Source organism: Salvelinus fontinalis, chromosome 9, assembly GCF_029448725.1.
Source record: "Salvelinus fontinalis isolate EN_2023a chromosome 9, ASM2944872v1, whole genome shotgun sequence".
Lineage (NCBI taxonomy): Eukaryota > Metazoa > Chordata > Actinopteri > Salmoniformes > Salmonidae > Salvelinus > Salvelinus fontinalis.
This window is the reverse complement of record NC_074673.1, coordinates 14,352,180-14,423,359: the sequence shown is the minus strand read 5'-3', so window position 1 is coordinate 14,423,359 and position 71,180 is coordinate 14,352,180. Positions and strand designations below refer to the sequence as shown.

Sequence of the window (71,180 nt, the reverse complement as noted above, 5' to 3'; positions counted from 1 at the left end):
AGCATACAGCAAAGATTGTCAACTGGCGGTCTGCAGTCCAAACTCAATTTATTTGACCCCCTCCCAAAGTTTTCTATAATTGTATCTAGTTGTTGGACATAAAAGGCTGTAAAATTACTAGGAATTCACCTCAAAATGTTCCACTCAGAAATAGAGGCATATGAGATTGTGTACCAATGTAATCAAGGTTGGAAATTATGTTTTTGTCAAACACAATAATCTGTTTCGGCTTGTGTCAATTTGCAGAGTACAAATGATTTATAATTACTGTATGTTCCGCCCCTTGACTATCTGCTCAAGAAAAAAGCAGCGCTGAGTCTAGTTGATGATCCCTGGCATATAGTTTAGGGCACTGAAAAACATACTTTGTGAATTCTTCACCGTAGTTAGTGAGTGTTGCAGGAAAGACAATTACATATTTTATTGTCTTTTATTGGAAGATAGTCGAGTGAGTTTTAATAATAAAGTTGCAAGATATGAGGTTTTCTAAGTTAGAAGTTTGTCCCAATGTTCCTGTGTTCTCCAGGTGTACCAGATCGTGTTGATCCGGTCAGGCAGCTACGACTCCAAGCGCGTGTCTGTCGAGCGTCGCTATAGTGACTTCGTCCACCTCCACCAGCAGCTCCTTGAAGACTTCAGCGAGGAGCTCGAGGAGGTCATACTTCCCCGGAAACTCCTAACTGGAAATTTTAACCCCGAGACCATCTGGGAACGCCGCCTGGCTCTGCGGGACTACCTGGCCCAGCTCTATGCAGTCCGCTGCGTCCGACATTCCCGCCACTTCCTGGATTTCTTCACTGAGCCCGAGCAAAGACGAGCGCACGGCCTGCTCCGAGCGGGGCAGTTTGGGCCAGCAGTCGCTCTACTAGAGACTGTCCTGGAGCTTCAGGAGAAGATGGGAGGATGGCAGAGTCCTGTTCTGCTGGTGCCCACGTTGTGTGCCCTCACAGTGTGCCAGAGAGACCTGGAAGATCCGGAGTCGGCGTTCACCATGGGCCAGAGGGCGCTGCCCACGGTAAGGCGCTATGGGTTGAAGCGCTACAGAGGGCCACTGCTGGAGATGATGGTGGATCTGGGATACCAGTTAGGGCGACCTGTGGCTCAGCTGCAGGAGGAGTTGGTTCAAGTTAGGGATGCAGAGAGGGGACTGGTGTCTTTTCGCTCCCTTAAGGAGTTGGTGGTGCAGGAGTTTACCTAGGCCTGATTCATTTGAGATAAGCATGCACAACTTTAAATTAAGCATGCACAACTTTAAATTAAGCATGCACAACTTTAAATTAAGCATGCACAACTTTAAATTATCCAATGACATCAATAGGGGTTGTGCAAACACTTCCACTGGGGAGAACATGTCCTTTAAAGTATAGACTTTATTCAGGAATTCTAGACCTAGCCTTCTTTACCAGGGTTGAGCCAATTCCATTTAAATTCAATCAATTCAGGAAGTAGAAATTCCAATTCAAGGGTCTTTTCAATAACATTTATGATGGAGCACTCTTTTGAACATGTAAATGCAGACATGCCCCCTCACCCCATCCAACTGTTTTCTTTCAAAACTGTATTTTAATAATGAAAGATACAACTTACATTTACCCACTTACACCCTCAGGGTCTTAACATATATATAAGTATCAATCAAATTTTTAGACACACCTACTCATTCAAGGGTTTTTCTTTATTTTTTACTATTTTCTACATTTTAGAGTAATAGTATAGACATCACAAATATGAAATAACACATATGGAATCATATAGTACCCCAGAAAAGTGTTAAACAAATCAAAATATATTTTATATTTAAGATTCTTCAAAGTAGCCACCCTTTGCCTTGATGACAGTTTGGAACAGTCCTGGCATTCTCTCAACCAGCTTCATGAGGAATGCTTTTCCAACAGTCTTGAATTAGGTCCTACATATGCTGATTACTTGTTGGCTGCTTTTTCTTCACTCTGCGGTCCAACTCATCCCAAACCATCTCAATTGGGTTGAGGCTGGGGGATTGTGGAGGCCAGGTCATCTGATCACTGTCCTTCTTGGCTTGGAGGTGTGTTGGGTCATTGTCCTGTTAAATCAAATGATAGTCTCATATCGCTGCAGAATGCTGTGTTAGCCATGCTGGTTAAGTGTGCCTTGAATTCTAAATAAATCACCGACAGTGTCACCAGCAAAGCACCCCCACACCTCCTCCTCCATACTTCACGGTGGGAGCCAACCATGCGGAGATCATTCGTTCACTTACTCTACGTCTTACAAAGACTCGGCCGTTGGAACCAAAAATCGCAAATTTGGACTCATCAGACCAAAGGAGAGATTTCCACCGGTTTAATGTCCATTGCTCGTGTTTCTTCGACCATGAAGGCCTAATTCACACAGTCTCCTCTGAACAGTTGTTGTTGAGATGTGTCTGTTACTTGAACTCTGTGAAGCATTTATTTGGGCTGCAATCTGAGGTGCAGTTAACTCTAACGAACTTATCCTCTGCAGCAGAGGTAACTCTGGGTCTTCCATTCCTGTGGCGGTCCTCATGAGAGCCAAGTTCATCATAGCGCTTCATGGTTTTTGCAACTGCACTTGAAGAAACTTTTGAAGTTCTTGACTGACCCTTCATGTCTTAAAGTAATGATGGACTGTCATTTCTCTTTGCTTATTTGAGCTGTTCTTGCCATAATATGGATTGGTCTTTTACCAAATAGGGCTATCTTCTGTATAAGATTCCAACCTCAAAAGCATTAACAAAGGAAGAAATCCCACAAATGAACCTGTTAATTGAAATGCATTCTTGGTGCCTACCTCCTGAAGATGGTTGAAAGAATGCCAAGAGTGTGCAAAGCTGTCAAGGCAAAGGGTGGCTACTTTGAAGAATCTCAAATATAAAATATATTTTGATTTGTTTAACACTTTTTTGGTTACTATATGATTCCATGTTTTATTTCATAGTTTTGATGTCTTCACTATTATTCTACAATGTAGAAAATAGTAAAAATAAAGAAAAACCCTTGAATGAGTAGGTGTCTTATCTTTTGACTGGTACTGTGTGTGTGTGTGTGTGTGTGTGTGTGTGTGTGTGTGTGTGTGTGTGTGTGTGTGTGTGTGTGTGTGTGTGTGTGTGTGTGTGTACACAGACACACACATTCATATATATTGATATTCATTCATCTACATTCCACCAAAATAAAATTAGCTAAAATGAAAAATATCAATGTGAATAATATGAAAATACAATTCAATGAAGGGATTGTACATTTCCTGTTGAGAATGAGGAGAAAAACAAAACAAATTGACATTCAATGAAACAAAAAGGTTCAGAGCAATAAAATAAACATGTTTTCCTATTTCATTTCAAATTGGTTGGAAAGTGACATTTTTTGTTTCGCTTGAAATGTTGACTGGTTTTGAATTGGCATCGTCATTAGGCAATGGCATCAACATCCTGAATAAATATTTTTATCAAATTAAGTATTTTGTTATTAAATTAAGATGCATGTTAGTGGCTTGGCTGATCAAAAACAACAAATTCAGTGTTGAAATGAATGAGCAGGGAGCACATCAAACACATTTTCAATGAACAAAACATTGTTTAGTCATCATTTGTTCTATTCTAATCGCATAGAATAAAGAAGTTTGAAGAACTCAATGGTTCAGAGCGGTAGTATTTTACACAATAACAGTTACAGACAATGGGAAATGTAATTTATTTCACAACATCCTCTCATTGGTCCATATTATCACTTGTAAAATAACAAGCTACACTACATGACAAAGTATGTGGACACCTGCTCGTCAAACATCTCTTTCCAAAATCATGGGCATTAATATGGTGTTGGTCCCCCTTTACTGCTATAATAAATAGCTTTCTCTCTTCTGGGAATGCTTTCCACTAGATGTTGGAACATTGCTGCAGGGACTTGCTTCCATTCTGCCACGAGCATTAGGGAGGTCGTACACTGATGTTGGGCGATTAGGCCTGGCTCGCAGACAGCGTTCCAATTCATCCCAAGGGTGTTTGATGGGTTTGAGGTCAGGGCTCTGTGCAGGCCAGTCAAGTTCTTCCACACCAATCTCAACAAACCATTTCTGTATGGACCTCGCTTTGTGCACGAGGGCATTGCCATGCTGAAACAGAAAGGGCCTTCCCAAAACCATTGCCACAAAAGTTGGAAGCACAGAATCATCTAGAATGTCATTGTATGCTGTAGCATTAAGATTTCCCTTCACTGGAACTAAGGGGACTAACCCAATCCATGAAAAACAACCCCAGACCATTAGCCATCTTCCACCAAACTTTACAGTTGGCACTATGCAGTGGGGCTGGGAGCGTTCCCCTGGCATCCACCAAACCCAGATTTGTCCATCACACTGCCAGTTGGTGAAGCAGGATTCATTGCTCCAGAGAACGTGTTTCAATTGCTCCAGAGTCCATTGGCGGCAAGCTTTACAACACTCCAGCCGACGCTTGGCATTGAGCATAGTGATCTTAGGCTTGTGTGCGGCTCCTCGGCCATGGAAACCCATTTCACGGAGCTCCCTACGAGCAGTTTTTGCGCGGACGTTGCTTCCAGAGGCAGTTTGTAACTTGGTAGTGAGTGTTGCAACCGAGGACAGACGATTTCTACGTGCTACAGCACTTGGCTGTCCTGTTCTGTGAGCTTGTGTGGCCTACCACTTCACGGCTGAGCCGTTGTTGCTCCTAGACATTTCCACTTCACAATAAAAGCACTTACAGTTGACCAGGTCAGCTCTCACAGGGCAGAAATGTGATGAACTGACTTGTTGTAAAGGTGGCATCCTATGCCGGTTCCATGATGAAAGTCACTGAGCTCTTCAGTAAGGCCATTCAACTGCCAATGTTTGTCTATGGCGATTGTATGTCTCTGTGCTTAATTTTATACACCTGTCAGCAACAGATGTGGCTGAAATAGCCGAATCCACTAATTTGAAGGAGTGTCCACATATACTTTATATACAAAAGTATCTTGAAGGTTGGAACAAATGTCTGTATACAACTGAACTGCATACAAAATGTTTTGTGAGAAGAAAATTTGGGAACGTACTAATCGTGGAGAGGGATGTCAAAGAGACTTGCTAACTCCAGGACAAGCAGCGGCCCAACCCTACCCTTATATGGTGGCATTTGGACAACATAAAAAGTGCTGTCTAAACATTCAGAAACGTTTAAATAAATACAGTTACGAGCAAAATGTGTATTATGTTCTCAATTAACATTATGACAATATATTTGTAATGTCAAAATTAGGTCCATATTCTTTTTGTGGATTTGAAAGGATTGTATGGATGAAAGCAACTTGGTAGAAGCTGCACTCAGCCTCTTTAAAAGCTAGGAGGTCCCATCACCATATTGCTTACATCTAGTCCGATCCTTTTAGATCTGTGAACGCTAAAGGGCTAAGGCCTAGACAGGAAGAGAAAGCAAAGTGTTGGACACCTCCCAGCCCAGATAAGTTAAGGAAATTGTATGACTATTAGGACACAGCCTGTGTCTGAGATATTCAGTACAAAATGTGCATCACAACCATCTCTTAAACAGGCATACGGGCTATTGCTAAGCGTTCCATGCATACACCCTTCACATTATAGATTCATATAAAGATACTACAAAAATAAATACAGAAACAAATACAAATCACTTTGTAATAGGCAAAATAGTTGAGTACTGATATTTTCATATTAGGAAGTTTGCAAACTACAGATATTGTCTATTCTACCAGTAGGAACATGAAACTGTTCGCCATTACGCGATTAAACAGTATTGTGAAATAGCCATTTTACAGATCATTACAAAAATCCTCCCCATTATGCAAGGAAACAGGTCCATTTGTCCTGTAGCAACTCAAGGATGTATTCTGCTGATGGTTGGAGTTGCCACTTACAACCCACACTTGGCACAGTCCACAAGAGATGGAAAAACAATATTCATTCAGCTTGATAAAAAATATATATATATACAATCCCTAATCATTGCAATGTTTTTCTTCCTTTCCCCACCATTTTGCCTTTTGAAAATCACAAACGAATGAGATGAGTTGCTGAAAAAGCTTAAATGTTCAATGACTCGTTTTGTTAGTGCAAACATTTTACCCAATATAGTAATAATATCCAGTTTAACCATACATTTTTCCTTGTAATTTCTGCTGTAAAGTTGAATTGCCAGTAAGTAATAGAGACCCAACTAACTGCTAGTCCAATGCACCAGGGTGTACTGCCAATGCTAAAGTTCAGGCTTGACAACCTTCCTCCATATTCATATTACAGAAAGACTATGCCCTCAAGACGTGGGTGGCGTCAATCTGCCCTTTCAATTGACAGAAATAGGAGAAATCTCCTTCCAACTTGGCTTAAAAAATATCACTACCAAAAGCCCTGCTAAGATTGCCTCGATCCTTCCCTTTCAGCGGCAGAGAGTGGAGTTGAGTTCCGTGACATAGCGCCCCCTATCTACAGAGGTCCTGCACTGCAGGTTTACATTGGTGCTTTGGCTGGGGTTTCCTCCTCCTGCCAGGACAGCTCTGCTTTCTGTCTCGGTGGCTCCTGCTGTTGCTGCCTGATGACTGTCCTGTTCCTGTGCTTGGCTGTTTGTTGGCATGGCTGTTCTGACAAGACGTCAAACTCGCTCTGTCCACCTGTTGCCAGGAAAACATATAGGATAAGATTAACTTTATTGTCCCATTTTTCCTTGGAACAACATTTATTGTGACATCATAATTTGATGTGTGGTAATTTAACACTAAAACTTGTCTGTTATAGTCACCTACCGTGCTCTTGTTCGACTGGCTTACGCGGCTGCTGGAAGAGAAACTTGTATCCCTGTGATTGGTCAATCCAGCACTGGGTGCAGATGAGCCTCGCCTACCCCGCGTCGTAGTCACCGGTTTACAGCGGATTCCGTCCGAATCCTGGAGGGATCATAGCAACCAATCAAGCGAGGACAAAATATGATTTAACGACAGGCATCTCAATGTTTTAACGCATGACATGGTAGATTACCTAAGGGACCTTTCTTTTTATTAACGCCGTTTTCTCCCCAATTTCGTGGTATCCAATTGGTAGTTACAGTCTTGTCTCATCGCGTACGGACTCGGGAGAGGCGAAGGTCGAGAGCCTTTTTTATACATTGCAACATTTTCTAAAACCTGTTTTCACTTTGTCATTATTGTGTGTAGATTGATGAGGAAAATGTTTTATTTGATCAATTTTAGAATAAGGCAGTCAGTAACGTAACAAAATGTGGAAAAAGTCAAGGGGTCTGAATACTTTGAGGAGCAAAGTGTGTGGAGAGAACACGCTCTGTTTCACAAGGCACTCACAGCGTCACTGGAGCTAGCTGAAGAAGAATGTGGCGAGGAGAATGACAAAGAGGGGGGAGGAGAGGAGGAGCTGGGGGACTCTGCCCCTTCCTCAGAGAGATTGTTGATGCATTCCTCCATCTCCTGAACATCCACCAGCAACGTGACATTACCTGTGACATCAAAGGGGAATGGTAAAAAATGTGGGATTCGACAATTTTATACTGTTTTGATATAGTGCTATAAATTGGGCTCTAACATGTCTCCTCTCCTTACCGTTTAAGGCCAGGGAGTTCAGTGATAGGGCAGCCCACTTCATGGTGATCCAGTCTCTGTATTCAGCAACTTCCTGAGTCACCCGGATGATTCTGCCCAGTATACTGCAAGACACACAATCATTTATATTACACGTTGGAACAGTGGACACAATATTTTTTTTTACACTTAATATTGTTGAAAATATACAGTGCATTCAGGAAAGTATTCAGACCCCTCGACTTTTTCCACATTTTGTTACCTTACAGCCTTACTCTAAAATGGATTCAATTATTCCCCCCCCCCTCAATCTACACACGATACCCCATAATGACAAAGCAAAATCAGGTTTAGAATTTCTTTTGCAAATGTATTATAAATAAAAAACTGAAATGACATTCACCTAAGTATTCAGTACTTTGTTGCAGCACCTTTGGCATTGATTACAGCCTTGAGTCTTCTTGGGTATGATGTTACAAGCTTGGCACACCTGTATTTGGGGAGTTTCTCCCATTTTTCTCTGCAGATCCTCTCAAGCTCTGTCAGGTTGGATGGGGAGCGTCGCTGCACAGCTATTTTCAGGTCTCTCCAGAGATGTCCAATCGGGTTCAAGTCAGGCCTCTGTCCTTGAGTGGCCCAGCCATTCAGAGACTTGTCCCGAAGCCATTCCCACGTTGTCTTGCCTGTGTGCCTAGGGTCATTGTGCTGTTGGAAGGTGAAACTTCCTTCATCTTTCCCTCGATCCTGACTAGTCTCTCAGTCCCTGCCGCTGAAAAACATCCCCACAGCATGATGCTGTCACCACCATGCTTCACTGTAGGGATGGTGCCAGGTTTCCTCCAGACATGACACTTGGCATTCAGGCCAAAGAGTTCAGTCTTGGTTTCAGACCAGAGAATCTTGTTTCTCATGGTCTGAGTCTTTAGGTGCCTTTTACTGCAGGCTGTCATGTGCCTTTTACTGAGAAGTGGCTTCCGTCTGGCCACTCTACCATAAAGGCCTGATTGGTGGAGTGCTGCAGATGGTTGTCCTTCTGGAAGGTTCTCCCATCTCCACGGAGGAACTCTGGATCTCTTTCAGAGTGACCATCGGGTTATTGGTCACCTCCAGCCAGCTCTAGGAAGAGTCTTGGTGGTTCCAAACTTCTTCAATTTAAAAATGATGGAGACCACTGTGTTATTGGGGACCTTCAATGCTGCAGAAATGTTTTGGTACCCTTCCCCAGATCTCTGTCTCTGCCTCAACACAATCCTGTCTCAGAGCTCTACGGACAATTCCTTCGACGTCATGGCTTGATTTTTGCTCTGACATGCACTGTCAACTGTGGGACCTTATATAAAACAGGTGTGTTCCTTTTCAAATCATGTCCAAATCATTTACCACAGGTGGACTCCAATCAAGTTGTAGAAACATCTCAAGGATGAGCAATGGAAACAGGATGCACCTGAGCTCAATTTAGAGTCTCATAGCAAAGGGTCTGAATACTTATGTGAATACGTTTTTGTTATATATATATATATATATATATATATATATATATATTATTATTATTATTATATACATACACACGTGTAGATTGATGAGGGGAAAACATTGTATAAAATACATTTTAGAATAAGGCTGTAACGTAACAAAATTTGGAAAAAGTCCAGGTTTCTGAATACTTTCCCGAATGCACTGTATTGTTCAAAGTTCCATTCCTGGCAGTCAGCTCCAGCGAACCCATCACTCACAATTATGTGACTGTAACCCTCCCCATGTGTCCCAGCCCTGCCCAGTACCTCTCGCCGTGGTTGTTGAAGTGGTACTTAGCGATGGGCGACACAGCGTGGCTCAGCACCATGAAGGCATAGTCAAACACCTGCTTCACCTGCATGGCCCCGTATGAGCTACGACCCACATCATTACCTGGACAACACAGGACGAACACCAAACTCTCAAGGTCAGGTACAAGCTTAGACTTGGCAGGTGTTTATTGTAGGAGTTCTCAAACGTCATCTCAATAAAACAACTGCATCTGATGTTTTATTTATGGCAGAAGTCAGAAGCACAAGCCACTACATTGAACTAATTTTATTAACCCCGTTTTCTCCCCAATTTCGTGGCATCTAATTGGTAGTTACAGTCTTGTCTCATCGCGTACGGACTCGGGAGAGGCGAAGGTCAGAGATGCATTATATAGGTTGCTAGCTACCATACTGTAACCAGCGTATGCAGTAAGGAGTCTTAGACAAACTACAAAGGTATGAATCCGGGCTCACCTGGCTGCAGTGGGTCTTCAATGTAGAGCAGGGAAGGTCTGTATCCATCCAGCATGCTCTTCTGGACCTCATCTTTGGAGAGGTAGCAGCCTCCGTCCTTGATCCGGATCCCCGTCTTCAGGTAGTTAAAATGGCGGCCGTACAGCTCAAAGAACTCTATGAGTAGGACACCAGTGTTGGCGTTGGGACTGCATGCGTTCTCCCTGCTATGGAGCTGAAACATACACACTCTATTGACTATTACTTGCTTCCATCTTAAGAACACGTAGTAGTAAGAACACTATTCTGCTGGTGACAAATACAATTTGCCCTCGGGGATTTGCCCTTCAATGGTACAAAATGTATATTTCCTCACTCTCAACGATTGAGGAAAGGCCGGACAAATGCATCATATAATAATTTAATTAGAATACCGGATTGAGAGTATAATGATAATAATACAAGGATGACGGGCACCGACCCACCTGTAAGAAGCTGACAGCAACGAGGAAGAGGCTGTAGGAACTGATGCCTCCTGTAAACACTTCATTCATGTCTCTTTGTAATAAGAACTGCTTCAGGACTAGCACCAGGTACGGAAGCACAGGATATTTCTGAGGAGAAACAGATGGAGAGAAAACTTTAGAGAACAGTAGTTCACACTATGAGGATTGTGCCTAAATTGACGCTCAGATGACACTCAATCCTTAGAAAGAAACACACACATACTACCAGATAAGTTAAATGCCTTCCATGCTCATTTCGAGGCATGTAACACTGAACCATGCATGAGAGCACCAGCTGTTCCGGACGACTTTCTGATCACGCTCTACGTAGCAGATGTAAGACCTTTAAACAGGTTAATAGTAAAAGCCGCAGAGCCAGATGGATTACCAGGACACGTACTGACCAGCTGGCAAGTGTCTTCACGGACATGATCAACCTCTCCCTGTCCCTGTCTGTAATACCTACATGTTTCAAGCAGACCAGCATAGTCCCTGTGCCCAAGAATGCCAAGCTAACCTGTCTAAATGACTAATCGGCACGCAACACTCACATCTGCAGCCATGAACTGCCTTGGAAGGCTGGTCATGGCTCACATCAACACCATCATCAGACACCCTGGACCCACTCCAATTCGCATACCGCCCCAACAGATCCCCCAGATGACATAATCTCTATTGCACTCCACACTGCCCTCTCCCACCTGGACAAAACTAACATCTATGTGAAAATGCTGTTCATTGACTACAGCTCATCATTCAACACCATAGTGCCCTCCAAGGTCATCACTAAACTAAGGACCCTGGTACTGAACATCTCCCTCTGCAACTGGATCCTGGACTTCCTGACAGGCCTCCCCCATGTGGTGAGAGTAGGTAACAAAACATCCGCCACTCTAACCCTCAACACCGGGGCCCATCAAGGGTGCATGCAAAGTCCCCTCGTGTACTCCTTGTTCACCCATGACTGAGTGGCTACGCACGACTCCAACACCATCATTAATATTGCTGACGACACAACAGTAGTAGGACTGATCACCGACGACAATGAGACAGCCTTTAGGGAGGTGGTCAGAACCTCTCAACATCAGCAAGAGAAAAGGAGCAGATCGTGGACTACAGGAAACGGTGTGCCGAGCACGCCCCCATTAGAGGAGCGGGTCGAGAGCTTCAAGTTCCTCGGTGTCTACATCACTAAGGATCTATCATGGTCCACACACACCAACACCAGTCCTGAAGAGGGCACGACAATGCCTCATCCCCCTCAGGAGGCTGAAAAGATTTTTTGCATGAGCCATCAGATCCTCAAAAGGTTCTACAGCTGCACCATTGATAGCATTGTTACTAGCTGCAATACTGCTTGGTATGACAACTGCTTGGCATCCGACCGCAAGGTGTTACAGAGAGTAGTGCGAAAGGCCCGGGGTTTCCGTTAAGAGGCTTTTGTACGATAAAACATTTAAAAGCTGATGAATACAACTGGCACCGGCAAATTGGAAGAAGAAAAAATCCTATTGCGAAATAATGCTTTTTAGCCTATTCATTGATGGAAATACATTTAGCTGGTCATGCTTATTGGTCTATAGGTTAATTTGCATCAATTTGTAGAATTAAATTGCCGCAGATATACAGATACAGAGCCTTTGAGTGGAGAATCTGTCAGACTGTGCAAGAGCCGCTGCAGTAACATCTTGTGGTGCTTTCAAGACAACTGGGAACTCAGAGAAATAGGAGGTCAAATAATGACGTAAGTGATATTCAGCTTGTAAAGTCGGAGCTCTAGAAAGGGGACCGAGTTCTCGAGTTGGAATTCCGAGTTGGATGACCGACTGGAATTTCGATTTTCCCTAGTCGGCCAAACCCTCCCCTAACCCGGACGAAGTTGGGCCAATTGTGTGCCGACTCATGGGTTTCCCAGTCACGGCCTGCCGCAACACAGCCCAGGATCGAAATCCGGGTCTGTAGTGATGCCTCTAGCACTGCAATGCAGTGCCTTAGACCGCTGCGCCACTCGGGAGGCCTGTGCAGTGCCCTTTTGACAACAGTTTTTTCCCCCTAAGTGCATTATGGAGTGAACATTCGCATGTAGCCTACTGCCTTGTGCGCATTGCTGTACTCATAAATGTGAAGAAACAAATGTTTATCAACATTTTAAGCTAAACGTTCTTATCTCTTGCATCACTCATTGCTTTTTAACAAAAAAAAAAATGATGTAGCCATGGCCTACTGGTTGTATGAATTTAGGATCTATCGTCCCACAACTGTCTCAGAGTATGTTTGGAATAGGCTATTTCTTTCTTGACACGATGACCAATTGAAAATGTAGCCTAAACTTTTCTACTATAGTAGATTGACATAGGCTAGCGATTTTGTTGTTCATTACTCGTCTTGTTGGCTGAGGAAAAGTAAATGTGGACAATTATTCTAACATGTTCAAAGTGCACATCAGAATTCGGTAAGAAGGACCGGACCGCACATCCTCAACTTGCATGTTCTATTAATATGAATTACCATGATAGAAATCACATTTAGATTATTCTGAGCACCGTGGGCGGACACCCTAATCAGGGTACCCATCTAATGCATATGGATCCGGTAAATCTAAATTTTGCCGGTAAAATGTCCGGCACCACCTTTTTCTAACGGAAACCCTGGTACGGCCCAGTACGTCACTGTCAAGGACTCCAGCTACCAAAGTCATACACTGTTCCTTTTCCTACCGCACGGCAAGCGATACCGATGCACCAAATCAGGAACCAACAGGACCCTGAACAGATTCTACCCCCAAGTCAGAAGACTGCCAAATATACTGAACAAAAATATAAAATGCAACAAGTTCAAAGATTTTACTGAGTTACAGTTCATATGAGGAAATCAGTCAATTTAAATAAATAAATCAGGCCCTAATCTAGGGATTTCACATGACTGGGAATAGAGAGATATGCATCCGTTGATCACAGATACCTTTATAAAAAATAAAAATAAATAAAAAAATGGGCCTCAGGATCTCGTCAAGGTATTTCTGTGCATTCAAATTGCCATCGACAAAATTCAATTGTGTTCGTTGTCCGTAGCTTATGCCTACCCATACCATAACCTCACCATGGGACACTATTCACAACTTTGCCATCAGCAAACCGCTCGCCCACACGACGCCATACACGTGGTCTGCGGTTGGGAGGCCGGTTGGATATACTGCCAAATTCTCTAAAATGACATTGGAGGCGGCTTATGGTAGATAAATTGACATGACATTCTCTGATGGACATTCCTGCAGTCAGCAGGCCAATTGCACGCTCCCTCAAACATTTAGACATCTGTGGCATTGTGCTGTGTGACAAAAGTGCACATTTTACAGTGGCCTTTTACTGTCCCCGGCACAAGGTGGATCTGTGTAATGATCATGCTGTTTAATCAGCTTCTTGACATGCCACACCTGTCAAGCGGATGGATTATCTTGGCAAAAGAGAAACGCTCACTAACAGGGATGTAAACAAATTTGTTTAGAGATAAGTTTTTTGTGTGTATGGAACATTTCTGGGATCTTTTATTTCAGCTCATGAAACATGGAACCAACACTTTACATGTTGCATTTATATTTTTGTTCAGTGTAGTAAGTCCGGGTAGCCTGGTTAACTATCGACATTGACCGTTATTGCACTAACTTTTTTGACTCACATGCTGCTGCTACTGTTTATCTATCCTGTTGCCTAGTCACTTCATTCCTAGTTATATGTACATATCTACCTCAATTACCTCATACCCCTGCACAACCCAGTGCTGGTACCCTTTGTACAGTGCCTTGCAAAAGTATTAATCCCCTTTGCATTTTTCCTATTTTGTTGCATTACAACCATTAACTTAAATGGATTTTCATTTGGATTTCATGTAATGGATATACAAAATAATCCAAATTGGTGAAGTGAAAAAAATTACTTGTTTCAAAAATTTTAAAAAGTGGTGCGTGCATATGTATTCACCCCCTTTGCTATGAAGCCCCTAAATAAGATCTGGTGCAACCAATTACATTCAGAAGTCACATAATTAGTTAAATAAAGTCCACCTGTGTGCAATCTAAGTGTCACATGATCTCAGTATATATATATACACACACACACATCTGTTCTGAAAGGCCCTAGAGTCTGCAACACCACTAAGCAAGGGCTACCACCAAGCAAGTGGCACCATGAAGACCAAGGAGCTCTCCAAACAGGTCAGGGACAAAGTTATGTAGAAGTACAGATCAGGGATGGGTTATAAAAAAATATCACAAACTTTGAACATCCCAGGGAGCACCATTAAATCCATTATTAAAAAATGGAAAGAATATGGCACCACAACAAACCTGACAAGAGAGGGCCACCCACCAAAACTCACAGACCAGGAAAGGAGGGCATTAATCAGAGAGGCAACAAAGAGAATAAAGATGACCCTGAAGGAGGTGCAAAGCTCCACAGCGGAGATGGAGTATCTGGACCATAGGACCACTTTAAGCCGTACACTCCACAGAGCTGAGCTTTACGGATTAGTGGAGAGAAAATTGCCATTGCTTAAAGAAAAAAATAAGCAAACAGGTTTGGTGTTTGCCAAAAGGCATGTGGGAGACTCCCCAAACATATGGAAGAAGGTACTCTGGTCAGATGAGACTAAAATGTTGCTTTTTGGCCATCAAGGAAAACGCCTTGTCTGGCACAAACCCAACACCTCTCGTCACCCCGAGAACACCAAGCATGGTGGTAGCAACATCATGCTGTGTGGATGTTTTTCCCCATCGGCAGGGACTGGGAAACTGGTCAGAATTAAAGGAATGATGGATGGCGCTAAATACAGGGAAATTCTTGAGGGAAACCTGTTTCAGTCTTCCAGAGATTTGAGACTGGGATGGAGGTTCACCTTCCAGCAGGACAATGACCCTAAGCATACTGCTAAAAGCAACACTCGAGTGGTTTAAGGGGAAACACAATGTCTTGGAATTGCCTAGTCAAACCCCAAACCTCAATCCAATTAAGAATCTGTGGTATGACTTAAAGATTTCTGTACACCAGCGGAACCCATCCAACTTGAAGGAGCTGGAGCTGTTTTGCCTTGAATAATGGGCAAAAATCCCAATGGCTAGATGTGCCAAGCTTATAGAGACATACCCCAAGAGACTAATAGGCTGACCACACCGTGCGCGAGCTTTGCAAAATAAATTTTTAAATCTATGTTAATCAATTATTGCACCCACACTGCTCACGAGCGTCTGCTTTGCCATTGGCTAAAATAGAACTCCTTTCTATTTCTGACGCAGATCGCTCTGCAAGTCCTGCCTCTCCCATCTTCTCATTGGTTTATAGAAGCAGGTACCCACGTGCCATCTCCTCATTGGTTATACCCACGTGGGTGATTGAAAGATGAACTGTGTTGCCGGTCGGTGTAGTAATACTATGAAAGTTTAGATGCCAATCCCAATAAGTTCAAGGATGAAAAAGCATGGAAGGAGGAGAGATGACTAGAAACGAGTCGGTTGACCATTTTATGTGTGGATTAATTGTCGGAGTAGAGGACCTTGTGCATTTCAGGTAAAATAACAACTCAATGTTTATATCCCAGGACAAATTAGCTAGCAACAGCAAGCTAGCTAAATAGGACAAATTAGCTAGCAAGCGACTAACTAGCTAAATTGCCATACATGTTTAATGCTTTTCGACCTGTTCCCAAATTAATGTAATTGGTTCAGAGTTTGTTTTGATATTTTAACCTGCGTGTCGTGATCGCGTATGGTGTAGAGGGACAAAATAAATGTATGCACGATGGCGCACACGCGCAGCCGGTTTGGGTTCCGTGTTACAGTTGTAATTGCTGCAAAAGGTGGCTCTACAAAGTATCGACTTTGGAGGGGTGAATAGTTATGCACGCTCAATTTGTTTTTTGGGGTCTTATTTCTTGTTTGTTTCGCAATAAATAAATAAAAGTTGCATCTTCAAAGTGGTAGGCATGTTGTGTAAATCAAATGATACAAACCCCCCAAAAAATCTATTTTAAATCCAGGTTATAACGCAACAAAATAGGAAAAATGCCAAGGGGGATGATTACTTTCACAAGCCACTGTATATAACCAAGTTATTATTATATGTTATTACTTTTCTATTATTTCTCAATTTTCTGTCTCTGCATTGTTGGGAAAGTAAGTAAGTAAGTATTTCACTAATAGTCTAAACCTTTGCTTTACAAAGCATGTGACAAATACATGTCGATTTGACACACACACACACGGAGCATTGTACCTTTTTATAATCTTTGATGAGGGCAGCAGCTTTGACAGCATTCTTCATGTTGAAACTGATGTCAACTTTGACCTCCGTGAGAGAGTCTGTCAGTTTGATGATTGGCACCTAAAGACCAGACAAGATCAAATTTGACCGGCATACAGACACCGATAATTCCCTGTCCAGAATTATGTTCACAACACACACACACACACACAGCCTTAACAAGGCTTCCCTCCACAGACAAACACACACTACCCATACCGTGGCCTTGTCCAGCACCTTGACAGAATTCTCCTCCACCACTTTGTGTTTCCTCAGCGCCTCTTCTAACCTCCACAGAGGGAGGGTGTCTCCTTCCCTGAACTTCACAAACACCACCAGGTCAATGTCACTGCAACATCAACACAAATAATCACATTATATTCCTCCTTGGCGTAAGTTGGTGATAATAAAGGTTATGAATACTTTTTCAGTAAGGAAAGGACTTGAAATTCAACGACAGGTTACCTGGTGGGTAGATAGAGACCCGTGCTGAAACTTCCAAATACTTGAACCTGCAAAGCAAGTTCACACCATGAGTAATGAGATTGCATATAAAACTCCATGACAGCAACGATAAGCTATAAAATTATCATATCGGTATGCATGCTAAAAAGAATTACTACACCATTTAAAATTCAATAAATAACTAGACAAGGAAGTCAATGGCTTTACATCTCCGACTACAGTGAAGGTGATTGACTTACGTCAGCAGTGGGCCAAAGGTCCTTAATGACCCTCTCTATCCTCTCCACCACCTCCCTCCTCATCTTCTCCTCCTCCGGCCGCGGAGACATGTAGGCATAGAAGTCCTGGATTTCCTCATGGAGCCTGCAGAATCAGACGCACACCGTGGTTAGAATGTTGTGTTCTAGAACACGTTTGAAATACTTCAATAGTAATGCAGTCAGGGGTTCCCAGGTAGATTTGACACTCGAAACTTGGATTAATTAAATGTCTTTATATCAAGTCTCGAGCTTATTGACAAACAAGTAGTCTAAATACCTATTACATTTTATATTTTCTGTTATAGCAAACTAATCACATAGCACTACAGTGTGTAGACCAGAAGTGGCCTTCAGTCTGCCAGTGTACTATATAGCCTGTGATTACTGAGCAGGGAGTTACTATAAATACACTAGTGGGTAAGTATGCAAATATACTAAAGTGCAGCAGTGTGTATTCCCAGGAGGACATGACATGTGCCAGCCCAGCCAGCTGCTTTTCAATATGTCATTCAGAGGGTAATAAAGTGCTTTAGAATAACCCTCAATGGCGCACGGGACAAGGCTATCTGCTGCATCACACTAGGCTTTAAATACAGTAGAGGAGGAGAAACGGTTCAAATGAATGTTTCTGCATGTACAGGTCTCAGTGCAGTGGTGGCTTTAACTGAAAACTCATAATATAGGCCCTCGGCCATTGTGATAGTTTTGGGTATAGGCCCCATTTCTGATTCTGAAACTATATAGTATAGCTATGAAATATCTGTAATTCATGGAGGCCAAACTATTATAAAATCTTACATTGAAAATGTAGGAATACACGCCTTACACTGACTAACACAGGTACCATCATCTTCTCAGTATGTCAAGTAAGAAGGGGTGTGTGGACCAGATGAGGCATTGGAATGTAGCAGAGCTGGTCTAGCCTTGTGTGGCGCCAGTTCAGATCTACCTGGTCAGGTTCTGAAGAAGAAAACTAATGAGAGGATAACGCCGTAGACCCCTACTCTTTCAACTCACATGAGCCCAAATGTGTCTATGCACTAGCCTTTTGATAAGACAGCTCATATTCTAACTAACTGCTGCTGAATAGAAATATGAAGTTCAGGGAAAGTCATCTTTATCAATGATGAGCTAGAAAATACATTGCCTGGCTACTCACACTCTTTGCTCCAGCCAAACACTATGCCACACCCACAAACTTTAGTTTATTCTCGAAAGAAAGAGCAGTGGAAGAATTTAGTTTGCCGTCTTTACCTGGCCGGCTCCCCTCTCTTCACTGGGATTCTCTAACTCTGACCCTATTACGGGGGCAAAGACACTGGCTTGCTAGTGCTCTCCCATGCTCTCCTAGGAGTGGTGTATAACGTCTAGCCAGGCTTTTTTCACTATACTCAACTTGAGTGGGTTGAGTCAATTACATTATCTTCCTGTCCAGACTTGGGTGGGGTTATATCCTGCCACTGTCTCCCAACCCCCCGTTTCAGTCCCCAGTATCTACAGTGCCTTCGTAAAGTATTCAGACCCCGTGACTTTTTCCATTGTTAGGTTACAGCCTTATTCTAAAATGTATTCAAATTGTTTTTCCCCCCTTCAATCTACACACAATAGCCAACAGACAAACCGAAAAGGTTTGTTTTTTTATTTTATTATTATTTTTAAATTAAAACTAGAAATCTCACATTTACATAAGTATTCAGACCCTTTACTCAGTAATTTGTTGAAGCACCTTTGGCAGCAATTACAGCCTTGAGTCTTCTTGGGTATGACGCTACACGCTTGGCACACCTGTATTTGGGGAGTTTCTCCCATCAAGGTCTGAGAGTCTTTAGGTGCCTTTTGCCAAACTCCAAGTGGGCTGTCATGCACCTTTTACAGAGGAATTGGCATCCGTCTGGCCAATACCATAAAGGTCTGATTGGGGGAGTGCTGCAGAGTTGGTTGTCCTTCTGGAAGGTTCTCCCATCTCCACAGAGGAAATCTAGCTATGTCAGAGTGACCATCAGGTTCTTGGTCAGGGCCCTTCTCCCCCGGTTTCTCAGTTTGGCCAGGTGGTCAGTTCCAAGAAGAGTCTTGGTGGTTCCAAACTTCTTGCATTTAAGAATGATGGAGGCCACTGTGTTCTTGAAGATCTTCAATGCAGCATAATTTTTTTGGTGCCTTTCCCCAGATCTGTGCCTCAACACAATCCTGTCTTGGAGCTCTACGGACAATTCCTTCAACCTCATGACTTGTTTTTTTCCCTCTGACATGCACGGTCAACTGTTGGACCTTATATAAACAGGTGTGTGCCTTTGCAATCATGTCCAATCAATTGAATTTACCACAGGTGGACTCCAAGTTGTAGAAAAATCTGAAGGATGATCAATCAAAACAGGATGCACCTGAGCTCAATTTCGAGTCTCATAGCAAAGGGTCTTGCAATTTGCCCCCAAAAAATCAAACAACCTGTTTTCACTTTGTCATCAATGAGTATTGTGTGTAGATTGATGAGGATTTTTTATTTAATACATTTTAGAATAAGGCTGTAACGTAACAAAAATGTTGGAAGAGTCAAGGGGTCTAAATACTTCTCAGGACCTGAGCACTAGCACCATGCCTAAGGACCACCTGGCTTTGCAACTCCTTGCTGTCCCAGTCCACCTAGTCGTGCTGCTGATCCAGTTTCTGCTGTTCTGCCTTTGGCTATGGAACCCTGACCTGTTCACTGGACCTGCTACCTTATCCCAGACCTGCTGTCTCAACCTCTGAATGCTCTGCTATGAAAAGCCAACTGACATTTACTCCTGAGGTGCTGACCTGCTGCACCCTCTATAACCACTTATTATTATTTGACCCTGCTGGTCATCTATGATGAACAATCCAGCCTTAATGGCCATTTACACAATCTCCACCGGCACAGCCACCCCTCAGAGCCTGGTTCCTCTCTAGGTTTCTGCCTTTCTTGGGAGATTTTCCTAGCCACTGTGCTAGTACATCTGCATTGCTTGCTCTTCGGGGTTTTAGCCTGGTATTCTGTATGAGCACGTTGTGACGTCTGCTAAATAAATGCTTCATGAATAAATGTTATTGGCTTCATGAATAAATGTTATTGATTGACTGATTTAGTTTGAGCAGAGAGGAAGGGTCGTCACTAGTTACCACAGCCAAAAACTAATAAACCCTGCCTATGTATACCATTTACATTCTTTAAAACCTAACCACAATGCTAACCTTAAATTAAGACCAAAAAGCAAATTTGTGCTTACATACATTTTTACGATATAGCCACATTGGCTAGAATGGTCCCATCTGATATTTCCTCCTCGGAACTGCCTTACATTTTTTAAAGACATTTATTTTCATCGTTAGAGCGGCCACTAGGGTATCTGGTCAATATGATGGATCACCTGTGGTTTGAGAGGTCACTCAGGCTAGGAAAAAAAGACAATGTAGGAGGATCCTTCTGTATGAGAAATCATCTCATGTTGATCAATTTATCAGGTACAAATCCTTGCCAACACACAAAAGTCCCTCCCTGTGCTCTGTAATAAATCGTCAGCCAGACAGTTCAAACATGACAAGTTAGAGCAGTTATGCTGCCCCAGGCATCCTTCCTTACCCCAAAATCCCTGCAGCGTAGTTCCTGGTTTTCCAAGGCGTGTCCGTGTAACCAACTCTACGGCATCCAGTTTCGTGCACCGTAGAGTTGCAGCTAATACTCAATAAACTGCGGTTAAAACCGAAAGTGCTCGCTCGGTTGTCTCCCCTCCGTCTGTTCCCAAATTCGTATTCTCTCTCCCTTCCTCTCCAGCTACCGAATGCAGTGCCACCCACAATCCCGGCACCACTACTGCCCTTCCCCGTAGGATGCTGGTTGATATTTTCTTCCAATAAATCGGATAGCTGTTCTATTTTATTATCGCCTTTCGGATTAATCGTCCCTTGCATTCTCGCCTCACTGCTGCTCGTGCCACCGTCGGGTACTCCGTCCTGAATCACGTTTCCCGTGCCCCCGTTCACCGATACAGTTGTACCAGGACTAGTCTTGGTGGTGGGCGTATTCTAGGTAGCAGAGCAGTGGTTCTTATGATTATTCAAACTGAAATTGCGCAGAACATGAGTCGTTATCCAAATCTTCAACCACGCGCTGCTGGCAGTGCTGAGCTATTGGGTTGGGAACCAGGAGAATATTGGATCCACGCACCCGTGCACGGCACGCTCGCTAGGTTTGCGTGACTGGCACTGTCACGATAGAGGTAGCTACACGGAGCTGCTAACGACAGAGGAGAATTGACAAGTTCTGCGTATAGTATATGCAAATCCAATAATGTAGATGTAACAACAGTCTGTATTAACACGACACCAAATTAAACTGTGGAAATACAGACGTCGAGTATTTCTTAAGAACAAAACGTGACAAACTAGTTTTCTTCAGACACTCCATCAATGGCGGAACTGAAAGTATTGCTCAAACCAAATATGATGGATATACTGACAAGATACATGTCTCTTCGCCCTAACAATGGGAGTAGATTTCCACAAAGAGTAACGGAGGGATGTCTAGCTCCCGCCTATTTGTAGGATTGGTGGATATGTCATTATTCTTATCCTTTTTTGAAACCGCCTGTATTCAATGGAGAGAGACGCTATGCTACTAGCATCATGCCATGAATATCCATAGCCATCTCGAGACAACTCCGATATTGTTTTTTCTCAAAGTTGCCAGGATGTCACGTGTCCAACCTATATCAGTCCACTAACAACTTTAAGCATTACGAAAATAAATTCGATTAAATAATCCTCACGTAGCCAATAAGACATACATTTTTTATTGACCAAATTCGAAACTCCCATTCATGGCCTTCATACAAAAATCATTGCGGATCAACGAAAAACAACTACCTGCTGGAGGGTGGCAGACTTTCCGCCAAGTTGGGCTTTTCAATTCAATTTCAATTTAAGGGCTTTATTGGCATGGGAAACGTATGTTTTCATTGCCAAAGCAAGTGAAATAGATAAACAAAAGTGAAATAAACAACAAAACATGTACAGTAAACATTACATTTACAAAAGTTCCAAAATAATAAAGACATAAAATGTCATTATGTGTATATATATATACAGTGTTGTAAGGATGTGCAAATAGTTAAAGTACGAAAGGGAAAATAAATAAACATAAATATAGGTTGTATTTACAATGGTGTTTGTTCTTCACTGGTTGCCCTTTTCTTGTGGCAACAGGTCAAAAATCTTGCTGCTGTGATTGCACACTGTGCTATTTCACCCAATAGATATGGGAGTTTATCAAAATTAGATTATTTTTCGATTTTTTTTGTGGGTCTGTAATCTGAGGGAAATATGTGTCTCTGATATGGTCGTACATTTGGCATGAGGTTAGGATGTGCAGCACAGTTTCCACCTCATTTTGTGGGTAGTATGCACATACCCTGTCTTCTCTTGAGAGCCAGGTCTCCCTTAGGTGGCCTTTCTCAATAGCAAGGCCTTGCTCACTGAGTCTGTATATAGTCAAAGATTTCCTTAATTTTGGGTTAGTCACAGTGGTCAAGTATTCTGCCACGGTGTACTCTCTGTTTAGGGCCAAATAGCATTCTAGTTTCCTCTGTTTTTTGGTCAAATCTTTCCAGTGTGTCAAGTAATTATCTTTTTGTTTTCTCATGATTTGGATGGGTCTAATTGTGTGGCTGTCCTGGGGCTCTGTGGGGTCTATTTGTGTTTCTGAACAGAGCCCCAGGACCAGCTTGCTTCGGGAGCTCTTCTCTAGGTTTATTTCTCTGTAGGTGATGGCTTTGTTATGGAAGGTTTGGGAATTGTTTTCTTTTAGGTGGTTGTAGAATTTAACGTCTCTTTTCTGGATTTTGATAATTAGCGGGTATCGGCCTAATTCTGCTCTGCATGCCTGATTTGGTGTTTTTTACATTGTATACGGGATATTTTAGCAGAATTCTGCAGGCAAAGTCTCAATTTGGTGGTTGTCCCATTTTGTGAATTCTTGGTTAGTGAGCGGAACCCAGACCTCACAACCATAAACGGCAATGGGTTCTTTAACTGATTCAAGTATTTTTAGCCAGATCCTAATTGGTATATCAAATTTTATGTTCATTTTGATGGCGTTGAAGACCCTTCTTGCCTTGTCTCTCAGATCGTTCACAGCTTTGTGGAAGTTACCTGTGGTGCTGATGTTCAGGCCGAGGTATGTATGTTTTTTTGTGTGCTCTAGGGCAACAGTGTGTAGATGGAATTTGTATTCGTGGTCCTGTGAACTGGACCTTTTTTGGAACACCACTATTTTTGTCTTACTGAGATTTACAGAATCTGTGCAGAAGATCTAGGTGCTGCTGTAGGCCCTCCTTGGTTGGGGACAGAAGCACCAGATCATCAGCAAACAGTAGACATTTGACTTCAGATTTGTTGATATATATGTTGAAGAGGGTGGGGTTTAAGCTGCATCCCTGTCTCACCGGCCCTGTGTAAAGAAATGTGTGTGTTTTTTGCCTATTTTAACCACACACTTGTTTGTGTACATGGATTTTATAATGTCGTATGTTTTTCCCCCAACACCACTTTCCATCAATTTGTATAGCAGGCCCTCGTGCCAAATTGAGTCTAAAGCTTTTTTGAAATCAACAAAGCATGAAAATACATTGCCTTTGTTTTGGTTTATTTGTTTGTCAATTAAGGTGTGCAGGTGAATACGTGGTCTGTTGTACGGTAATTTGGTAAAAAGCCAATTTGACAGTTGCTCAGTGCGTTGTTTTCGCTGAGGAAATGCACGAGTCTGCTGTTAATGATAATGCAGTGGATTTTCCCAAGGTTGCTGTTGACACATATCCCACGGTGGTTATTGGGGTCAAATTTGTCTTCACTTTTGTGGATTGGGGTGATCAGTCCTTGGTTCCAAATATTAGGGAAGATGTTAAAAGAGTTTAAGAATAGCCAATTGGAATTTGTGGTCTGTATATTTTATCATTTCATTTAAGATATCATCAATGCCACAGGCTTTTTTGAGTTGGAGGGTTTGTATTTTGTCCTGTAGTTCTTACATGTAATTGAATAATCCAGTGGGTTCTGGTAGTTGATTCTAAGATTTTTATTTGATCATGTATATGGTTTTGCTGTTTGATTTTTGTTATAGAGCCAAAAAGATTGGAGAAGTGGTTTATCCATACATCTCTGTTTTGGAAAGATAACTCTTCGTGTTGTTGTTTGTTTAGAGTTTTCACATTTTCCCAGAAGTGCTTAGATTCTATGGAATCTTCAATTACATTGAGCTGATTTCTGATGTGCTGTTCCTTCTTTTTCTGTGGTGTATTTCTGTATTGTTTAAGTGATTCACCATAGTGAAGCCATAGGCTTAGGCTTTCTGGGTCTCTATGTTTTTGGTTGGATGGGTTTCTCAATTTCTTTCTTAGGTTTTTGCATTCTTCATCAAACCATTTGTCATTGTTGTTAATTTTCTTAGCTTGTCTGATTGACATTTTTTCATTTGATAGGGAAGTTGAGCGGTCAAATATACTGTTTAGGTTTTCTACTACCAGGTTTACACTTTCACTATTACAGTGAAACATTTTGTCCAGGAAATTGTCTAGAAGGGATTGAAATTGTTTTTGTCAAATAGTTTTTTGGTAGATTTCCACACCACTCTCCTTCCATCTATAGAATTTCTTAATATTATTCAGCTCCTTTGGCTTTGATGCCTCATGATTGAGGCATTTCGGGCTCCCGAGTGGCGCAGCGGTCTAAGACACTGCATCTCAGTGCTAGAGGCGTCACTACAGACACCCTGGTTTGAATCCAGGCTGTATCGCAACTGGCCGTGTTTGGGAATCCCATAGAGCCGTGCATGTCGTCTGGGTTTGGACGGTGAAGGCCATCATTGTAAATAAGAATTTGTTCGTAACTGACTTGCCTAGTTAAATAAAGGTAACATTTTTTTTTAAGTATTTATTTTTTAAATTGAGCGACGCTCTGTTCAAGTAGTGTGATTTTGCTGTGATCTGATAGAGTTGTCAGTGGACTGACTGAACGCTCTAAAGAGACTCTGGGTTGAGGTCAGTGATAAAGTAGTCTACAGTACTACTGCCAAGAGATGAGCGATATGTGTACCTACCATAGGAGTCCCCTCGAAGCCTACCATTGACTATGTACATACCCAGCGTCCGACAGAGCTGCAGGAGTTGTGACCTGTTTTTGTTGGTTATGTCTGGGTTGGTGCCCCCCCCCTTGGGTTGTGCCGTGGTGGAGATCTTTGTGGGCTATACTCGGCCTTGTCTCAGGATGGTAAGTTGGTGGTTGAAGGTATCCCTCTAGTGGTGTGGGGGCTGTGCTGTGGCAAAGTGGGTGGGGTTATATCCTGCCTGTTTGGCCCTGTCCGGGGGTATCGTCGGGTGGGTCCACAGTGTCTCCTGACCCCTCCTGTCTCAGCCTCCAGTATTTATGCTTTAGTAGTATATGTGTCGGGGGGCTAGGGTCAGTCTGTTATATCAGGAGTATTTCTCCTGTCTTATCCAGTGTCCCGTGTAAATTTAAGTATGCTCTCTCTAATTCTCTCTTTCTTTCTTTCTCTCGGAGGACCTGAGGCCAAGGACCATGCCTCAGGACTACCTGGCCTGATGACTCCTTGCTGTCCCCAGTCCACCTGGCTGTGCTGCTGCTCCAGTTTCAGCTGTTCTGCCTGCGGCTATAAAACCCTGACTTGTTTCCCGGACGTGCTACCTGTCCCAGACCTGCTGTTTTCAACTCTCTAGAGACAGCAGGAACAGTAGAGATACTCTTAATGATCGGCTATGAAAAGCCAACTGACATTTACTCCTGAGGTGCTGACCTGTTGCACCCTCGACAACCACTGTGATTATTATTATTTGACCCTGCTGGTCATCTATGAACATTTTGGCCATGTTCTGTTATAATCTCCACCCGGCACAGACATAAGAGGACTGGCCACCCCTCATAGCCTGGTTCCTCTCTAGGTTTCTTCCTAGGTTTTGGCCTTTCTAGGGTGTTTTTCCTAACCACCGTGCTTCTACACCTGCATTGCTTGTTGTTTGGGGTTTTAGGCTGGGTTTCTGTACAGCACTTTGAGATATCAGCTGATGTAAGAAGGGCTTTATGAATACATTTGATTTGATTTGATGTTGTCGTAGTTGTGTCTAGGGGGGCATATGGGGGAGGGAATGTTGTCAACTCCAGATAGGTGTTTGTCACCCTGTGTGCTGAAAGTGTCAGGTTCTTGTCCAGTTCTGGCATTTAGGTCGCCACAGACTAGTACATGTCCCTGGGCCTGGAAATTGTTGGATGGTGAAGCTGTCATTGTTAAAGTATGGGGATTCTATTGGGGGGATATAGGTAGCATATATGAGGACATTTTTCTCTGTTGAGGTAATTTCCTTATTAATTTCTAGCCAGATGTAAAATGTTCCTGTTTTAACTAATTGAATAGAGTGGGTTAGGTCTGCTCTATATCAAATTAGAATACTCCCTGAGTCTCTTCCCTTTTTCACACCTGGTAGTTTGGTGGATGGGACTACCAGCTCTCTGTAACCTAGAGGGAAACCAGTGGGTCCGTCTCCTTTATACCATGTTTCTTGTAGGATGACAATGTCTGTTTTTCCAATTTCTTTGATGAAGTCTGGGTTCCTGCTCTTTAGACCAAAGGCAGATGACCTCAGACCTTGTATATTTCAGGATGAGATAGTAAAAGCTTTGTGTTCCAAAGTGTCTAGTGTTGTTTTTGTGTGGTTTAGGCTCGGACCATCACAGTAGGTGTGAGCAGAGCATGTTGAGCATCTGATACTGTCACGATCGTCGTAATCCTCCTCCTCGGACGAGGAGGAGAGGCGAGAAGGATCAGACCAATACGCGGAGTGATTAGTGTCCATGATTATTTATTAAATCGAAACTGAACACGAAACAAACGAACACCATGAAACAATCGACAAACAGTCCCGTGTGGCACGAATGCAGACACGCGATACAACCACCCACAAAACACACGTGAAACCCCGGCTGCCTTAGTATGATTCTCAATCAGGGACAAACGATCTACAGCTGCCTCTGACTGAGAATCATACCAGGCCGAACACCAAAACTCCAACATAGAAAAACACACATAGACCAACCTACCCAACTCACGCCCTGACCAACTAAATAAATACAAGAAAAAAGGAAAACAGGTCAGGAACGTGACATAACCCCCCCCCTTAAGGTGCGAACTCTGGCTGGCCGGCTCTGGCTGGTCCTGGCTGGCCGGCTCTGGCGGATCCTGGCTGGCCGGCTCTGGCGGATCCTGGCCGGCTCTGGCGGATCCTGGCTGGCCGGCTCTGGCTGGTCCTGGCTGGCCGGCTCTGGCTGGTCCTGGCTGGCCGGCTCTGGCTGGTCCTGGCTGGCCGGCTCTGGCTGATCCTGGCTGGACGGCTCTGGCTGGTCCTGGCTGGACGGCTCTGGCTGGTCCTGGCTGGACGGCTCTGGCTGGTCCTGGCTGGACGGCTCTGGCTGGTCCTGGCTGGACGGCTCTGGCTGGTCCTGGCTGGACGGCTCTGGCTGGTCCTGGCTGGACGGCTCATAACAGACGGACAGCGCTGGGCAGGCAGGCAGTTCAAACAGCGCTGGGCAGGCAGGCAGCTCAGACAGCGCTGGGCAGGCAGGCAGCTCAGACAGCGCTGGGCAGGCGGCAGACTCTGGCCGGCTGAGACGCACTGTAGACCTGGTGCGTGGGGTAGGCACTGGCTGCGCTGGAGAGGAGGAAAGCTCTGACAGCGCTGGACAGGTGGGAGCAGCTGGAGAGAGAACCCGGAGAGACAGCCTGGTGCGGGGGGGCTGCCACCGGTGGACTGGTATTTGGAGGTGGCACCGGGTATACCGGACCGTGAAGGAGGACACGTGTTCTTGAGCACCGAGCCTGCCCAACCTTACCAGGTTGAATGGTGCCCGTAGCCCTGCCAGTGCGGCGAGGTGGAATAGCCCGCACTGGGCTATGCTGGCGAACCGGAGACACCATTCGTAAGGCTGGTGCCATGTATGCCGGCCCGAGGAGACGCACTGGAGGCCAGATGCGTTGGGCCGGCTTCATGACATCCGGCTCGATGCCCAACTTAGCCCTACCAGTGCGGCGAGGTGGAATAGCCCGCACTGGGCTAAGCACGCGTACTGGGGACACCGTGCGCTTTACCGCATAACACGGTGTCTGACCAGTACGACGCCCTCTCACTCCACGGTAAGCACGGGGAGTTGGCTCAGGTATCCTACCCGGCTTTGCCACACTCCTCGTGTGCCCTCCCCCAAGAAATGTTTGGGTCTGACTCTCGGGCTCCCAACCGCGTCGCCGCGCTGCCTCCTCATACCAGCGCCTCTCTGCCTTCGCTGCTTCCAGCTCCGCCTTGGGACAGCGATATTCCCCTGCCTGAGCCCAGGGTCCTTTGCCGTCCAGGATCTCCTCCCAAGTCCAGGAGTCCTGGGTTTTTTCCCACTGCTGTCGCTGCCCGTTTGCACTCCGCTTGATCCTAGATTGGTGGGTGGTTCTGTAACGATCGTCGTAATCCTCCTCCTCGGGCGAGGAGGAGAGGCGAGAAGGATCAGACCAATACGCGGAGTGATTAGTGTCCATGATTATTTATTAAATCGAAACTGAACACGAAACAAACGAACACCATGAAACAATCGACAAACAGTCCCGTGTGGCACGAATGCAGACACGCGATACAACCACCCACAAAACACACGTGAAACCCCGGCTGCCTTAGTATGATTCTCAATCAGGGACAAACGATCTACAGCTGCCTCTGACTGAGAATCATACCAGGCCGAACACAAAAACCCCAACATAGAAAAACACACATAGACCAACCTACCCAACTCACGCCCTGACCAACTACATAAATACAAGAAAAAAGGAAAACAGGTCAGGAACGTGACAGATACATACCTCTTAGGTCGCAGGATGGGGCTTGGGCGGGTGTAATAGTGGGGGTTGGGCCTGTTGCTGTGCTCACGGCCTGGGCATATCTCCTACTGTCATGTTGAGGCCCTTGCCGCAGGGGCGGGGGGCATGAGGTGGGCAGAAGGTGCATAGGTCTAATATGGGCGGGCCTATATAGAGTGTGGCCAGGGTTTGCTTGGGGTGATCTTAGCTGGTTGGGGTGTGGCTGGTGATGCTGTGGTCTGGGTGTAGGTCCTATTGGCATGGGTTTTCTCGGTGCTCCTCCTCTTCTTCTATGGTATATTTAAGCAATAAGGCACGAAGGGGTGTGGTATACGACCAATGTACCACAGCTAAGAGCTGTTCTTTATGCACGACGCAATGCAGAGTGCCTGGATACAGACATTAGTCGTGGTATATTGGCCATACACCACAAACCCAGGAGGTGCCTTATTGCTATTATAAACTGCTCATCGACGTAATTAGAGCAGTAAAAATAAATGTTTTGTCATATCCGTGGTATACGGTCTGATATACAACGGTTGTCAGCCAATCAGCATTCAGGGCTCGAACCACCCAATTTATAATGGCAATTACACAATTGTATGTGCATCCTGCCACCTACTTGGCGGGATGGAAACAGGATTCCCCAAAAAAACTGAACTACTAAAAAACGACCCCCCGAAAAATTATACAGTACCAGTCAAAACTTTGGACACACCTACTCATTCAAGGGCTTTTCATTATTTTGTACTATTTTCTACATTGTAGAATAATAGTGAAGACATCAACACTATGAAATAACACATATGGAATCATGTAGTAACCAAAAAAGTGTTAAACAAATCAAAATATGTTTCTTCAATGTAGCCAACATTTGCCTTGATGACAGCTTTGCACACTTTTGGCATTCTCTCAACCAGCTTCACCTGGAATGCTTTTCCAACAATATTAAAGGAGTTCCCACATATGCTGAGCACTTGTTGGCTGCTTTTCCTTCACTCTGCGGTCCAACTCATCCCTTACCATCTCAATTGGGTAGAGATCGGGTGATTGCGGAGACCAAGTCATCTGATGCAGCACTCCATCACTCTCCTTCTTGGTCAAATAGCCCTTACACAGCCTGGAGGTGTGTTTTGGGTCATTGTCCTGTTCAAAAAAAAAATGATAGTCCCACTAAGCACAAACCAGATGGGATGGCGTATCGCTGCAGAATGCTGTGGTAGTCATGCTGGTTAACTGTGCCTTGTATTCTAAATACATCCCTGACAGTGTCACCAGAAAAGCACCCATCACACCTCCTCCTCCATGCTTCACAGTGGGAACCACACATGCAGAGATCACCCGTTCACTGACTCTGTGTCTCAAAAAGACACAGCGGTTGGAACCAAATCAGACGAAATGACAGATTTCCACCGGTCTAATGTCTATTGCTCGTGTTTTTTGGTCCAAGCAAGTCTCTTCTGTGTCTGTTACTTGAACTCTGTGAAGCATTTATTTGGGCTGAAATTTCTGAGGCTGGTAACTCTAGCGCTTGATGGTTTTTGCGACTGAACTTGAAGAAACTTTCATTCCGGAGTCGTCTCTTCACTGTTGACGTTGAGACTGGTGTTTTGCAGGTACTATTTAATGAAGCTGCCAGTTGAGGACTTGTGAGGTGTCTGTTTCTCAAACTAGACACCCTAATTAAAAAATATATATACACTGCTCAAAAAAATAAAGGGAACACTTAAACAACACAATGTAACTCCAAGTCAATCACACTTCTGTGAAATCAAACTGTCCACTTAGGAAGCAACACTGATTGAGAATACATTTCACATGCTGTTGTGCAAATGGAATAGACAAAAGGTGGAAATTATAGGCAATTAGCAAGACACCCCCAATAAAGGAGTGGTTCTGCAGGTGGTGACCACAGACCACTTCTCAGTTCCTATGCTTCCTGGCTGATGTTTTGGTCACTTTTGAATGCTGGCGGTGCTTTCACTCTAGAGGTAGCATGAGACGGAGTCTACAACCCACACAAGTGGCTCAGGTAGTGCAGCTCATCCAGGATGGCGCATCAATGCGAGCTGTGGCAAGAAGGTTTGCTGTGTCTGTCAGCGTAGTGTCCAGAGCATGGAGGCGCTACCAGGAGACAGGCCAGTACATCAGGAGACGTGGAGGAGGCCGTAGGAGGGCAACAACCCAGCAGCAGGACCGCTACCTCCGCCTTTGTGCAAGGAGGTGCACTGCCAGAGCCCTGCAAAATGACCTCCAGCAGGCCACAAATGTGCATGTGTCTGCTCAAACGGTCAGAAACAGACTCCATGAGGGTGGTATGAGGGCCCGACGTCCACAGGTGGGGGTTGTGCTTACAGCCCAACACCGTGCAGTACGTTTGCTCTTATTTCACTAACTGACAAAACTCAGTAGACTGGAGGTAGGTGCGTTTCCAAATTTACATTATAGTCATTTAGCAGACTTACAGTTGTGAGTGGATATACTTTTGTGCTTTTTCCCTGTACTGGTCCCCCGTGGGAATCATACCCACAACCCTGGCGCTGCAAGAACCATACTCTACCAACTGAGCCACACAGGAGTTTAACATCACTGAAGCTGCAGGAAAACAATACATATGCTTAAAATATAAACAAAATAGACTTCAGTCTAAATGTTATCTATTACATTTGATGTCATTGAATATTTCCACTACTATTTATTCATATCTGTTTTTGGCTGTGCCAATACAATTATTTAGGTGATTAAATATAGTTTTTAAATCAGTAATAATAACCACTGAAATCCACATCCCTCAAGAATGCTTTCTTCCACTGAAGTTCGTTACCCAGCCTTATAGCCACAGCTCTACGATCAGATTACCTATCCTAAATCCTACCCTTTACTGTGAGGGAGTAACCTACAAAAATGATCGTAGAACAGTGTCTAGTGGTAACTTCCTCTCCAATCTGAGCGCTGCAGAGAGATGAATCTTCGATCGATTGGTCGTGTCTGAGTTTTATACCACACGGCGTGGAAACGAGCTCGTGGAACATTTAGGATTCAAAGTCACAGCTTGCTGAAAAACAAACCTTATTGCAGTCACTCAGAAGACGGACATATTGTTTAGTGTCAACAGTAACGTCACCAGAATCTCCAATTGAAATGGCAAATGACAACGCGAAACTCTCCAAAAACCTCTTGCGTATGAAGGTAAGAAATGCATGCTAACTACAATAGTTAGTTATCATACTAGGCGCTAGGAATGTTTCAACTGCTAGTAGGCACGTTGTTAAACCTCAGAGACGGATAGAGCTGTTGATGGATGGTAAAAGTGGCATCCAACTAAAACCATATCCGATCTAGCTAGCTAGCCAAGTAACCTAGCTAACTTGGCTTGGGCCTAGCTATGTTGGCTAACTTGCTTGGTTTGTCAGCTGGGACATCTTTGTCAACACACTTTTCGTAAATTAACTAGATTAATCTTATGTTGTGTAGCTAGGTCAGACCTATGGCTATGGGTTCTCTCCAATACCATTTCATTTGTAAGTGATTCATAAGACACCCTGTTGAAGTTACTCAGCAATGTCTCAGCAACTCTGATGCAGTGTAGAAGGTCCTGCACGTCTTGTACTGTACTTCTACAATTGTCATTCTGTCTACTAGTTCATGCAAAGAGGCCTGGATGCAGATACAAAGAAGCAACTGGAAGAAGAGGAGAGGAGGATCATCAGTGATGAGCATTGGTATCTGGACCTGCCAGAACTCAAAGCTAAAGAGTATGACACCTTTCACTGTCCACCTGCACATATTGGAGTAATTACATAAGGATGTAGACTAGTTTGAGGACCCACAACTGCCAACCTTTTCTAATGTCCAGCAACATACCATCGGACATTGGAGATAGATGACAGTCTTCTCTCTAGTGTCCTCGGCTCAAATGTTGGCATATTTTATATTGTTCTTCCTGTCTTTGGTTAGGAATTTCATCATAGAAGAAAGAAGTTTTGGGCCTTGTGAAGACCTGAAGTATGGACGAATGTCATTCAAGGGGTTCAATACAGAAGTAGAGGTACTTATTAATTTACAATCACACCTTTTTAAGGTTTATCAAAGTAAGACTAGATACATTTAAATGTGATGTGACTGTTTCATTGGTGTAAATGTATTTTCTCCATCCAGAAACTAATGATCGTGATGAACGCTTCAAATGAGGAAGAGTTGGAAGAGGAGGAAATTAGCAGAATGGAGACTGATATCACAGATGAAGACATGGCTAGAAGGTAGGAAACAACCCAAGTTTTATTTTGACGTGATTTCAAACTGTTTTGTTACATCGCTGCCTGACTAACTTTTCTCTCTACCTTGTAGGTACGAGAGCTTAGTGGGAAGCATGAAGAAGAAGTTTGCTAAGAAGCGGGAGAGGTCTGCGGTTGAGGATGTTAATCAAAATGCAACTGAGACACAAACAAAAAGAGGTTTTTTGAAGCCTCAGGACTGAGGGCATGCTTTTTATTTAAATGAAGTATGTCAGGACTGTACAATGTTTTTATGTGCAACAATTTTTATTTTATTTTTACTGCTGTGTTTTCATGAACCGTAGGTAACTTCCAAAGATGTTACAGACATATATTTTAAAGTTGAATGGATGTTATATATCCTCTTTTTAAAGTATATTTCTTCAAGATGCATTGAGGGTTATGAACACAGGAAATGAAGCCCACATCCTTGTACCATGGACAAGGGTATAGTTTAATTAAAACTGTTACCCGATGTGGTGGCTTGTCTTGTTTTCTGTGAGAAATTGACAAAAACATACTAAATTCAAACAATAACAAGGGTTTTCAATTTCCTTGCTTATGAAGCTGCCAAAAAAGTACAAAGCCCACAGTCACATTTCTCTGCCAACCAAGCATGAAGGAAGATGGAGAGATACTAATCTATGGAAGCATTCCCGTAAACAACCTTGGGAAAGAATAGCCCGACATCACATATCTTACATCTTATCAAGTCTTCGAACCCACTGAGCCTCCTGCCTGGAGTCCAGCTGGCAGACTGCTATTGAACTGAAACAGACTTGTAATAATGATGTCATAGAACCGTGTGGGGCAGAGGCGGTGGAGGCAGGGAATGAGCCAGGCAGACTGGCCAGGGGTGTAGACGGGTCTGGGGGCCACTGACATCAGTGCGTGGCACATGTCATCTAGCACGGGACGCAGGTCCTCTGAGGACATGACGGCCATCTTGGCAAAGCGTGTCTGGAGAGAGGAGATGTAGGCCTCGCCGTAGTCCTTTCGGACATCCTGGGATAGAGAGGTGAAGATCTCCTCTTGGTAGCGGCTCCAGTCATCACTGCTACCGAAGATATCTGTGTTTTCAACCAAATGATAGACAAGTCTGTTGATTAAGTAAATCAAAAGGGGGAAAACGATGTTTATTGAAAGGTACAGTAGACTTAGCGATACAAAGTAAACAGCAGTAGAGGGTCAATTTCCTCAACAACTAAGAGCGCTGAAGAGCGGTGCTGAACTTCTTCGCTGTCTCAGGTCATAGCATTTTCATTTTAAACTGTCATATAACTGAATAATCATTATTTATTATACATACTTGTCCTGAAGCCTGCAGGTTGAATTGTGGATACATTGACGCCCCATCTGGCCAACTCTAGTCTCATCACTCCAGAGAAGGTGTTCAGGGCTGCTTTGGATGCTCCATAGGCCACAAACCCAGGAACGGGCACATCACCTGCACAAACAGATTTTAGGTTTATCATCAGGAAAGGGTTAGGATTAACCGTGAGCACAGAGTTGCAAGTCAAGCTGGCTACGGGTAGAAGATTAGTTATATTTACAGTTTCCTCACCTAATAAGGCTGTCTGAGTAGAAGTGGGGGTTCTTGGCCAACTGTACTTGCTTGGAAATTGCATTGTTGTCATAAGTAGGATAGTAGCCAGTATAACTTGCGAGTGACTGCTCAAGGTCAACCCTAACCCTTTTATTTTGACAATAACCAATAAACAGTCCAGATATGTTACCTGCCATGCTGCAGACGTTGACGAGCCTGCCTCTGGAGTGTCGGAGTAGTGGAAGAAACACCTGAGAGACCTCTACTGCAGCAAGGAAGTTCACTGCCAAGCAGTTCCTGTATACTCTCACAGGAATAATCTCTCCATCTGCCACATAGCCCAGGACTCCCGCATTATTCACAATCCCCCAAAGACCTGAGAGTCAAAGGGATTGTGGACTTGAGACATTCCATGTCATGTGCATTATTTTTATCAGAAAAGGATGACTTCTTTCTCCTTACATGTTAAGTTTGGTGCCTTTTCCAATGACATCTATTGGTGCTTTTCCACTGAGACTTACCCCCAAACTAGTGCGTCACCAGTGTTTTATGTTAATGTAAGCTCTAATGTTATGGTGTTTCCATTAGGAGTGTGACACTAAAGACTTGTGGCGGGCAGATCAACAACCTCTGCATCATGCAAGACTTTCTTTGTGAGAAGGTGTTAAAGTTCAGTTAGCCATTGTTACATACAGTCACTAGCCATGAAGGGATGCATCTGGTCAACAACAATATCCAAATACGCTGTGGTGTTCAAGCGTTGCTTAATTGGTATCAAGGGACCTAACGTGTGCCAGTACAAAATTCCCTACACTACCGCCACCAGCCTGTACCATTGACACCAGGTAGGATGGGGCAATGGACTCTGCCATCAGAATGACGCAACAGGAACCAGGATTCGTCATGACCAGGCAATGTTTTTCCACTCCTCAATTGTCCAGTGTTGGTGATCACGTGCCCACTAGTGCTGCTGCTTCTTATTTTTAGCTGATAGGAGTGGAACCCAGTGTGGTCGTCGGCTGCAATAGCCCATCTGTGACAAAGACTGACAAGTTGTGCGTTCCGAGATGCTGTTCTGCACACCACTGTTGTACTGCACCGTTATTTGCCTGTTTGTGGCCTGCCTATAAGCTTGCACAATTCTAGCCTTTCTCCTTTGACCGCTCATCAACTAGCTGTTTTTGCCCACAAGACTGCCACTGACTGGATGTTTTTTGTATGTCGCACCATTCTCGTTAAACCCTAGACACTTGTGCGTGAAAAGCCTTGGAGGATTGCCGTTTGAGATACTGGAACCGGCGTGCCTGGCACCAACAATAATACCACGCTCAAAGTCGCTTAGGTCACTCGTTTTGCCATCTGTAACGTTCAATTGAAGAGTAACTGAATGCCTCGATGCCTGTCTGCCTGCTTTATATAGCAAGCCATGGCCATTTGACTTACTGTCTGTAGGATCAAACCATTTTCGTGAACTGGGTGGTGTATGTAATAAACTGGCCAGAGTGGGCATTGCCTCGGTTCCACGTCAGAGCCAGTCTGCCGGAGCCATGGCCCAGTGAGACAAGGGCACGCATATATGGAAACAGAAAAGTCTGCCTTTTGGGTTCAACACTGGGGTACATCCTTAGTGGAAATGCACCTTATGTGTCCTCAGCGCCTTATAGTTCTTGTAGTGAACAACACGTTACCTGCGTCCCCAACCTGAGTGCAAATGTAGTGGTGAGCCCGCTCTATCTGCGCAGGGTCTGTCACATCCAGCTGAAGGACTTGTAGCCCCTCAGACCCCAGTCTCTTCAGTTCCACTGCTCCTGGGCTGGTCTCATCCAAAACCCCAGCAAACACAGTCACTCCCAAGTCACTAATCCTTCTCGCTAGGGCATGACCAAAACCTGTATCACAACCTGTTCATGTTGAAGAGAAACAAATAAATGAGACACCAGGGCATACTGTACCAATGTTCACGTGTACTTCATTCATGAGTACACAAAGCACTCAGCAGTATTGAAACCACATTCAATAACATTGTACAGAAGATTTAATGGGCACCACGTCATGACTATGTTGTGAATAGACTAGTATCAGTCATGTTTTGTTGACAGTGGTTGGTATGATAGTGTCAGTGTATGGCACCGATATAACCACATCACCTACCTGTAATCAGCACAGCTCTTCCATGCATCGTCAGCATGTCCACTCGTCTGCCCAGAACCACATAGCACAACCAGAGGCTGCAGGTCAGAAAGAGCAGACTGCGGTAGCCTGGAAGGGCCAAAAAGCACAGAGGCCCCCCAAGAGCCAAAAGTGCAAAGGTCCAGTATTCCCTATCATGACTCCCTCTCGCCTTAGTTATAATTGCCCCAATGTATAGGGCTGTAACTATTGTATACAGAGAAGAGAAATACCAGAATTCAATGTCAACGCTCTCCATTCTATCCACTGGCAGGTTGGTCTTGCTCTTACTTTCCTGATATCACTGAGGTATCAATATCCTGTCCCCTTTGTTGGATATCCCCTTGGCTCTTTGACATGTGCATATCAAGTGTATCCTCAACTGAAAAACCCAAGCATTCTGTCTATAACCTTTTAAGAAACATTAACCCCACCCCTCGGTCACTGCCAGCCGACAACGCCAATCAAGAGTGCTGTTACATTAGTGCATGTGGAAACAGGCATGACTCTGAATGAAACCTGTTCCAAACCAGACATCGGGGGTGTATTCATTAGTTTCTTATTGGACAAGTTTGGGTGAGCCCCTCCTCGTCTTGGCCCATTTGCTGGTTTGGTTTCTGGTGAATACAATACAGATGTGTGATAACAGACAAAGCCTACTGTCCTGTTCTTATCATAACATCAGCAGGTGTGTCTGTTCCAATTCACTCACCACTGATAATGGAGGTATTTATACTCACCTGAGGGGCTATACAAAACTTATGGCTTGCTATTTTTTTTCCAAAATGTATCTGACGGTGCTGTTACTATTGCTGGGTCGGGGCTACAATCTATTTCAAGTATAAAACATGTAATTGAAAAAAATTACGCTCTCTAAAATCTTTCTCAAAACAGCTTGTCAAGACAAACTCATTAAACCTAAATATTTAAATATCTACTGAAATAACATTACATATGTAGTTGGTTTGCCATTAAATGATGTAGGCCTTACTTTTAAACAGATAGGACGTTGCTTCAGAAAATCATTCTCATGTGTACGTAGCATATAAAACCTCAATTACTCAAAATTAACAACACACAATCGTGTAGTGACAAATGACATTTATTTGGTAAGTCAGTGTTGACTAGGTAAGAGTGAAGGGGCCTTGTCACCTACAGTAATATCTGCACATTCTAATATTAAGCGAGTTTCCCCTCCTCCCAAAAGTGATTCATTCCATTATTAGGTGAGCTGTAATACACATTTAATTATACAGTTAAGTCTTACAATTCACTTACACACTCAAACAGACTGGTGATCACAATTGTAAAGTGCTCTTTTATGCGGGTCAAGGGGCTATAAGTTGGGGCCAGGACTACAATGTGGAATAGTTCAGCCAATAGTATGGTTCCAATAGGGATCAGCCAGGGGCTAAAGGTCAAAGGGCAGCCATGAAGAAGAGAAGGAATTAGGCTGAGTTCTTCTTGAGAAAGTTGATGAGCCCGTTGGTAGAGGAATCGTGAGTGTGGACCTCGGAACTGTCTCTCAGCTCCGGCTCAATGGCCTTGGCCAGCTGTTTGCCCAGCTCAACTCTGAGGGTAGGAAGGAGAATATGACAGATATACAATAAAATATAGGCCAACATATATATTTAGAATTCCATATATGCTTCTCGCTGACACCTACCCCCACTGGTCGTAGCTGTTGATGTTCCACATGACTCCTTGCACAAAGATCTTGTGCTCGTACATGGCTGGAAAACAGAAAATTAAACTTACTACCGGTAAATGTAAATAGAAAACGTAACGTAAAAAAAACAATACAAAACATACAACAAACATCACACCTGCCCAGAGCCTCATACTTACACCCCCATCTCCAGCGCCCGCATCACTCTCTGCCACATGGCCTCAAAACAGCCATTTTGTTTCTCTCCACACTTTCAACATCTACATAATAAAGCATTTGACCTTTCCATTTTGTTAAAGACGAAGGACTGGTCGATTTCCTGTTGAGTATATATTTTTTTCAAGATGATTGACGAGAAAAGTATCGTCCAACCCATCAGGTTTCCCACTGCACCCTCACATGCCATGTCTTGAAATATGCAGACAGATGGATTAAAAGTACATTTACATTGTAATATTTCTTTCAGCCAACTTTCTGACGCCGCCCATAACTTTATAGCATTCCCAAAAGGCATGGATTATTGAGTCATTGTTAGTTTTACACTTAAGACATGACTCTGCCGTTGTAGAATGTGTAGAATTTGTGAATTTTGTCTCTTCTATAATAAATTCTATACATTACTTTATACTGGATTAAGCATACATTTTCGCTAACTGTAATTTCATTAGTTACAATGCCTTCAGAAAGTATTCGCACCCCTTCACTTTTTCCAAATGTAGTTGTGTTACAGCCTGAATTTTAAATGGATTAATTACATTGAGATGTGTCACTGGTCCACACACAATACCCCATATTGTCAAAGTGGAATTGTGTTCAGAAATTTTTACAAATTAATAAAAGATGAAGATGAAATGTCTTGAGTCAATAAGTATTCAACCCCTTTGTTATAGCAAGCCTAAATAAGTTCAGGAGTAAAAATTTGCTTAACAAGTAACATAAGTTGCATGTGCAATAATAGTGTTTAACATGATTTTTGAATGACTTCCTCATCTCTGTACCCCACACATACAGATAATTGTATGGTCCCTCAGTCGAGCAGTGAATTTCAACCACAAAGACCAGGGAGGTTTTCCAATGCCTCTCAAAGAAGGGCACCTATCGGTAAATGGCAAAAAACACAACAAAAAAAAGCAGACATTAAATATCCCTTTGAGCATGGCAAAGTTATTAATTACACTATGGATGGTGTATCAATACAAAGATACAGGTGTCCTTCCTAACTCAGTTGCCAGAGAGGAAGGAAACCACTCAGGGATTTCACCATAATGCCAAATGGTCACTAAAACAGTTACATACCGGTAGTTTAATGGTTGTGATAGAGAAAAACTGAGAAAGGATTAACAACATTGTAGTTACTCCACAATACTAACCTAAATGAGAGTGAAAAGGAAGACTGTACAGCATACAAATATTCCAAAACATGCATCCTTTTTGGAATATGAAACAAAAGTAAAACTGCAAAAATTTGGGCTAAGAAATTAACTTTATGCCCTGAATACATGCTTATGCGGGATATGTTTCTGTATATATTCAGAGACTTAACCCTGTCATGCTTAGAGAAGATCTTACGTCAAGTGTTATTGAAGTGTTGTGGTTGCAGGTTCACTTGGCACATCTAAAGACTTTTCTTTTGGGGTGTTGCTTTAGGCCACCAAGTGCTAACAGTCAGTATCTAACTAATATGTGTGAAATGCTTGATAGTGTATGTGATGTAAATAGAGAGGTCTACTTCCTTGGGAACCTGAATATTGACTGGTTTTCATCAAGCTGTCTGCTCAAGAGGAAGCTTCTTACTGTAACCAGTGCCTGTAATCTGGTTCAGGTTATTAATCAACCAACCAGGGTGTTTACAAACACTACAGGAACAAGATCATCCACATGTATCGATCACATTTTTACTAATACTGTAGAACTTTGTTCTAAAGCTGTATCCGTACCCATTGGATGCAGTTATCACAATATAGTGGCTATATCCAGGAAAGCAAAAGTTCCAACAGCTGGGCCTAAAAGTGTACAAGAGATCATACAAAAGATTTTGCTGTGACTCTTATGTGGATGATGTTAAACATATTTGTTGGTCTAATGTGACTAATGAGGCGCATCCAGACGCTGCACTTGAATTTATGACATTTCGTCTTCCAATTATTGATAAAGATGCACCTGTTAAGAAAATGACTGTTAGAACTGTTAAGGCTCCATAGATTGATGAAGAATTGAAATACTGTATGGTTGAAAGAGATGGGGCAAAAGGAGTGGCTATTAAGTCTGGCTGCACATCCGATTGGCTTACTTACTGCAAATTGAGAAATGATGTGACAAAAAATCAACAAAAAGAAGAAGCTGTGTTATGAAGCCAAGATCAATGATAAAGAATGATGGGAAAAAACTTGAGCACTTTAAAAGGAAATGATGTGCAGAAAGACAAATTCAAAACCATCTTTCATCAAATCAGATGGCTTATTCATCACAAAACCATTTGATGTTGCCAATTACTTTAATGATTATTTCATTGGCAACGTGGGCAAACTTAGGCAGGAAATGCCAACAATGAACAGCGAGCAATTGTATTCATGCATAAAAACAAATAAAGAACATTTTGTAAAGTTAGTGTGGGAGAGGTGGGAAAATTGTTATTGAGCAATAATGACAAACGTCTTGGCATTGACAACTTATTTGGAAAGCTACTGAGGATGGTAGCGGACTCTATAGCCTCTCCTATGTGTCAATTTTCTTTATCTGCACCTAGAGGAAAGTCTTTGTCCTCAGGCCTGGAAGGAAGCCAAAGTAATTCCGCTACCCAAGAGTGGTAAAGCGGCCGTTACTGGTTCTAACAGCAGACCTATAAGCTTGCTGTCAGCTCTTAGCAAACTGTTGGAAAAAACTGTGTTTGACCAAATACAATGCTATTTCTCTGTAAACAAATTAACAACAGACGTTCAACATGCTTATAGAGAAGGGGACTTAACATGCACTACACTGACACAAATGACTGATGATTAGTTGAAATAAATTGATAATAAGAAGATTGTGGGAGCTGTACTGTTAGATTTCAGTGCAGCCTTTGATATTACTGGCCATAACCTGTAGTTGAAAAAACGGATGGTTTTTCAACCTCAGCTCTGAATCCACGATATGGCAATCTATCTAATAGAACTCAAAGGGTTTTCTTTAATGGAAGCTTCTCTAAAATGTCAAACATGTAAAGTGTGGTGTACCACAGGGCAGCTCTCTAGGCCCTCTACTCTTTTCTATTTTTACCAATGACCTGCTACTGGCATTAAACACAGCGTGTGTGTCCATGTATGCTAATGAACAACCATATACGCATCAGCAACCACAGCTAATGAAGTCACTGAAACCCTTAATAAAGAGTTGCAGTCTGTTTTGGAATGGGTGGCCAGTAATAAACTGGTCCTGAAAATCTCTAAAACTAAGAGTATTGTATTTGGTACAAATCATTCCTTAAGTTCTAGACCTCAGCTGAATCTGGTAATGAATGGTGTGGCTGCTGGACAAGTTAAAGAGACTAAATTACTTGACGTTACCTTAGATTGTAAACCGTCATGGTCAAAACATATAGATTCAATGGTAGTACTCTACTAGCAGGAGCGGTAGAGATACTCTTAATGTTCGGCTATGAAAAGCCAACTGACATTTACTCCCGAGGTGCTGACTTGTTGCACCCTCGACAACTACTGTGATTATTATTTGACCGTGCTGGTCATTTATGAACATTTTGGCCATGTTCTGTTATAATCTCCACCCAGCACAGCCAGAAGAGGACTGGCCACCCCTCATAGCCTGGTTCCTCTCTAGGTTTTGGCCTTTCTAGGGAGTTTTTCCTAGCCACCGTGCTTCTACACCTGCATTGCTTGCTGTTTGGGGTTTTAGGCTGGGTTTCTGTACAGCACTTTGAGATATCAGCTGATGTATGAAGGGCTATATAAATAAATACATTTGAATTTAAATTTGAATTAGTAAAGGATGGGGAGAGGTCTGACCGTAATAAAGAGATGCTCTGCTTTTTTGACACCACACTCCAAAAAGCATGTTCTGCAGGCTCTAGTTTTGTCTAATCTTGATTATTGTCCAGTCGTGTGGTCCAGTGCTGCAAGAAAATACCTAGTTAGGCTGCAGCTAGCCCAGAACAGAGCGGCACGTTCTGCTCTTCATTGTAATCATAGGGCTGATGTAAATACTATGCATGCCAGTCTCTCTTGGCTAAGAGTTGAGAGCCTGATTGCATCACTTATTTTTTATAAGAAACATTAGTGTGTTGAAAATCCCAAATTGTTTGCATAGTCAACTTACACACAGCTCTGAGACACACTTATCCCACCAGACATGCCACCAGAGGTCTTTTCACATAGAGCCCTTACTGCATGGAACTTCCTTCCATCTCATATTGGTCAAATAGACAGCAAACCCGGTTAAAAAAAACAGATAAAGCAACACCTCTCCCCTATTTGACCTAGATAGTTTGTGTGTATGTATTGATATGTAGGCTACGTATGCCTTACATTTTCTTTTTATGTAGTTCTGTCCTTGAGCTGTTCTTGTCTATTGATGTTCTGTATTATGTCATTCTGTATTATGTTTCATGTTTTGTGTAAACCCCCAGGAAGAGTAGCTGCTGCTTTTGCAACAGATAATGGGGATCCTAATAAAATACCAAATAGAAAGCGTTAGGTTTGGGGCAAATGCAACACATCACAGAGTACCACTCTTCATATTTTCAAGCATCATGTTGGCTGCATCATGTTATGGGTATTCTTGTCATCGGCAAGAACTAGGGAGTTTTTTGGGTGAAAAAAATAAACGGAAGAGCAAAGCACAGGCAAAATCCTAGAGGAAAACCTAGTTCAGTCTGCTTTCCAACAGACTCTGGGAGACAAATTCACCTTTCAGCAGGACAATAACATAAAACAAGGCCAAATATCCACTGGAGTTGCTTCCCGAGGAGACATTGAATGTTCCTGAGTGGCCTAGATACAGTTGAATTAACCAGTCAAATGTAACTGAACAAAAATATAAGACAACACGCAACAATGTTTAAGATTTTACCTAGTAGCAGTTCATAGAAGGAAATCAGTCAATTTAAATAAATTCATTAGGCCATAATCTATGAATTTCACAGGACTGGGAAAGGTCTTTAAAGACAGAAATACTCCTCAGTTTTATCAGCTGTCCGGGTGGCTGATCTCAGACGATCCCGCAGGAGAAGAAGCCGGATGTGGCGGTCCTGGGCTGGTGTGGTCTGCGGATATGAGGCCAGTTGGACGTACTGCCAAATTCTCTAAAACGACCTTGGAGGCATCTTATGGTAGAGAAATTAATATTCAATTCTCTGGCTACAGCTCTGGTTTACATTCCTGCAGTCAGCATGCCCATTGCTCGCTCCCTCAAAATTTGAGACATCTGTGGTATTGTGACAAAATTGCACATTTTAGTGTGGCCTTTTATTGTCCCTAAAACAAGGTGGATCTGTGTAATGATCATGCTGTTTAATCAGCTTTTTGATATTCCACACCCGTCAGGTGGATGGATTATCTTAGCAAAAGAGAAATACTCACTAACAGGGATGTAAACAAATTAGTGGCCAAAATTTGAGAGAAATAAGTTTGTGAGTATGTAACATTTCTGGGAACTTTTATTTCAGCTCATGAAATATGGGACCAACACTTTACGTGTTGCGTTTATATTTTTGTTCAGTGTATACAGTGCATTAGGAAAATATTCACATTTTCCCACAATTTAAAATGGATTCTATAACCCCCCCCTAGTCAATCTACACACCCCATAATGACAAAGCAAAAACAGGTTGCAAATGTATTAAATATCATAGTATGAATACATAGTTATGTTATAATAAAAAATATAGAGCGTGTGAGCTGAGCAGACATTTAACAGAAAACACAAAAAATAAAGCAAAGTACTTTTTGAACTTGAGGCGCTATGCCTTTTTAGGGCTTAATGTACCAACAGTCTGTGGATTATGTCATTGTACATACAATGGAGGAAGACTGCCACTTAAATACTGTGGTCAGTTTGTAATACCTTGTAAATGAAAGTATAGTGGCTGGTCTACCGAGAGACTGAAGTGGAATGAGTAGAGGCCCCACACACAGAAGTGTCTGATATCCTCCCAGTCAACCCGTCCCAATCGCACAAGCCCCTCTCCACTCTCACTAATAATCACCATTGAATCTTAACTATAAATGACAAACAAGGACTAATAATGACTTGACATACTCTCCTAATCTGTCCAGAACGTTTAATCATTTACAGCAGGTTAATCAATTATAGCAGGTTTGCAAGTCACAAAAATATATTGTAGTATAGTTAAATCTTTCCTTCTGTCTCACAAGCCAACCCTTCTGTCTCCAACTTACCCTCCCAGTTCTCTCCCCTTTACCCCAACCAAACTTGTTCCAACCTACCATCCAAGCCAATCACCACCTCCGATCTTTGCCCTCCCTTATCCACCCAGGTAAAGTTTATCCCAACCTCCCATTGTTTCCCACCCATTCTTCTTCTCAAGACACATTTACACCCATCAATATATCGACTTACTCATCCATTCACATACAACACATACCCTATGCATTCACCCACCCAGTCTCTCCAGCCCTCCTACACATATTCACCCTCATTCACACTCCCATTCACATGCAGACACATACACACCCCATCACGCCCACTCTTTTGTATAATCTTTTCAGTGTCCATGTAGCTCATTGGTAACAGCTATGTCTATAGTTACTTCCTAGAGAAGTACATTTGGGGAAAATAGAGTTTAGATTGTATTGGGGGGAGGGCGGCAGGTAGCCTAGTGGTCAGAGCATTGGGCCAGTAACCAAAAAAGGTTGCTAGATCGAATCCCTGAGCTGACAAGGTAAAAATCAGTCGTTCTACCCCTGAACAAGGCAGTTAACCCACTGTTCCTGGCCGTCATTGTAAATGAAAATTTGTTCTTAACTGACTTGCCTAGTTAAATAAAGGTAAAAAATAAATAAAATATTGTCTCAATTTACAATAAGCTGGTCTTGGGCATCACGCATGTAGACTAGTGTAGCTCAGCTTCGTTCTCTCAGGGCATTGGGCTCTCTCAACTGGAATGGTTTCTTGCAGCCTATTTAGGGCTTCATCGGCACTTCATCTGTGAATTCCATCTTTTGTGTTTCTTTCTATACCCACAGCACTGCCGAGAAGCGGAGTCGAGACTTGATTCCTTTTTCCTCCACTGACTGTCTGATTGGAATGTATTGCTTGCGTTTTTTTTCTCAGCTTAGCAGACAGGTCCTGGACGAATCGAACGGACTGGCCCTGGAATTTGATCTCCTTTCCCCCTGTACCTTCAGAATGTTGACTTTGGTCTGATGGTAATCCTCAAACTGTGGAACTATCTGAGGTTATTTAGTGTTCTTCTGTTTCACGCCGAGCCGATGGAATCGTTCCAGATCCTCCTATGATAAATCCACGCCAAGCTCCTCTGATATCAGTTTTACCACGTAGCTGGAAAAGTCTCCTTTTTCCTCGTCTTCCGGTAACGACAATATTCTCATGTTGTTTTGTCTCATTCTGTTTTCTTGCTGTTCGCAACCTTGTTTCCGGAAGGCTAATTTCATTGTCTTGTTCGTTCATGCGCACAACTTGTATGTCTACAATTATAGAATCTACTTTATTTTCCAGCGAATCTACTTTAACAACTGATTGTAACAGTTTGTTTGTTTTGGTGTGCATTGAGAGCATTTTAACAAATGTTTTCCTAGATACCCTTTAGCTGTTCATTACTCTCATTTGCATCTCCAAGTTGTTCCTTGTCTTTTCCTCTGAGGGAAGCCATGGCTTGTTTGGTTTGTGTTGCCTAGTCGCTTTACCAACTGATTGGTTCCCTGTTGTACATAACTGACCGCTCACTCTCTCCCAGTTGCTTGGGGATATGTTGATCTATCGATTTTAGAGACTTCATTTAAAAACTGTTGTCTGGCTTCTACACATAACCATGGTGGTACAAAATGGAGCTACTCACTCCTCATGTGTCCTATCGGAACGCACATGCACCTCTTCCTTAACGATTCTATAAATCAATATGATAAAATACTAAGGTTTTATTCTGGGCAGGGATTGGCTGTTGACATGACAACAGCTACTACAGTACTTACCAACCAGTGCTCCCAGCATGAAGGGTGACAGCTTCTTGAAAACAATGGAGTTGCTGGGCTTATTCCCCTGGAAGACCTTTCATTGAGGGTAAAATACAGTGTTTAACAATAATTGACCAAACATGCTATACAGCAAAGCCTAATCCAGAAGCAACACTAACAATCAAATGGTGCATATCTTTTCATCAATAGATTATAGACTGGCCCAGTGTCTGTCTGGTAAGTGTGGCAGTTACTGTGTCCCCTATTCCCTTTATAGCGCACTACTTTTGATAAGAGCCTCATGGCCCATAAGGCTCTGGTCAAAAGTAATGCAACTGTGTCTGATGAGTAAATCCACTCACTTTGTGTGGCAGCAGTTGCTCCAGCTCTGCTCCTCCCAGGCCAGTGGCCTCCAGCTCTTTCCTGGCTTCGTCTGAAGTCTTCCCCTTCATCAGGGCCTCCGTCTGGGCCAGGAAGTTGGCCATCAGGATCTATGGAGATCCAGAGGTATAGTCAAATACATAAATATCAATGAACTGTTTTAAATCAAACTCTGTATGTACATTTGGCATCATTCTGGGCTTGACTGAGAAAGAATACTAGTCCGAAAAAATGAAATTAATTCAAGTCTGAATAAATTAAGTCAGAGTTGACGGTTTCAATGGTTGAACGATAGAATAGGTTATGTGGCAGAGTGAGGGTGTAAGCGTAGAGGATGTTGGATTAGCCATTAGGGTACTAATACATTTAGGAAGCCTTGAGGGTGCACTACCTTGTGGTGGAGGCTGTCCCTGATGGGGTGCTGTGTCTGGGCAGGAATGAGAAAGTCAGCAGGAATCATACGTGTGCCTGGAAAGGTCACAACACAAAAGGTTACATGGAGAGGTCACGTTTTATTTGAATCTAATTTCAGCAATTATTAGGGAATGCTATAATAACAACTGGTTCATATACTGTTGCAGTCTATATTATGAACAAGGGTCTGGAGGACAGGACAGGAGTGTGGCAGTTACCTTGGTGGATGAGCTGGTAGAAGGCGTGCTGTCCGTTGGTTCCGGGCTCGCCCCAGACGATGGGTCCGGTGTGGTAGTTGACACGAGCGCCATCTTTAGTAATGTACTTCCCGTTGGACTCCATGTCGCCCTGTGTATGAAAGACAGTTAAAGTTATGTTGGTTAGACTGAAATGTTTGCTTCATAAATAAAAAAGGTGAAACATTGAAAGGAAGCAGTGTAAGGTAGTCTATGATTATGAATCCCTTCTTATATTCTAGCGCACCTGCAAGTCACCCTTAATAGAAAGTGTTTTCCTTCCCTTTGTAGATTTGACAGATATATAGGTAGGTGTAAGCAAAAGCTTCAGCAAGTTTTCACCATATTACTATCACCTATCCAATTAAATTCAAATTGTCTACTCAACATGATCCTGTCCCTGGTTTCTCTTGTCTAGCCCAAACAGATGCCCCATCCCGGTTCCTACAGCCCTAGCATATGGCCATTCCTGGCTCCTGCCTGCCTGTATTACTCAGAAGTAGGTTCAAATACGAAATCATTTCAAATCACTTCAACTGCGGTTGTTCGGACTTGTCTGTTGAATGGAACCAATATAAAATTCCCAAAGTGCAAACCCCACCCACCTGGCACGCCAAGCATGCTAAAGCAAACGCGCAAAGTATTTGAAAGATTTCAAATAGTATTTGAACCCATGTACGGCAGCCTGCCTGACCTGCTGGAAGTATGCAGCAAAGCGGTGCATGTACTGGTCGTAGGGCAGCATAGCATGGGTCTCGGCCTGGAAGAAGTTGATGTACCAGACACCCAGCACGGCAAGCAGAACGGGGACGTTCTGCTCAATGGGGGTGCTGCGGAAATGGTTGTCCTTGGAAAGACAAACCATTCATTGTTAACAACATATTACCAATTCTAAATTTATTTAATTTGGGATTATTTTCAATTGCCCCTGAGGGGATAAATAGTTGGGTTGAATTGACACTATGTGAGGGATAAATGTGCATACCATCCAATGAGCACCAGCCAGAAGCTGTTCAAAGTTCTCAAACCCTGCATGGTGAGAGGAGGTAGAGAAAAAAAGTGTTAGGATCAACTCTTAAACTCAAATTACTAGTAGTAGTAGTAGTAGTAGTAGTAGTAGTAGTATTGTACTAGTAGTAGTAGTACTAGTAGTAGTACTAGTACTAGTAGTTGTTATGCTGCTTTCGATGAATTCCATTTCAATTCACATACCAACTTTTTGCATTTGAGAAAAAGTGCAAATCTGGAATATACACTAAATCCATAGAGTTCTAATATTGACAAACAGACACACATACATACCTATGTGCAGTGCAATGGACAGCCCAATAGCCGACCACAAGGAGTAACGCCCTCCAACCCACTGAGAGAAAGCCAAAATGACATCACAGTCACAAAATCAACCACTACAGAGCGGCAAGGTTCCTTTTTCTTACTCAAAACCTTGAAAAGTTATACAAAAACAGACAATGGCCATCACCTCGACAGTGTACTAGCACCCTTTCTTTAAAAAGACACCAATTCGTCAACATCGCTCATTTCCAATAGATGAGGTCAATGGAACGCAGACCACGGGGGATAGAAGAACGCCGGCACACATACAACAAATCTGTGGATATTCCTCATGATTGATGTATTGTAAACAGGCCCACAATGTGGTTACTAAAATCCGATTTGAATATATTTGGCTATTTTTGCTACATAACATTTAGAAGTAGTTCCTTTTCAGATTAAGAAGTGGCTGCTAAATGCTAACTCCGGTTCGTATAAGCTGGTAGCATAGAGAAATCGGTGGTGGTAGTCAGTCATTTTTAACTGTAATGCAGTTGATTGGTGATTGTACAACCATTATACTCCGATTTTTACCTCAACATAGTGTGAAATACACATAAACAATACCCTAAATGTAGGCCAACTTTGCTGGAGAGCAATGAGGGATATTTGGGATCTTCCCCCCCACTGCATCTTCACCCAATGTGTTTCAATGGCATTTCCATTGTTTTGATCGAGTTCAAATTACCTCTTTAGCGCATGCGTCTATGGTTTAGAATGTAACGTGTCGATACCATATCCACAAATTCATACGCTTAACAGTTACATTCCAAATTATTTTTAAATAAATACTACACCCAGAATGTGGTCAAAATATCTCCCAGCAGAAAAATAATGCAGAAATGCTTTTTGTACAAACCAAGTCAATTACAATTGGCAAAATAAAGCCTCACTTTAGTTCAGATTCAGGGGGTCAGAGGCTAACTCATGGAAGTGTATACTTACATCCCAGAATTCAAACATGTTGTTTGTGTCAATACCAAACGCCTGCACTTTGGGCTGGAAGAGAAGCGAGACAGCAAAAAGAGTAACAGTCAAAGTTACTTGTGCAATATACCTGCCGGCAGGCAGGTAACAATGTAAGGTGGAAAATGTCATTCAAAATGGCCACTTACTGCATTGGTGGACAGCGCCACAAAGTGCTTGGCAACAGTAGATTGCTGTGAAGAAGAAAATAGAGTTAGTCGATCCAAATGTGATATGACACTCCAGCTGCACTTTGGACTGTCCTAAAATGACCTTTGTGGCTAAAATGATGTATTGTCCACAGAGAAACTATTAAAATCATTGGCTGAATTTAAGCTGAACTTATAACGGCATTGGTTACAGACAAAGGTGTCTTGTGATTGGCTGTCAGGAGTCTACTCACGTCAATGGCTGTCTGGAGGAACCAGTCCCTGGCAGACTCAGCGTTGGTGATGGTCTCCTGGGTGGTGAAGGTCTGAAAAAGGACAACAGTGTGACATGAGTCCTGGTGGAAGTAGTATACAGCGTGTGACACTGAAGGATTTTCCAGCTTCAAACCATAAATTATTATTCAAACATGAATCACACATTACCAGAACACAACCACGTATTCACACAGATTATTAACCACCATAGCACTGAATGAGACATTGATTTATAACATTGAATTATTTAAGCATCTAGAGCCCTATGGCTTTAGGATGTGTGTAACCATGGCAACAGGAGAAGGTGTGTGTGTGTGTGTGTGTGTGTGTAGAGTCAGTCTGTCACCTTGGAAGCGATGATGAAGAGGGTGGTTTCAGCATTGAGCTGGGCCAGAGTCTTGGCCATGTGTGTGCCGTCAATGTTGGACACGAACCACACGTTGGGGCCACCCTTAGAGTAGGGCTTCAGGGCCTCAGTCACCATGAGAGGACCCTGAGAGGAGGATGCACAACATTACGGTGTTACCATTTCAACTTCCCTCTATCCTATGTGCAATTAAAATGTAACTGTGTTTTCTGTATCCATTAGGACTTCAGAGCCTGTCAACATGAGAGCCCTTAGAGAGGAAACACAATATTATGACATATGACAGCATGACAAAATGATTTGAATCAAATCCCAGTAACTACGAGTACCAAGCCAACAGCTCAAGCATACTCTTTGTTCTGTTGCCTACTGTGCCACCTACAGCATACTGTAGCTTTGCATCAACACCCCAGCAGTGTATTCTCTGCTTATACCAGAGCTTAGCGGCACAGTAATAATTCCGTTATAGCTCACTACTGTAATACCAAAGCAGACAAGGGCAGAAAATAGCTGTATTTTGTAGTTTGAAAATAACAACTTTCCAAATACTCAAGGTAGTAGAAGAAAGTTTAGACTTTCAACTAAAAGGCAACTATTTTCTTTGATTTTCAAATACAGGTCTCAGAAAACCCAATCATATTTCAAAGGATTTTGAATACCTCTCAGAAAACCAAATAATATCTTTAGGTATTTTAATATATGCAAGTTATTTGAAACCTAAAAAATATTTGATGGCATCTACATATTTGATGAAGTACCGAAAACTACAACAGTTAGTTGAATCAATCTAAATATATGATCATAAGCACATAGTTTGGAGGGCTCTTAGATGTTCATCTTTAGAGAACCTGTAATTAAATACATGAGGGACATGGAATCACCGCAACATTAGAGTAGACCACTTTTGCAGCTTCAAAATGACTAACACACATCTTTTCATGAGTGAGACACGGTAATACAGTAACCCTTGACATCAAGCTCCTATACATGTGTAGTAACTCTTTACAATAGCAACATTGTTATTACATAAGTCAAATAAGGAACAGACACCAACTCAGCTAATTGCTGTGCAATTACCAAAGTATTATGCAACTACTAAATACAACAGCAGTTACCAGCAAAAAATTTAATAAAATGCTAAAAAGATATAAAAAGCACTGAAGGGGGATAGAAGGAATGTCGCTCCAAAAGTAATTACAGAGGCAGAAGAACAGTTTAATGTTAAGTGTTACTGAAAACGCTAACAGTAAAAAAAATATGTCTATGAAGTCTCAAAAGGAAACAAAATATCCCAAAACTGCCTTGTTGAATCAACTACAGCCAAGGTAGGTGGAAAATCATGCTAGTTTGTATTCTGAGTAAACTGTCCCTTGAAATATGGTATAGTGTGTGTTCAAAACAAGAACATTTACCCTCAGATGAACAAACAGGTTCAAAGTTGTTTTTCCTAAGCATCCAACTTGGAATTATTTTCAGGTATCATACAATTGTGGCTTTCAAACTTTTCAGTGGCATGTTGAAAGAGTCATACAGTAGTTGAGCGTCAACACATTTCTACTTACAGTACCTATAGAAAGTCTACACCTCCTTGGATTTCTTCACATTTTATTGTGCTACAAAGTGGGATTAAAATAGATTTGTCATTTTGTCAATGATCTACAAAAAAATTAAATAATAATAAACATTTTGTAAAGATGAATGAAAATTAACCACTAATATACCTTGATTAGATAAGTATCCCCCCTCAGTCAATACAGGTTAGAAACCACGTTGGCAGCGATTACAGCTGGGAGTCTTCTTGGGTAAGTCTCATAAGAGCTTTGCACACTTGTACTGTGCAATATTTGCCCATTATTCTTTTTTTAATTCTTCAATTTCTGTCAAGTTGGTTGTTGATCATTGCTAGACTGCCATTTTCATGTCTTGCCATAGATGTTCATTTACAAGCCAGGTGTGCAAAGCTCTTAGAGATTTACTCAGACAGACTCAAATCAAATTTTATTGGTCACATACACATGTTTAGCAGATGTTATTGCATGTGTTTCGAAATGCTTGTGTTTCTAGCCCCAACAGTGCAGTAATATCTAACAACTCACAACAATACACATAAACCTAAAAGTTAAAGAATGAAATGAAGGAATATATAAATATTAGGATGAGCTGTAATCGCTACCAGAGGTGATTCTAGCATGTACTGACTCAGGGGTGTGAACACTTATGTAAATGAGATGTTTCTGTATAACTTTTTCAATAAACTTGAAAACATTTCTAAAAACACGTTTTCACTTTGTCATTATGGGGTATTGTGTGTAGACGTGTGAGAAAATAAATCTATGCGGTTCAGTACATCATCTACAGCATAATTATTCACTTGACCATGCTCAAAGATATATTAAATGTCTGATTTGTTATTGTTACCCATCTACACATCACTGCCCTTCTTTATGAGGATTTAAAAAAGCTTCCTGATCTTTGCAGTTGAATCTGTGCTTGAAATTCAATACTTGACTGAGGGACCTTACAGATGTTGTATGTATGGGGGACAGAGGAAGAGGTAGTCATTACAACCTCATGTCAACCCCATATTATTTCACACAGAGTGAGTCTATATAACTTATGTGATTTGTTAAGCCAAATTTGACTTCTGAACTAATTTAGGCTTGCCTAATCGAAGGAGGTGAATACGTATGCAACGATTTTACTTTCGTTTTTCAATTTGTAAAAAAAAAAAATATGTCATTAGAGTATTTTGTGAAGATCAATGACAAGAAATTACATTTAAATCTATTTCAATGCCACTTTTTAACAAATGTGAAAAAAGGGGGTGTAAACTGTCTATAAGCACTATATCTATACATAATATCATTGATTAATTGGTTTGACTTGATTATGTACCCCTGGGGCAATGACAGTCAGGAGACTGGACATTTACAAAATGTTCAGATAGAAATGTATTGTGTAGATCAAATATGACTTTCATTTTTTATTTGTATTTAACCTTCATTTAACTAGGCAAGCCAGTTAAGAACAAATTCTTATTTACAATGACAGCCAAACCCTAACGACGCTGGGCCAATTGTGCGCCACCCTATGGGACTCCCAATCACGGCCGGTTGTGATACAGCCTGGAATCGAACCAGGGTCTTTAGTGACGCCTCTAGCACTGAGATGCAATGCCATAGACCACTGCGTCACTCATTTTGGAATAGTATACGAGATTGTGTGTGCTCTATTCATTCTATTTACAGTATATATCTTCAACATGCAGTTACAGGTATAGCCCTGTCATTAGTTGAAGGCAGCCAATCCAATATTTTCAGAAAAGTAGTCATTTCCTATGATCTGTACTCAAATATTTATATTTTTAACAAGTAGTTGCTTTCTTATATCTGTACTCAAATAGTAATTAAAACAATTCTGTACTCAAATAGTTTTAAAAAGTAGTCACTTTCTAAGATTTGATTTCAAATAGTTGTAAAAAAAAAAAAGTAATATTTTTGTTGGATCTGTATTAAAATCGTAACTATTTGTTCCCACCCAAAAAATAGTTACTTTCCACAAAGCTTAGTTAAACCTATAGTTACCCCAGGTCTGTACCAAAGCCATATATGGCTCTATGAGACTATTGAATAGCTCAGAGGAATACAACAGGAAATATCTGACTCAAATAATGAACCATTACAGTTTATAATATTCAGCATGACTCAGTCAAGCATCCAATACAGCTCACACTACAATAGGACACGTCTACATCTTCATTTGAATTGTTTTAAATAAGTGGGAACAAGATAAGAAAATAAGAGAAGAGAAAAAAGAAAATAAGCATTGTATGGACTTGCCCATACTCATGTCTCCGATTTGGTCCTGCCGCACATACCTAAACGTACGCTACGGTCACAAGACGCAGGCCTCCTTATTGCTCCGAGAATTTCTAAGCAAACAGCTGTAGGCAGGGCTTTATCCTGCCTACAGCTGTTTGTAGAGGTGTTTAGAGCTGTTTGTTTTATTGAATGGTTTGCCGATCCATGTGAGAGACGAAAACATGGTCGCAGGTTCAAATCCCTGTGCCGACTAGATGGGGGGAAAAAATTCTGCCCATGTGCCCTTGAGCAAAGACACTTAACACTAATTGCTCTTTTAAGTCGCACTGTATAAGAGCGTCTGCTAAATTACTATACCTTTTTTTATTAAGAGGGGTCCTATGAAGGTGAATGGCAAGAAACTGGAGTAACAAACCATCCTTGCTGTCTATGCCTGGCCGGCTCCTGAATCACTGGCTTGCTCGTTCGCTCTCTCCCATGCCGTCCCTAGGGCGCATTTACTCCTAAGGTGTTGAACTGTAGACCCTGCTGGTCATCTATGAACATTTGAACGTCTTGAAGAACAATCTGGTCTAAATGGCCATGTACTCTTATAATCTCCGCCCAGCACAGCCAGAAGAGGAATGGCCATGTACTCCTATAATCTCCACCCAGCACAGCCAGAAGAGGAATGGCCACCCCTCTGAGCCTGGTTCCTCTAGGCTTTTTCCTAGGTTCCTGACTTTCTAGGGAGTTTTTCCCAGCCACTGTGCTTCTACATCAGCATTGCTTGCTCTTTGGGGTTTTAGGCTGAGTATCTGTATAAGCACATTGTGACAACTGCTGATGTAAAAATGGCTTTAGAAAAGACAATGGATTGAAAATAAGAAAATAGTTGTATGACAAGTAAGTCACACACTCACCAGGTCAGACCCACCGATCCCAATGTTTACAACATCAGTGATGGCCTTTCCACTGAAGCCCTTCCACTCGCCACTACGCACTTTCTGCAACACACACACAAGAAAATAGAGGCACATGTCAGATGTGTGCGTACATCTCAATTTAAACACAATGCGAGATAATCTACCTCCTTTTCAAATACTCTTATTTCTGACGGCCATTACCTGATGCCCGTCAACTACAATACAGTTAATTAACTATATGAATTTATTTATTCACAAATCTTAAATTTTTGTGTAGTGACTGTGTTGCATTTTAATCCATTCAGATTTAGTTTAAGAACACCCAATAAAAAAATACTGGCAATTATAGATGCATAAAGATGGAACAAATCAAACTTTATTTGTTAAATGCGCAAAATACAACAAGTGTAGACCTTACCGTGACATGCTTACTGACAAGCCCTTAACTCTTCTTGAACTGCACAGTCGGTTAAGAAAATATTCACCAAATAAACTAAAGTAACATATATATATATTTTTTTAAGTAACACAATAACGAGGCTATATACAGAGGGTACCGGTACCGAGTCAATGTGCGGGGGTACAGGTTAGTTGAGGTAATTTGTACATGTAGGTAGGGGTGAAGTGACTATGCATAGATAATAAACAGCGAGTTGCAGCAGTGTGCAAACAAGTGGGGGGGGGGTTAATGTAATAGTCCGGTGGCCATTTCATTAATTGTTCAGCAGTCTTATGGCTTGGGTGTAGAAGCTGTTATCTCTATGTAAAGATGCCCTTGCATAGATGCTGGGGTAATAGTTGAAACTGGACTCCACTCACATGACAGAAGGCCTTCATCTTGTCCAGGACCCTGTTGACCTCGGGCATGACATCCTGGCCATCTACGTTAATGGGAGTGTTGGAGCGGTTACGCAGGGCAATGTGGAGGACGGCACGGCCCTACACATGCGCGCACACAGACATGCAAAAACACACAGTTAGGGGAGTGGGAAGAAACTTGAACATTAAAACATACTTATTAATCATGACTAAGATGTTTATTACTTAAAGGGATAGTGCAATTTTTTTTGCCCTAGCCTCTAAGAAATATATAATATAATAATCTCAATAACATACAAATAGTGATATCAAAATCTGAATAGCATTCTTCGCATGTGCAAACATATGGAATAAGACCTATGTGTATATAACGTGCAGTCTCACTGAGGAAGTGGTTGCACAATGTTGTCATTGCGTCATGAATGGTGTTTGGAGAGTGGGTGGGAACCACGACTTCCCTGAATGACTTTGCAATAGTGACCACAAAGTGTGCAACAACTGCCCACTCTTTAGAGAAGAGTTATTGTGAGAGTGTCCTACTTTGTCAAATTTCAGAGTAGCCTCCTCTCATCTCATTGGTAGCATAGTGTTATTACAATACAATGATTATATTTGTACGGTTACCGCAGTATAAATCAGAATTTTCCTCGGCTTTCATTTTCTATATCTGCCAGTGTTAAAAAAGTTAAAATGTTCAGACAAAGTACCACAATAGAGAGAGCAAAAACTAAGGTAGTCCTGGTACCTCAGTGAAGTTAATCTTCTCTCCAGAGAACATCTTGTCTCTGGCTTCCTCCACTCCCCTGGACTTGGCCTGCACAAGAAAGAAAAACTTAATGTGAGTTAATTGTTGCCATCATACGCAATCATTGAATAGCAACATTGTTGCTACTATCTGCAATCACTCAATGCCCACAAACAGGTTATTACAACATACGTAGCATTTGCGACAGCACATACCGGTAGGACTAGAAATGTCTTGATTTTAGCAATCCTTCTTCCTTAAACATAAGAAGGAAGTGTTGGTCTGAATTTAATGTCCGTTTCACCACATTCCCAGGGTACTAGTCTAGCATAATACTCTGGATGAATGAATAGAAGTGGGTGGGCAGCCAAACTCCAATTACAAGGACATTTTTCATTTCTGTCAAATGTGTTGTCAACGGTGTACTCGGGGGTTCTATTGTTGGGGAATGTACTTGAATTGCTGATGTGACTGTTTAATATGAAGAGACAATTTTAAGTATTAAATGCTACTAGATGCATTGCATTATCAACATTTCTCACAGCCATCTGGTAGCTAGCACAACAATAATCAGTTGCCGTGTAGAGGTAGAACTATAAATAGACTTTCCCTAAGAGCGAAGAGGCTGAAGGTTGATGAGGGTTGACAGCTGAAGCCATGCCGGCTGTGTGCATGTATGATACGTTCACATCAGTGATGTGCAGTCAGGGTAGGTAGTGCTTAACCTGTGATAATATAATTTAAAAAGCTGTTATGAAAAGTCAAAGAATTTTTTTTAAATATATTTTTAAAAATTAATTATTTTGTGTTAAGGTTGTTGTTGTTTTTTTTACAATTCTGGTGGTTTTCATGCTCAAATATATAAATTTGCTAAAACTGCATAAAACCCCCCAAGAAAGGCGCCAGGGTATTAATTCCTTCCCAGCCATTCAAATCGTTCTCACTTCATCTGACCTCGGCCCAAATTCCTCACTCCTCTCCAACTCACGACTGTCCCACCTTATCTGTTGACTGGAACCAGACTATGGCCCTTCTCCTCTCCATAGGATACCTGAGATCAAGCCAGCAGCATACCACCCTGCATCCCACTGCTGGCTTGCTTCTGAAGCTAAGCAGGGTTGGTCCCTGGATGGGAGACCAGATGCTGCTAGAAGTGGTGTTGGAGGGCCAGTAAGAGGCACCCTTTCCTCAGGACTAAAAAATAATAATATATATCCCAAAGCCCCAGGGCAGTGATTGGGGACATTGCCCTGTGTAGGGAGCTGTCTTTCAGATGGGATGTTAAACAGGTGTCCTGACTCTCTGTGGTCACTAAAGATCCCATGGCACTTATTGTAAGAGTAGGGGTGTTAACCCTGGTGTCCTGGCTAAATTCCCAATCTGGCCCTCATACCATCATGGTCACCTAATCATCCCCAGCTTACAATTGGCTCATTCATCCCCCTCCTCTCCCCTGTAACCATTCCCCAGGTTGTTGCTGTACATGAGAATGTGTTCTCAGTCAACTTACCTGGGTTAAATCAATAACATGTCCTTTCTCACTTAGCATATTTCCATGCCCTCAGTTCTAATACGGTAACATGAATAAGGATGTTTAGAAGTTAGTACCCAACACTAATCAGAAGAAATGAGTCTTCCATGAAAGCCATTCAGTTTGTCCTTCTCTTAGGCTTTATTTGTGTCCAGGAAACAGCCCCTCTTAAAGGTCTGGATTAATAAGACCATTCCTGGCAAACCAATAAAGTCACAAACACACTGTGTTTTGTAATGGTATTGGGTTGAGTTTAAAGAGGTACATTTTATTAAATCACACTACATATAGAGATGTTTTCTAATATTTTTTGTGAAAAACATACAACTGCCATATAATTGTATCATTATATTACGGTTGTCACAACATTTTAGCCACTAGCCCATTTCTCCAAACTTTCAGGCCTGTAGGATAAGTCTTCATATGAGAATTGCATATTTCAAGACATGGCATATGAGGGTGCAGTAAGATACCTAAAGGGTTGGACGATACTTTTCTCGTCAATCAATTGGAAATCAACCAATCCCTTGTCGTTAAGACAATGGAAAGGTCAAATGCTTTTTTATCAAATTTTGTAAGTGCGTAGGCGACGGCGAGAAACAAACTTGTGCAGTTTGAAGCCATGTGGCGGATGAGTGATGCGGGCACTGGAGATGGGGGTGGATCTGGACAGGTGCGATGTAGTTGAAATAGAGAATTGCACCATTACGATAGTCCTCTCAGAGAGCTGCCATTTGTTGGACTATTCAAGGAGAAGCATTAGGTTGCTAATAGCAGGATAAACTGAATTGCTTTCATGGTGGACTGGCTTGACCACACAATTTATTTTCATAATTTTAAAAAGCCATTGCCTGATGACTCAAAATGAATTCTTCCGCTGCTCTATATTCGCTACACACTTCAGTCTGAGACCACCATCGTTGAAGTTATTTGCGGTGACATCAAAATGAAGAGTGTTGTACAAAATAAAGTAAATCACCAATCAGAGTATCAATGCCAATGACACATTTTCAAAACGGCGCTTTACCCATGTGTGTTCTGGCTCTGGCCCAACCCATCGGTTTCTGGGACCAATCAGAACGGTTGGAAAGTGTTTGCGTTCTAGAAATTGTCAGGGAGGTACTCAGATCCAGACTCAATGCGGAGAAGAACCTAACGTCTGTGGGCGTGGAGTAGCGTTTGACCGGAGCAAGGAGTTTGGATAGCCAGGCAACAAAAGCTATTGGTTTTCTACCCAAAGTTGCAAAGAAAAATGTTGTGAAACATTTAATGAACACAAGAGACCAGCTAAATGGATAAAAAAGTGTGGTGATAATAGCAGGAACAAAAGCATCTAGTGGGCAAAACATTATACTTTCACACGAATTTAGGGTAACTAATGTAAGCGACTTCAATGTCTAATTTCTCTAAACACTGGTTGTTGGGGTGGGATTGGCGTGACGGGTCGGGGGTCCGCGGGTGGCTTTTGATAATTTTATTAGATTCCTCATGTCTTACTCAATGTTAAGAAGAATTATGGTCCAAATCAAATGTCAGGTACTATATTTATTGACAATTATATGAATCCTAGAAATAAAAAATGGCCCATTTAGCTTAATTTCTCAGAGATCAAATTAAATTTAAACAAAATAATGTTTCAGGAATGCTAATCTTATGTTTCTAACAACAGAAACGATTTCAGAACAATCTGAGATGGTGGGTGTCATTGCTTTCTGAAATGACATGGAATGACCCATGCAGAATAAAATAATGGACATGGGACTCTGCAGTGACTTCTACAGCGCTGTCACAGAGGTTCACCAGAAGAATTTACAAGTAAAGATAGCCTAACCTGCAAATTTGAAAAGGAAAATGCATTTAGGTCTAATGTTGAATAATGAGAAAAGACATCACTGAATGCATTTGATTTATCAAGCTAGAATTTCGGTGTATATAGTCTCGCTATTGTTATTTTACTGCTGCTCTTTAATTACTTGTTACTTTTATTTCTTATTCATATTTTTTTTAACCGCATTGTTGGTTTAGTGGCTCGTAAGTAAGTATTTCACTGTAAGGTCTACACCTGTTGTATTCGGCGCATGTGACTAATACAATTTGATTTGAGAACTTGGGAAATGGATGGAGTAAAAAGCACAACATTTTCTTTAGGATTGTAGTGAAGTAAGTGGTCAAAAATAGTAATAGTAGAGTAAGGTACAGATACTCAAAAAGAACAACGTAAGTAGTACTTTAAAGTATTTTTACATCACTGTGTGTAGGTCCTTGACGTAGGTCATTCCCATTGAGTCAAAACTGAGAGCAAACATCTGTTAGATGTTTGCTATAGTTATGAGAAGACATAACATTGATATGCATTACCATGGCCAGCAGCATCCTCATGACTTCCTCATTGACAAGATTCTTGGAGTAATCAAGCAGGATGTCTCCATCGTCTGTCTCAAGGGTTGTGCTACCAAGGAAAGAGAACAGAAAACAAATGTAATAATCTAGAATGATCAAATAGGGTTTCTAACATATTCCTTATCATTTCTATGTACAGTGATAAAATGCATCTTACTGTGTCAATTACATCATTTATTCTGAATTATAATAAGATTACATGTTACTGACTGTATGTGTTGCAGTGCTACAGTGTGGCTTGGAGAGAAAAGGTACACAATTGTATTATCAATTTTATTAACCAAAGCAACAAGACCGCTGAACAATTAATCAAATGGCCACTGGACTATTTACATTGACCCCCTCCCATTTGTTTTGTACACTGCTGCTACTCGCTGTTTATCATCATCTATGCATAGTCACTTCACCCCTACCTACATGTACACATTTCCTCAACTAACCTGTCCCCAGCACACTGACCTGGTACCGGTACCCACTGTATATAACCTCGTTATTGTTATGCAACTTTTTATTTAATAATATATATAATAAAAACGTTTTTCTTTTTACTTTGGTTAATTTGGTAAATATTTTCTTAACTCTTCTTGAACTGCACAGTTGGTTAAGGGCTTGAAAGTAAGCATTTCACGGTAAGGTCTACACTTGTGGTATTCGACACATGTAACAAATCAAGTTAGATTTGATTACGGAACATGGTGCAGGTTTTATTGTAGGGGCGTAGCTAGCTAGCCTTGTTGCTTAACGGCTGGCGTACGTGCGACTGCAGACCCCTCCAGTAGAACGTCGTGACAGCAATCTTGATGGTTACATTGTTACAGTAAATTTGTCAGTGGTACCTAAAAGATGTCTATACTGGGTTTAGGTCCCTCGTTAGCTAGACTTAAAACGCCTACTGGTAGGCTATGTATGTGCAAAACTGCACGTAGATAGCCAACGCCAGCTGCTGAATGAAAGGAAGCGAGCATATAGCTTTAGCTAGTTAGGGCTAACATTACCTAGCAAGCTAACCCAGTTAAATGTGGCCCTACATAAAATGAATATAGTTGACAGCTCGATAACAATATAGCTAGTTATAATGTAACTGGGTGTAGTAGAGCGACATGGAAAATGAACATTTCACAAAGCAGATACTAAGCTATGTTTTACGACTGTAAAAACAATCGATCACAAACGATGACCTTGTACTGTGTACTCATACAAGTATGAAGCGCTTGCTATTAGCCAGACAACGACATAGCTAAAAGACAAATGACTACTCTTGCTTCCCTGCTTATATTGTAAAGCTTAGTTATGGAATCACATTTGATTGGTACCAAGGTGTACAAAAAAAACGCATCCCATGCACTGGCTCTATTGATGTTGTTAGTTAGCTAACGTTAGCTCCGTATTCAATTGTTTGACCTATACCGTTACTGATGCAAGATACCGTGCCAAATGTCTGTATAGCATCGGCTATTGGTCATAATAACAATCGAAAGCTTACTTACCTAAATTTGCTGAATCTATCCTTGTCAGCATCAAACATGTCCCTCATGTTGAGGTTCCCAGCTTTGGATTTGTACCATTGTTCAAGTTTCTGGAAATGTGGATCACTTGAAAGCCCCATGATGGCGGTTGAATTGATAATGATCGCGTTAAAACCCTACTTCCGTGCGTGTAGGATGAAAGGGCAATTCAGTATGAGAGGCTGAGGAATAAGAACGGGCTATGCGGACACGCCTGGTGCCCAAATTGATGACGTAGGTCGCACAGCGAGTGTCGTGTGGAGACGGACAAATTCCACACATTTTCTTACCCTACAAAAATAAATTGAACTGTATTTTAAGACTATTAAATACTCTACTAACAAAAAAGCTGTTAGAATTGTAAGTGTATGTATGTCCCTTAAGGTCCTTGTGTAATTGTAATGTGATATTGTACCCCCTAGCTCGATTGTCCATTATATATAATCTATATATACTTCTGTTCCCTTATGTACTTTCTGTATTGATTTGTTGTTAATTAAAAAAGGTTTTAAAAACAAAAGTTTAAAAAAAGAGACGGACAAATTCCGTTAAGTCAGTCGTCTTGATAGCAATGGCGTCTTTTTAGTAGTTGAACAAAGTCTATGGGGGAAATTGTGATTTTGTAAGGTTTTTATATAAACGCTTAAAATAGTGTCTGTGGTAAACACAGGCTTAGGAAATCTTTTACCTTTTGTTCTATAATCTTCATCACCTCACATCCTTTTTTGTGAATTTTGAAGAACGTATATAATAATAAAAAACACAACGCACATAAAGGCTTTATAATTCATTATGGTCATGTTAACTGACAGCTATTATCTCATAGAACAAAACGCATACGATCTCTTAAGCCTGTGTTAACCTCATACCTTATTTTCGACCTTTATTCCAAACCCCTATTAATTCCACATAAACGTTTCCCATAGGGATGGCAAACCAGTGGTGACTTATTTCCGGGTTTTAGGACCACAAACGGGCAAACTCTGCCGCGTTCAAGTGCTAGCCGGAACTAGGAAACTCGAAAATGTCCGATTTGCTACTTTATTTTATTTTTTATTGCAACAATAATAACAATAATACACATCATTACAGGCACATTTCTGTGAATACAATGAAAAATTAAATAATAGAACACCAGGTGAACCCCCTAATTCAGGACATAATTTGTATGTGACTAGGCAATGAGACATTAACAGACATTCAGAGACATGGCTTCTAATATTTTTTCAAAATTTGAGGGATTTATAAAATTGTAACAGTTCAATGAAAGAAACTACAAAATAAGGAATTTTCCCACAGCATTTACATTTGTGAATATCATATTTGGCCAAGAAAATAATAATGTTAATAAAATAGTTATGATAGGAATTACAAGGATAAGCATAATGCCATTTAACATCATCAAAGGTAAACATAGGTAATTCTGGAGATTTTATACACAACCATTCATGAATTTCAATCCATAGTTTACTAGAATGGCGACATTAAAAAATAAATGCTCTATGGATTCTGAATCAGAGGAACAAAAAACACAAGGCATTTTGTGAAAATTGAATCTTTTGTGCAAGAAGTCATTAACAGGGTAGATGGAAGAAAATGTAAAAAAAATTAGTTTAACTAACTTTTAACTGGACAATTAATGTAAACTGAAGTCGTTTTTGACCATAGCATATTGTTTAATTTTTTATCCAAAATATTCAAGTCATTAATTTGTAAACTTGGAAAAGAGGGAACAATCGCATAATATAACAAAGTGTTCTTAATAAGTCCAAGTAAAGGAAGTGGAACAGCTTTGAAAACCTTCATATATTCTCTCTGAGTAATATTGACCTGAAATTTACCAATGAACTCATCAAATGGCAAAAACTCCCCTGTGTTGTCTAACAAATCACATACAACACTAATACCCTTGTCAAACCAAACGCCATTTAAAATGTATTTCCTATTAATTTAATAACTCTATTGTTCCAAATCAATGTTTTGTGGGGGGGAAACTTCAAAATCACATTTCATTAGGAATTTAAGTCCACCAAGTTTATTAAACAGACTGTTAGGGATATGATACCACAGATGTAGGATTAGACAGATATAATATCAACCATTTAATTCTAAAAGCCCCCACTAACGACTCAAAATCAATAGCCTGTAAACATCCACGATCATAATCTTTCACTAATTGAGCTGTCCGAATCTAAGCAGTGCTAGAGGCGTCACTGCAGACCCTGGTTCGATTCCAGGCTGTATCACAACTGGCCGTGATTGGGAGTCCCATAGGCCCAGCGTCATCCGGGTTATTGTTTGGCCGGAGTAGGCCGTCATTGTAAATAAGAATTTGTTCTTATCTGACTTGCCTAGTTAAATAAAAATATTTCTAAACTTGAGCTTTGACAACAAAATAGATCAGTTGGTGAGCACGTGCGAGGTATAGTTGAGCATAAATTGAAATCCTTTTCAAATAATTAGCTTTTTATTTCACTAGACTGATGATACCTGCATCTGATGGTCGTGGTGCTTTCAAGACAACTGGGAACTCGGTGAAAAAAATTGGTCGAATCACGACGTGAGTGATCTTCAGGTCGTAGCTCTAGAAAGATGCTTGAGTTTCCGATTTGGAAATTCCGAGTTGGATGACCATTCAAACCGATTTTTTCCAATCAGATCACATTTTTCCTGAGTTCCCAATTGTCATGAACGCACTGAAGTCAGAGAATTACCGAGTTGTTTTGAACAAGGTATAATGCCGCGTTCAAAATAACTGGGAACTCTGAAAAATACGAGGTCCAATCATGATGTCAATGATCTTGAGGTCGGAATGTCGGAGCTCTAGAAAGAGGCCAGAGTTGGAATTTCTAGTTGGATGACCGTTCAAATACATTTTTTCAGAGCTTCCAGTTGTTTCGAATGGGGAATTAGTCTCAGCGGAGGGAGGGAGAGCGCAGCAGAGGGTCCGCCTCTCACGGTCCCGACTCTCTCCTTCCTTTCCTCCGGTGAGACTGACCAGAGAGAGCGGACACTGTCTTCCACCTGATGATGAAACTCCTTATTACAAGAGAAAGTTAAATATTCCTCAATATTAAAACAGACATGAGGAGCTGCTAACAATAATAAAAACGCAGGGCTATTGATACACTTGGCTACTAATTCAATGCAGCAGGAGTGGAAGGCAGAGTCGGTCTTTTAAGACAAATTAAATGGTTCAAAATGGGAATACTTTGCCTACCCAGTGCACCAACAGCGCAACACTAATGATGCAGGCAAACTTAAATCCGTTTTACCTAATTTCTACCAGCATGTCACATCTGCAACCAGAGGAAAAAATAAACTCTAGACCACCTTTACTCCACACACACAGACACCTACAAAGCTCTCCCTCCGCTCCATTTGGAAAATCTGACCATAATTCTATCCTCCTGATTCCCGCTTACAAGCCAAAACTAAAGCAGGAAGTACCAGTGACCTGCTCAATACAGAAGTGGTCAGATGACGCGGAGGTGGTCAGATGATGCAGATGCTACAGGACTGTTTTGCTAGCACAGACTGAAATATGTTCTGGGATTCATCCAATGGATTTGAGGAGTATACCACCTCAGTCACCGGCTTCATCAATAAGTGCATCGACGACGTCGTCCCCACAGTGACTACATACATATCCCAACCAGAAGCCGTTGATTACAGGGAACATCTGCACTGAGCTAAAGGCTAGAACTGACGCTTTCAAGGAGCGGGACACTAATCCGGATGCTTATAAGAAATCCTACTATGTCCTCAGACTAACCATCAAACAGGCAAAGTGTCAATACAGGACTAAGAATGAATCCTACTACACCAGCTCTGACGTTACTCAGATGTGGCAGGGCTTGCAAACTATTAAGGACTACAAAGGGAAACCCACCGGCGAGCTGCCCAGTGACGCGAGACTCCAAGACAGGCGAAATGCCTTTTATGCTCGCTTCGAGGCAAGCAACACTGAAGCATGCATGAGAGCACCAGATGTTCCGGACGACTGTGTGATCACGCTCTCCCGTAGCCGATGTAAGCAAGACCTTTAAACAGGTCAACATTCACAAGGCCGCGGGGCCAGCCGGATTACCAGGACATGTACTCAGAGCATGCGCGGACCAACTGGCAAGTGTCTTGACTGATTTTTTTCAACTTCTCCCTGACCGAGTCTGTAATGTTTCAAGCAGACCACCATAGTCGCTGAGCCAAAGAAAGCGAAGGTAACCTGCCTAAATTATTACCACCCCGTAGCACTCACGTTGGTAGCCATGAAGTGCTTTGAAAGGCAGGTCATGGCTAATATCAACACCATCATCCCGTAAACCCTAGACCCACTCCAATTCGCATACCGCCCCAACAGATTCACAGATGTCGCAATCTCAATCGCACTCCACACTTCCCTTTCCCGCATGCACAAAAGGAACACATGTGAGAATTCTGTTAATTGACTACAGCTCAGCATTCAACACCATAGTGCCCACAAAGCTCATCACTAAGCTAAGGACACTGTGACTAAACTTCTTGGCTAAATTTCACTGGATCCTGGACTTCCTGACGGCCACCCCCCAGGTGGTAAGTATAGGCAACAACACATCTGCTACGCTTATCCTCAACACGGGTCCCCTCAGGGGTGCGTGCTTAGTCCCCTACCATACTCCCTGTTTACCCATGACTGCGTGGCCAAGCACAACTCCAAAACCATGAGGCGGCACATTTGGCCTAGCGTCGTCCGGGTTAGGAGAGGGTTTGGCCAGCTGGGACTGCCTAATCCCATCGCGCTCTAGCGACTCCTTGTGGCAGGCCAGATGCCTGCAAGCTGACATTGGTCACCAGCTGGACTGTGTTTCCTCCAATACATTGGTGTGGCTGGCTTCTGGGTTAAGCGAGCAGTGTGTCAAGAAGCAGTGCGGCTTGGCAGGGTTGCGTTTCGGAGGATGCATGGCTCTCGACCTTCGCCTCTCCCGAGTCCGTAGGAGCGATGGGACAAGACTGTAACTACCAATTGAAATTGGGGAGGAAAAAGGTGTAAAAGTACCAAAAAAAATATTTAACAAAAGTTTGCTTAAGACACAACGGTGGTAGGCATGATCACCGACAATTATGAGACCGCCTATAGGGAGGAGGTCAGAGACCTGGCAGTGTGGTGCCAGGACAACAACCTCTCCCTCAACGTTATTACTTATTAAATCTGTGAAATAAATGCATGTTACCAAGTCATTTACCTTTTCTATGCCTTTAGTTTTCCATGTGGACCACTTTATCAGTTGATTCTGAAAAGCTATCCAAGGATTGTTCCATAGGGCTGTGTTTTTTAGGGAGTGATATTGGTTATTGTAGAATACTTTCATTTTCTTCCATATTGTTAAAGTGTTCTTAACTAAGAAGTTGTTAATGTTCTTAGCTTTATCCTTTGACAATATACACATAAACAGATTCTGGGGATGAGCATGTGCATCTTCAATGTTTACCCATTGTTCCTCTTTAGTGCATTTAACTATACAGTATGTCGCAAGTAAAAGCCTTGGGTAGCAAGTTGATACAATTCCATATCTGGAAGGTTAAAACCACCCTCAGATTTAGGAAGATGTAAAACTTTCCTTTTTGTTCTATGACTTTTAATTGCCCATATAAAGTCTGTTATAACCGAGCATACTTCACTGGGGTAATAGGTATTCACTTTGGGGGCCATACCATTCTGAAGAGGTTTATTCCACCTGTAAGATTTATGGGAAGATTGTTCCATTTAATTAGATCTGCTTTCATATTGTTTAGAAATTGAATAAAATGTACCCTTTAATTAGATCTGCTTTCATATTGTTCAGGAATAGAATAAAATTATCTTTATATATTTGTTGTCACTTTTTAAAAATCCTAAGTATTTAATATATTTTGTGGTCCACTTAAAAGGATTGCTGTAGATTGTGAGTTAATCTTTTTATGTTTCTTATTTACATTATTTTTCACATTCATTATATATCCTGATATTTTAAAGTATTCTGAAAATATTTTTAGCAAAGGAGGCATTGAGTTTTTAAAATGAGTCAGATATATTAGGAGATCATCTGCAAATAAGTTTAGTTTATATTCATATTTACTCATACCTCTTACATTTGGGTCTTTGAGGTTCAATTGCCAGTGAAAACAGGAGGAGGAGAGGGGACATCCCTGTCTTGTGCCCCTTTCCAAAGCAATTTCATCAGAAAATGTATTATTTGTGTAAATATTTGCTTTAGGACATTAATATAATATCTGTATTAAATGTATTATTTCAGCTGGAAAGTTGAAAGATTTGAAAAAAGTTTAATACAATTCTATGGGAAAGCCATCCATTCCTGGTGCATTTCTCTGTGCAAATATTTTTAACAGTATGTAATGTTTATTTTTGTGTGATCTGTTTTTAGTTATTATTTTTGCTTCAGGGTTGTTGACTCTAAGAAGGGAATGGGATCCGTCCAATTGTTGTTTAATTCTGATTTATATACATTTTTATAGAAGATTTTAATATTTTTTATTAAGCGCATTGTTGTTTCTAATTTCCACATTTTTGTATCTTATCTTTTAAAATTATAACTGGTATAGTGTGTTTTAATTTTATGAGAGCTGCAAGATACACTACATGACCAAAACTATGTGGACACCTGCTCATCAAACATCTCATTCCAAAATCATGGGCATTAATATGAAGTTGGTCCTTCCTTTGCTGTTACAGTATTTACCTGGTTTATTTGCCATTAAGTAGTATGTTTTATTTGAGTTTAACATGGCTCTCTTCAAAAGTAAAATATTGTATTCCTGCTTAAGTTCAGAAAAGTATTTATCTTTACCTTTAATGGGCTTTTTCTAAAACAGTGAATTATTTTTCTTTCATTCTAATTTCCAAATCAGATTGAACTTTTGCCGAGTATGAGATTATCATTCCTCTAATGTACACCTTAAAGGTATCCCAAATTATATCGGGAGTCGGCTTTTCTTTGTCCTCTAGTTCTCCATTAGTCTTGGTAAAGGTTTATATTTTTTCATTTACATACAGTATCTAATTTATGAATAGTGTATTTCTTTAAATATAGCCTACAAAAATATAGCCTATAGGTTTCAACAAACCAGCATGAATAAATGTTTTTTTGTGCAAAAAAATACATCAAACTATCAATATATTTTTTAAAATGTGGTTGCAATGCTGTGGAATACAGATTTACTGCAATAGAGTGCTATTCCCAAAGTTTAGCCTTCCTTTCCAGGAGGAGTCTTATTTTGAGAAAAACAAAATCTGCGATCATGCTGCAAGGAGAACGGTAATAAGAGTACCACAATATGAGTCATAATACCCATTAAACCTAGCGGTCAAATAAGGAAATGGTTCCAATTGTTTTTCCCACCATAACTTTTTCCCATGGGGGATTTTAGGAAGATTTAAAATAAGGGCTGTGTTTCGTGTAGACTTACCCCGGCGTGACATTTTTATAACCATGTAAAATTCTCTCAGACAAGGTGACTTTTATTCAAATACAGCCTTTATTTTAAGTGTTTCTAAAATTCACAATGGGAAAAATGAATGGTGGAAAAACGATTGGAGCTATTTCCCTGTTTGACTGCTAGGTTTAATGGATATTATGAACAGATCCACTGTGGAGATCTATAGCCGGCGATGTGATACCCATACTTGGACATGTAGGCTAACTGCAGCCCAATATGTCGACCAGAATATGGGCGAGTGTGCGTATAGAATGCAAATGAGCTAACCGGGCAGATTTGTTGCAACTATAAACCGTTTTGCATGGCTGGTTGGGCAGCACTACAAGTCGATAGGCCGCCAGTGCTCTGGTATTGTGCCTGCTGACTTGAAGTGGTTCCTACTGGGTAGCACGGTCATGTTGCCAGTGGTAGCTACGTGGTCATTTTTTTCTCACATTATTTTATTTCAAGTAGGATAGCAGACTACACAATAAACAACTAATAACCATCTGGATATCACCTTGATACATACAGTCTACTACTCAATGAGGGCATGGACAGCAACGACACAGTGCTTCGCTCCTGCTAGACAAGGACTACTATCTGTCACCGCGTGGGCAGTAGTTACTCAACCAATATCAGGGTGACCATCACAGTAAACACACAACGCATGATGCAACAAAAACATCAATAATAAATAAAATAAACAAGCAATCGTTTTAAAACTGAAAATGTAAGATTATTTGTGTAAAACTAATAATGAAATACGACTCATACATTCTTTGGTGTAAAAATAGAAGTCGAAACTCTCGGGGTATGGTAGCTCAATGTATGGCAGTTGCACT

General features: G+C 41.8%; 5 protein-coding genes across 5 annotated transcripts in view; 2 read left to right on the top strand and 3 right to left on the bottom strand.

The window, feature by feature from the left end:
- Positions 1-1,748, top strand: part of snx20 (sorting nexin 20) — a 2,420-nt gene extending 672 nt beyond the window's left edge. The window contains exon 3 of the mRNA XM_055933491.1: positions 527-1,748. Within this exon, the coding sequence (XP_055789466.1) occupies positions 527-1,198 (672 nt within the window). The 3' untranslated portion in view covers positions 1,199-1,748. The remainder of the gene's footprint in view (positions 1-526) is intronic.
- Positions 1,749-3,673: 1,925 nt separating this feature from the next.
- On the bottom strand, positions 3,674-22,168 carry LOC129862121 (terminal nucleotidyltransferase 4B-like). The gene is made up of 12 exons (XM_055933490.1): positions 20,916-22,168; positions 17,297-17,420; positions 17,058-17,104; positions 16,812-16,941; positions 16,566-16,673; positions 10,282-10,410; positions 9,818-10,031; positions 9,338-9,464; positions 7,578-7,681; positions 7,323-7,474; positions 6,771-6,911; positions 3,674-6,638 (listed from the first exon to the last, which is right to left on the bottom strand). The coding sequence occupies exons 1-12, from the start codon at positions 21,242-21,244 to the stop codon at positions 6,450-6,452; spliced, it is 1,794 nt and encodes a 597-aa protein (XP_055789465.1). The 5' UTR covers positions 21,245-22,168; the 3' UTR covers positions 3,674-6,449.
- A 10,024-nt stretch (positions 22,169-32,192) lies between these two features.
- Positions 32,193-33,980, top strand: mphosph6 (M-phase phosphoprotein 6). The gene is made up of 5 exons (XM_055933489.1): positions 32,193-32,420; positions 32,874-32,986; positions 33,189-33,279; positions 33,390-33,490; positions 33,579-33,980. The coding sequence occupies exons 1-5, from the start codon at positions 32,373-32,375 to the stop codon at positions 33,706-33,708; spliced, it is 483 nt and encodes a 160-aa protein (XP_055789464.1). The 5' UTR covers positions 32,193-32,372; the 3' UTR covers positions 33,709-33,980.
- An 87-nt stretch (positions 33,981-34,067) lies between these two features.
- Positions 34,068-38,215, bottom strand: hsd17b2 (hydroxysteroid (17-beta) dehydrogenase 2). Its single transcript, XM_055933488.1, has 5 exons — positions 37,203-38,215; positions 36,740-36,952; positions 35,242-35,427; positions 34,815-34,952; positions 34,068-34,575 (listed from the first exon to the last, which is right to left on the bottom strand). The coding sequence occupies exons 1-5, from the start codon at positions 37,477-37,479 to the stop codon at positions 34,214-34,216; spliced, it is 1,176 nt and encodes a 391-aa protein (XP_055789463.1). The 5' UTR covers positions 37,480-38,215; the 3' UTR covers positions 34,068-34,213.
- Positions 38,216-38,306: 91 nt separating this feature from the next.
- On the bottom strand, positions 38,307-63,116 carry gpia (glucose-6-phosphate isomerase a). The gene is made up of 18 exons (XM_055933487.1): positions 62,866-63,116; positions 61,337-61,427; positions 57,448-57,516; positions 56,703-56,822; positions 55,881-55,964; positions 51,137-51,283; positions 50,769-50,840; positions 50,515-50,559; positions 50,345-50,398; positions 49,370-49,430; positions 49,053-49,096; positions 48,762-48,914; positions 48,050-48,179; positions 47,809-47,885; positions 47,399-47,527; positions 47,055-47,130; positions 38,887-38,953; positions 38,307-38,792 (listed from the first exon to the last, which is right to left on the bottom strand). Exons 1-18 carry the CDS (start codon positions 62,982-62,984, stop codon positions 38,669-38,671), a joined length of 1,662 nt encoding a protein of 553 aa, XP_055789462.1. The 5' UTR covers positions 62,985-63,116; the 3' UTR covers positions 38,307-38,668.
- Positions 63,117-71,180: the final 8,064 nt, after the last annotated feature.

Excerpts from the sequence above, each read along its gene's own strand:
- gpia (XM_055933487.1), bottom strand. The coding sequence starts at position 62,984 with ATGGGGCTTTCAAGTGATCCACATTTCCAGAAACTTGAACAATGGTAC. Across the intron at positions 55,965-56,702 it reads AGATGAAGGCCTTCTGTCAT|AAAGTGCGTAGTGGCGAGTG; the intron begins GTGAGTGGAGTC and ends TGTGTGTTGCAG. Across the intron at positions 47,528-47,808 it reads GGGACAGCCTCCACCACAAG|ATCCTGATGGCCAACTTCCT; the intron begins GTAGTGCACCCT and ends GGATCTCCATAG.
- LOC129862121 (XM_055933490.1), bottom strand. The coding sequence starts at position 21,244 with ATGCAAGGGACGATTAATCCGAAAGGCGATAATAAAATAGAACAGCTA. Across the intron at positions 10,411-16,565 it reads TCATCAAAGATTATAAAAAG|AAATATCCTGTGCTTCCGTA; the intron begins GTACAATGCTCC and ends GTTTCTCCTCAG. Across the intron at positions 7,682-9,337 it reads TTCAACAACCACGGCGAGAG|TATACTGGGCAGAATCATCC; the intron begins GTACTGGGCAGG and ends TGTGTCTTGCAG.
- mphosph6 (XM_055933489.1), top strand. The coding sequence starts at position 32,373 with ATGGCAAATGACAACGCGAAACTCTCCAAAAACCTCTTGCGTATGAAG. Across the intron at positions 32,421-32,873 it reads AAAACCTCTTGCGTATGAAG|TTCATGCAAAGAGGCCTGGA; the intron begins GTAAGAAATGCA and ends TCTGTCTACTAG. Across the intron at positions 33,491-33,578 it reads GATGAAGACATGGCTAGAAG|GTACGAGAGCTTAGTGGGAA; the intron begins GTAGGAAACAAC and ends TCTACCTTGTAG.
- hsd17b2 (XM_055933488.1), bottom strand. The coding sequence starts at position 37,479 with ATGGAGAGCGTTGACATTGAATTCTGGTATTTCTCTTCTCTGTATACA. Across the intron at positions 34,953-35,241 it reads CAACGTCTGCAGCATGGCAG|GTGATGTGCCCGTTCCTGGG; the intron begins GTAACATATCTG and ends CTGTTTGTGCAG. Across the intron at positions 34,576-34,814 it reads ACCTGCAGGCTTCAGGACAA|ATATCTTCGGTAGCAGTGAT; the intron begins GTATGTATAATA and ends TTGAAAACACAG.